This window comes from Glycine soja, chromosome 3 (assembly GCF_004193775.1).
Source record: "Glycine soja cultivar W05 chromosome 3, ASM419377v2, whole genome shotgun sequence".
NCBI classification, from domain to species: domain Eukaryota; kingdom Viridiplantae; phylum Streptophyta; class Magnoliopsida; order Fabales; family Fabaceae; genus Glycine; species Glycine soja.
Genome location: NC_041004.1, coordinates 19,918,696 through 19,990,784, shown reverse-complemented (window position 1 = coordinate 19,990,784; position 72,089 = coordinate 19,918,696). Strand labels below are relative to the sequence as shown.

Sequence of the window (72,089 nt, the reverse complement as noted above, 5' to 3'; positions counted from 1 at the left end):
TGAGGTAGAAAGACAATTCGGCAGTGTAACATCCCAATTTTTGTAATCTATATTAAAAAGGATTGTTATGTATAAATAAATAGAGTTTTAGAAAAATGATGAGATTTTATAAATAAATAAATAAGGAGATATAATTATTAATTAAAATAATGATTTGAGAGAAAATAAAAAGGGTATTTCATTTATTTGTTTGATAGAAAATAAAATAGAGTTTGCTTTTATAAAATAAATAAATAAATAAATATAAAGCAAATAATAGGCTGAATAACCTAGGTATAAATAGTTATGTTAAGTCAGGTGCCTCTTCTTGGCCTAATTTTCGTTTTTCCCCTTCTATTCTCAAAATCCTTTCTTTTTCCTGCAGCCCACCAAACCTATCTCAGAAAAACGACGATCTCGGACTCATTCACCGTTGGATCGTTGTGAAATTTGAGTAAAATATTTGCAACCCAATTTTGAACATTCTCACCGTTGGGGATTTCAAAATCATTTCTGAGATTAGAGAAAAACCCTTCGCATTTTAGCATTTTAATTTCTCGCAGAAACCCAAAACTGTCTCGGTAAAACTACGATCTCGGTTTCGTTAACCGTTGGATTTTCATGAAGTTTGGATATGTTGTTCTAAATTCAATTGTGCACCCTTCCACCGTTGGGATTTTCGAGATAAAATTTGTGGAGGGAAAAAAAGGAATCGCATGAAGACAGTACAAGTGGAGGTTTCAATCCCTTCTCCATCTCTCTGACGTTTGGGAACTCTATCGGAGCAGTCGAAGGAAAAAACTGGAGGAATCTCAAGGAACCGCTAGAGATGCTACTATCGCTGGCGGAAGACACGTGAGCCCGCTTAGAGGTAAGGGATGAGTTATTCACAATTGGGGATTAGTAAGAACATGTGTAGGGATCCTTAGAGATATCAATTGGAATGAGTTTTGGGGTGTTTTTGTAATTTTCATTTTATCCTTATAATTATTACAGTGAATTATATTTTTTTGATGAATCAGTTGATGTCCCAATGAGAAATGACTGTGAGATTGATGTGTTCTTGTGTTGAGTGTGAACCCCTTAGAAAAATTAAGTTCTTTTTATTAACGAAAATTATATTTTAAGGAATATTATTCAATGACTTATTTTATACAAATTATTATCTTGTTCTAATTTTTCTACGACGATGATCAACATGTTATGTGTATATAATTATTATAATATTAGAATAATAAATTAAAGAAAATTGTAAGGTTAATGCCTAGTGGTAATTTCTTTTGATGTAATATTAAATTATTATAGAAATCCTTTGATTAAAAACAATATAGTTTAATTTACTATATACATATACATACATATGTTTTGTATCATGCAAATATTATTATTGTGTGATGTGTATATGAGTTATAAGGTGTAATGAGTTATTATAATGGTATTATAATATTATTGTGAAGATTGAGTAGTACAAAGTTGAATGTGTCAATCTGCGAGATACATGTAAAAAAATGAGATGGTTGATGTGATATTATGAGATGTTAAATTGTGGGCATGATATTTGATTGTGGATAAGTGTGTGTGTTTGACACTTGATGTGACAATAATTATATTGTGGGCAATGAATTATACAATAATCCGACCAGTGTTATCTTGAGAAAAGCATTGATACGCAGTGTTTAAGAGAAAGTGTAGGTTTCCTATTCAGTAACCAGTGTTAAATTGTAGCGCAATGTGTTAAACGTGTTTGAAATACAAGTGTGAGGTCGTGAATATTGTATAATTCATGAGCAGTGCTTATAAATGAAATATGTAATGAATTGTGGAATAATATGTTGCCTTGAGATTATAATATTGTTATTGAGATTGAGTAAAAGTGTAAAGTAGAACAAGTGTTGGATTGTGAGATACGTGAAAACATGTGATGGTGGATTGTGACATTATGAGATGTGAAATTGTGAATGAGTTTTGGTTGTGAATAAGTGTGTGATTAACTCTTGATGTGACATTATTTGTGTTGTAAGTTGTGAATTGTACAATAACCCGACCAGTGTTATCTTGAGAAAAGTTTAAATGCGCAACGTTAAAGATAAAGTGTAGGTTTCTTATTTAGGAACCAGTGTTAAAGAGAAAGTGTAGGTTTCCTATTTAGGAACCAGTGTGAAATTGTAGCGCAATATGTTGTATGTGTTTAAAACACGAGTGTGAGGTCGTGGGTATTGTATAATTCACGAGCAGTGTCTGGGTGCTAAAATAATTTTAGGGGTTGGACCTGAATCAGGAGGGAGAAGCCCTGACGGACTCTTCGGAGTGTAGGCCTTGGGGGTCACCGGGTTTGAGTGCTCCTTTAAGCCTATGTTGATCCCATATGGTTGGAGCATTCTCGCAAAACATCGTGACCCTGACTGGTCTTCCTATGATCTTACTTAGTGAGAGTGACCTGACAAACCCATTGTGTGGTGTGTCTTGTTATGTACTCCTAAGCGCTCTAGGGTGGTTTTTCACTGACATGGTACCACATTGCATATAGGCTTGAGTCTTAGCATAACTGTCTCATGCGCTTGCTAATTGTTTATTATGAAATTGATGTGTTATTATGTCTTGATTAGAGCATGTGATTTTTGTGTAATGTGATTGATGATTGAAAAGTGTGATTGATGATTGAAAAGTGAACTTTGAATGACAAAGTGGTGGAATTACGTGAATTACGTGTAAGTAAATTTTATTTAGTTTATATGATATGTATATCTAGTTGTCTTATTTCTCTATTAATTAGGAATGTGATAACTCACTCCCCGTGTGTTGTTTGTGTTTGGATCCTGTGATGATCTTGAACTTTGTGTTCGGGGGAGCAGACGACTAGGTGAATTGATTTAAGGAACCTTGTGCTGAAGGACGTTGAGACACAACGCTCTGATAGGATGTGACATTGGGGTATAGGATTTTATATTAATTGTATGAAGTCTTAGACGGTCTTGCTTAAACCGAGATAACTTTATTATTTATTTAAACAAGTTTGAATATGATGTAAAAGAAAGTGAATGTGAGCCTTTTATCCCTTTGAAAGACTTGTATTTACAAATGTAAAAAAAAATACTATTAATTATTATTTGGATTTTTATTTCTTTGTCAGTATATATGTGAGGGGTAGAGGGTGTCACAGACAGAAAGGTAAAAGTTGTAGAGTTTGATAGAGGTGGTGAATTTTATGAAAATAAAATGAAAGTGGACAATGTCCAGGTCCATTTGCAAAATTCCTTGAAAGCAGAGGCATATGTTCATAGTATACTATGCATGACATATCACAACAGAATGGTGTGGCTAAAAGGCAAAATCGTACTCTAATGGATATGGTTAGCTCCATGTTGAATTATAGTACTGTACCTTTACGTTTACCTTTATGGATGCACGCATTAAACATGTTAGGAGTGAATGCCATTTGACACTGCTAATTTGCACTCACTGAATGAGAAAGAACTGTAAGAAAATGAACTTTACATTCAAAACTTTTTTTGCACAATACTAAAGTAGAGGTGGTGGTTTAATCGGTGTGGAAGGGTTTCATGATGTTCTGAAACAAATATCAAGCATCCATAAGAGAAGCTTAAGCAACTTTGTGGTATAGGCTTCATTTTATGGAATGAGTTCTGGCAAGTCATTTTGAATCCAAACAAGAACATAAGAAGTTTGAAGGTTGCATGATGACTTATGGGCAAGGTCTTTGATCTGCTACCATTTTAATGGGACTACTAGATCACAGATATTTATGAAAGTTAAATAAATTCCAGGGGTGAAACTCCACTTCAATAGCCAAGTTTAATTTATTCATCACAATGAATGTTTTTTTCATACTATTCAAATTCCACAGTCTTGTATTCTTTTTTCTTTTCTTGGTTCTCAAGATACACAACTTCAAACCAGATGGATTCCAACATTGTACAATTATGTGTTGGCAAAATAGTAAGCATTAAGCAATGCTCGGGTTTATGACTTGGCAACATCCATGAGTTACCATTTATTCTTAAAACAATTATAAAATTACTATATATTTTGTGTTTGCAATATGGAGACTAAGTCTCATATATATGGAATGTGTCCATCCTGCTTCAATTGAAAATTACATTAAGGTACTAATGCTCTAACACAGTCTCAGCAGTTGAATACTAGACATCTCTGCACATTCTGTCATTTTCTCAAAAGAACAAAACTTAGATAGAGTTCCTTAGGTTTTGTTGGTGCTTTTCTCCAATTAGAATCAAAGTTTGAGCTCAATAACCCCTGCAATTAAAGGATTACATGAATTATTCAATTCTAACAAGCGTAATACCTGGTTCTTTGCACGGGTGTTAAGTTTATAATTTATAATTTTCTTATATTTGCTGTATTTTATAATATATTTATCAATTATTTTAAAATTTTATATGTTTTTTAAGAATTTTATATATGTCAGTATATATGTAAAAAATATATAAGATAATTATGAATATTCATATATATATAATGCATGAGATTGTTTACAAGGATGGGACAACGGCCACGACGAAGGCAAGCAGGTATTCATTTTGTTAGATAAATACTCGTCATGTGCTTATTTTTTATCCGCATAGTACCGTTAAGCGGATTCCTATGAAATTTTTAATATCTGGGGCTTGTGGGTACCCATAGATATTTTTGCAAAAAATATTTTAACAAACATTTTTGTTGTAATTTTTAATCATTTAATATTTTCTTGAAAAAATAATTTTATATTTTTCATATAACTTGATTATTAGTTCTTCTGAATATTGCAATGTGCTAACAGTTATTTAATATTTTATTTTCATATAATTCGTGACATGTATACAAATTTTATACATAATGCATGTATATTTTTCATATATATATATATATATATCAACTCCTAAAATACAAATTGATGAAACTAATTTATGTATTAATATCTCATTGATAATTAACTTATTAGTAATTAATGTATTATATTAATTTATTAACATCAATCTCTTGATTGATTATTTTATTAACATGAATATATTATATTAATGTCAATTGATTGCATTTAATTGTTAATTATATTTGTTTGAATTAAAAATAAAATAATCTTATATATGTATATATTATTAACAAGGAATGAAATTCTATTTTAAAAAAATAATAATTTTACTCAATTTTTATTATTCCATATCAAACCTACTAACCAAAGAAAAAAAAATTAATCAATTTAAAAAATGAGCATACAAAACATTCCTAAAGTAAAGGGGATCATACCTAAAACAAAACTCTAAATAATAATAATTTTATGAAGTATATATAATATATTTAAATATTTATTTACATACTAACACTCATTTATTAAAATTTAAATTAAATAATTAGTAATATATTAAAAATTCGAATAATATAACATCAAACCTATAAATTATAAAATATGAATTTCAACTAAGCTAGTAGTTTTATAATCAAACCTCCATTTTACTCGGCCACGTGTTCACACATCATTTATTTTAATATTTTATTATTTTTCTCTCTGTTACTAAAGCACGGGTCACTGATTTTTTTTCTCTGTCTGTAGCACAGGAACTGCCCTAGTATATTGAAATAGATACAGCAGAAATTATTTAGATTCAAATAGATATTAACTTTTTGTTATCATTAAAGTAGAGATGTATTAATATATTAAATAGATACAATCAAAATTTATTACTAACAGAAATCCTATCATACATTGAAAAGGATACGTTTAGATTCAAAAAATTCAGATAGAGATGGTAATTAATAGTTAGCATTAAGTGTTCAAAGAGATAATAGACAGAAAATGTAACAAATAAAGATAAAAAATTATTATCAAAAAGAATTCCCCGCGTCCATATCACCTATATATATATATCATTCTCCTTTCTGTCCCTTCATCATTCATAGTTCTTCTCTTTTTGCTTCCAAATATTTCTCATTACAACAATGGCATTGTCACATGACGAATTGTTTGAGATATATATTCTCTCGTTTACCAGCAAAAGCCATCTACAAATTCACGTCCACCAGCAAGCCATTCTCAAACTTCCCAAAAGAAACATATTTTGCATCGAAGCAAGCACAGAACTCATTGCTAAGGGATGACACATGTTTCTTCATTCAGCCAGACATCACTCAGTCATACAATGTCCAAGTTGAATTGCACCCTTTACCTGGGGAGGAGCTCTCATCTGGGGGGTGCCTCAAACCACTCTCGGATTCTTGTCTAACTCGGCGAAGATCTTGAGTTCGAGCAACGGCTTGATTCTTTGCCGCACCACCGGCGAGAATGAGGTGAAGCTGTTCATTACCAACCCAGTAACACAATCTTTGTTGCCTATTCCCATCCCTGATGAGTATAAACAGAAGAGTATAATAAGTATTGATGCTGCTGATCTCAAGATTGGTTTTGAATGTGATGGCAAAGATGATTACATAGTGTATCTTTTTTATGACAACTTGGTTGATTGGTCTAGTTCAAATTTGGATTGCAAAGTTTAGCATTCCAATGAAAGGGTGTGGAAATCAAAGGAAGAAAGATTTTTCACTGGCAGTAGGAAACTTAGATTTGACATGCTTGTTCATCACAGGGGAGCTGTTCACTTCATCTCAGACTGTTTTCCTTACTTGAACAAAAGAAGTCCTTATTTCAGGCCATACATTATGTCCTACAATTTTGAAGGCGGAAATTCAAGAATGCTGAAAGTGCCTAAAGAAGCAAGAAAAGGTTCTCATGACATCAGTTGTGACATGGGAATTTTCAAATGGGGCAAAGCCACTGATCCAAATGAGGCTGAGGAAGCATGTGTTCACCATATGGACTTTGACACACTATGAGACAAGTTTGTGGAGAAGGGTTTTGAAGATAAGAGTGAAAGCAATGGTGAAGGATCATCCTATTATAAGAGTGAAGGGTTTTGTTGTTTTGAATGGTCATCTTTTGGTCTTTGCCACTGAGAAGAAGGTCTATGGATGTAGTTTGACTGATATGAGGATTCAGGAAATCTGTGATCATGAATGTGAGTTCAATGTTCTTCGCTTCACTTCATACAATGTGGCACTGGAGCTGGAACTTTGCCTCTTTCTCTGCACACGTGTGGCACTGGAGCTTGAACTTTGCCTCTTCCTTCACACAAGCAGTGTTGTTAGTTTTTGTTAATTTTACTTTTGTAGACATAATGAGACTTTTGTTAGTTTTTATACTTATTTTTCTTTACATGTTTCTATCATTGTCAATTCAATACAAAATTACATAAGACATAGATTCGGTTTCTATTTCCATGCTTGGCTCATTTGCCAGATTTGGGTTTTGTATGCATTTGAGAATCTATAATAGAAGTTGAGAATGAATCAGGTTAATATTATATTGCTTTGAGGATCTTTGCAATAACATTATTTTTTTTTCGATAACTAAAAGTTTAGACGAGTTAGGTCTCGAGGACTCACAAGGGTCACAACATGTCTCAAGACTCATTGAGTGCTTAAAGAGGTAGTTACAGATTGTCCATCAACAAGACCTTCACATCAATAGAGATTCAAACCCACCTTCTTGTGAAATAAGTATGATCCTCACCAACTGGACCAACCTTTTGTTGGTCAATAGCATTCTTTTAGTGAGTTACATATCATGTGTTACAAATGGAACTATAAGTTCATTGTCCAATTAGCAAAATTAAACGTCATCACACCTTATAGTTCCATTTGTAAGACGATGTTAAAAGTTAAAACCCAAATCATCTTGGTATAATTACTTTTAAAATATGAGGTTTGTGATTAAACTACAATGCCCAAAAGTTTTATACTATAATTACAACTATTTAATCATAGAAGTAAATGAATATTACCCTAAGTTATTATGTTCAATAATTGTAACTTACTCCATTATAAAAAAAATATCGTGCCCATTGAGAGGAAAACTCATACTTGAGATTGTATTCAAGTGAATGATTGAGACTATTCTGAATAAGATCAAAAGTAACACCTTGATAATTTATTTATTTTTTCAATCAGGAGAATGAGATAAGTCCATAGCTCATGGGACATAAGGTTATAACAGAGCATAAGAATATACTGAAATTTGGAATAGAACATGTTTGTATTTCAAGCAAATCATTCTTTTGAGCAAGCCATGACTTGAACTGCAATTCTTCATAGTTAATTTTTTACAAATATCTCCAATGAAGGAAATCTTTTTAAGATGATTTTCAATACATTTGATCAAAACTAGCATCCACCTTCGTAAATCTTATATTTTTTTCCAGTGAGGAAAATGAGATAAATCCACAGCTCATGAGAACTTAAGTCATAACAAAGCACAATTTAATACTGAAATTTGAAATAGAAAATGTTTGCATTCATCAAACCATTCTTTTAAACGTGTCATGACTTGCACTGCAATTCTTCAAAGCTTATTTCATTACAATTATCTTACATGAAGAAAAAGCAAACCATATACATGCTTTGATTTAAAAAATAAAAGAATTAAAATTTAAAGAAAGGGTAAGAAAGCTAATTAAAATTAATATACATAGGTGGACCTAGTTGAGATTTTTCATCAAAAGATGCACATTGACATTCTTACTACAATTTTTTAAACAATCCAAGTAATAAAATTAGTTAAGAAAATCATATCCACCTAGGAGATCTTAGCCTCTTGAAAGCTCCACCTCTATATAGAATATACCATTGGTCAAAATAGTTGAGTGACAAAACTCTTAAGAAGCAAGTTTAATATCAGAAATTATGTATGATCAAGTCCAACTGTTATTTGACAATATTATACCAACTTCATATTTGATTTCCACCAACAATCTGAATTGAACCACACATTCTTCGTATACTACTTTTCCATTTACTTGAAACTCAATATTTCCAATTGATCGATAAGGTTTTGGAAGCTATAGTAATTTCTATGAATTAATAATTATCTAAAGCACTGTACTTTATCCTTTATAGGCTCAAACTATCAATGGGAGTTTAGACAACAATGTTGTAAATGTCAAGTGATGCTAATTGTGAGTAGAAAATAAATGTTTTAAGAATAACTATAGTATAGTCTATAAATGTTTGAATTTATAATCACAAATCACAATATTAGGATTCACATAAATATATGAAATGTTCAAAGACTATATATATCAGAAAACATAATTTTGATGTTATAAGATTGTAGGATACAACCAAGAGACCATATGAGCTTATTTTATGCCTGCCTTTAGTCTTGTCAAAAAAAAATTCCTTATATGAGCATATGTTGGAGAAGAGTGCACATCTTTTCCTCAAGTCTATCCAATGCTCAGAATCAACCCAGCTGACTGGTCTCAGACTTTTCCTTATCTGTAGAATAGATAAGGATCTTTCTTTTTTTTCTGGTTGCAATCATGCCGCTATTTACCAGCTGTTGCAGGTTAAAGTGTATTCCATGTGCTTGTGGCCTCTAGGAAAACGAATTACTCGTATTGCTGCTTTAGTGTCCTCTACTCTATTCTTACTGACTTGGATAATCGGTTTCAGCTACAATTCCTTCATCTCCTTAATCAGATTGTTAGCATTTCTTCAGTTTGACCAAACTCTTTTTGTTTTTGCACCATCGCTTTCAACATTTGCGATCTCTTCCTCATTGTCGACATCTGGTTGTATTTTCCTCTTCAAACTTTGTAATGACTTTCGGTTGTTTATTAATTTTCTGACTTATGTGTACCAATCCTTGTTTCTGATGCAACCAAAATCAAAAGAATCCTATGCCTGCCAAAAAAAGGATGTTATATTATATCCTAGCAAGTTTTTTCAGAATTTGAATCAAATGAGTGAAAGACAACTCAAATGAAAATGTGAAGTGTCACCTTGGAGTCACAATTAAAATTGGTCAATGAGAAGTTAACACAAGGATTGGCCTCTAATAAGATTTATAATTTTAGATATCAAATAATATTATATGCAATGGCAATTAAATTTTTTTGTACCGTAATAGATTGATTGGCATTTTGCAGATCTTCCAGTTCTTCTGAAAGAGACAATCCTTCCATGGCACTTTTTTCACCTCCTTCAACATTTTCTCTTCCTCCTCTGTAAAAATGGCAGACAAAAAAGAAACAAACAAATAGACAAAAGACATATACAAGAGTAGAAAGAAAAAAGAATAAATTTAAAAACCTGTTAAGGGAAATGGCAGGTGAAAACGGGAGTTTCAGTGGGCGGAATTGGAATATTTTAGAGGAGATCGAAGGAGGAGACACATACAGGTATTGAACTATGGCACGTGTGGAGACTTCTTATGGTCTTCGTAACTGACAATTTTGGTTGGAGCTGTAACCGCCAAACATTGATTGTGGTTGTAACCGTTTTTCTGTTACAATAGGAAATGAGACAGAATTAGTGGAAAGCATGTATTAGGTACAAATAAAGGAAAATTGTAGAGAATTTGACACGAGCAATTATGCTCATGTGACAAAGAATAAGATAGTGATGTGGCTGCATTTGGTTTCGTACCTCGGGATTTATACAGTATGAATAAATAAATAGATTGGAGATATCAATAGAACATAAGGAACTATATTTATGTTTTATCCTTCTTAAAATTTATTGTGAAAAACGTTCGTTACAATTTTCCCCTAGGTTGTCTTATCTGTGTCACCAAAATGTAGTAATTTGTTTCAACCACGTGCTTGATGTGCTTCGTAACATTAGCATTGAATCAAAATTGCATTAGTAAGATGCATATTGTAAAAATGGTAGAAGAGAGAAAAGGGATTTGTATATTGATGAGAAAGATATTACAAAGCCAACTATAATCTCTTACAAGAGCGGTACTTATACTGCAGAGATTCAGTTGTAACAGAAAGTAGGAGACAAGGGCTTAGTATGTAAATATGCCAACTGATCTGTTCCAGGAATATGTTGAACTACTAATTGCTTAGTCAGAACTTTTTCCCTAACAAAAAACACATCTAATTCCATGTGTTTGGCTCTAGCATGCAGAACTGGATTGTCACAGATCACAAGGGGTGTGGAATGAGGAACTGCAAGTTCCTGAAGAAGAGTCTGAATCCATAGAATATCAGCTGTGGCAGCAGCCAAACTTGTGTATTCTGCCTCTGTGCTGGATCTAGAAACAACTGCTTTCTGGACCATCAGGATACCAAATTTGGACCGACATACACTGCTGCACCAGAATTAGATCTTCTATCATCTGGGTCTAAAGCCCATCCAGAATCACAAAAGGCTCCAATGGAAAGAGGTTGATGAGATAAGACAGGATACAGAACAAGCCCTGAGTGTAAAGCACCCTTAAGATACCTTAGAATTCTTTTTACTGTTGTGTAGTGGGATTCAAGAGATGAGGACATGAACTGGCAAACTTTATTTACAGCAAAACTCAATTCTGGATGAGTAATAGTCAGATACTGAAGTGCTTCAACACTGATCTGTAAAAGGAAGCCTCTTGCAACAGATCAGAACCATGGTTTGACAGCTTGCAAATAGAGACCAAAGGTGATGAAATAGGCTTTGCCTCCAACATATTTGTTCTAGTCAATAGATCCCTGATGTACGTAAAGTGAGTCATTAAAAGAGATCCACTGGACAAAGAATGCACCTCAATTCCCAAAAAATAATCCAGAGAACCCAGTTGTTCAAGAGAGAATGTAGCATTGAGTTTCTGAATCAACTTCTCCACCAATGAAGATGAATTACCAGTGATGATAATATCATCAACATAGACTAAGATGTAAATGATTGTGGATGAAGTCTTGTACAAGGATGGATCACACTTGCTGTCAGTGAAACCAAACTGCAGTAAAGTGGATTTGAGTCTCTCAAACCAAGCTCTAGGAGCTTGTTTTAACCCATAAATAGCTTTTTGTAACTTGCAAACAAGAGACTTATCAGATGACTCAAAACCTGGAGGTTGAGTCATATAAACTTCCTCTTCTTGAAAACCATTAAGAAAGGCATTATTCACACCTAATTGTTGTAAGGGCCACTTATGATTGATAGCAAGAGTAAGAATCAGTCTGATTGTAACTGGTTTAATCACAGGGTAGAAGGTTTCATGAAAATCAAATCCAAACTTCTGATTAGAACCCATAGCCACCAATCTGGCTTTGTACTTTTTTACACTGCTATCAGAGTTTTCTTTAACTCTAAATACGCATTTGCAGCCAATGGCATTTCTATTTGGAGGAAGAGGGACTAGAGTCCATGTGTTGTTTCTCTGAAGGGCATTAAATTCACCAGTCATAGCAGTATGCCACTTGGAATCCTGAAGAGCTTGTTTCACAGATTTAGGTTCAGCATGGGCAAGAAGCAAGGATGGATGAATCCTTGGTTGAACTATGCCATCTTTGTATCTTGTAATCATGGGATGAACATTTTCTGATGGGTTATATAACAGATAACAAAATAACACAGCAAAAGAATGGACAATCTGTAATTATATTGATGGAAGAAATGACAAATTACAGATAAAATAAAGATAGAATGTATTGATAGTGATAGCTATCAACCCAAAGCACTAACGGCTTCCCTCACCTCAAGGTGATCTCATTTCTCTCTCCCAATCCCAAATTCTATCGTCATTATTCTCTCTTCCCTCCGCACACTAAATACTAACTACTTCACGTGCTCCTCATCACCCTTTTTGCCAGCTCATCATCTTTCATTCCCTTCCCACGTTTCCTCTTGTAAACTCTCCAAACCTGGGGCTTATAATTCTCCTCAAGGCCCACTTCATTATTTTTGTTTCTATCATTTTCTGATCTAACAAGAAGATTTTGTGGTGAATTCTGTGATGCAGTGGTAGATGTTGTAGAATTTAAATGAACAGTACCAGAATTTTCATTAGTAGTAGAAGTTGTTGTATCATTAATGGGAGACTGTGCAAGATCATGAAAAGACACTTTGTCATGAATAGGGAACAGTGGTACAACAATACTAGAAATATGAGACTCAACATGAGATGGGAAGACAAGGCTTGGAGGCTGAACAAGATTGAAGGATATTTTTAAAGTAGGAGGATGAGAATTTGGCACAATAATATGTAAGTAGTGGAGAATGTAGAAAGAGAAGCAGTAGGCAACAATACACTATTTGTGTCATGTCTATCATTTGTTAACATTAAGCTTAATTTGCATACTATTTGTTTTTCAGTCATGACCTTAATGCTAAAACTCAACATTTGATATATGCATTGCATCTTGAGAGTATTTCATTCACCTTCAAGTTCTGTGAAAAATGAATTAGATTAGACTTGAGAGACCAAATGATTAATGACAATAATAAACAAGGTGATGTTTATTCTTCTCTTCTACTCCTATGTAATGCAAGCTTGACTGAGATAAGCACCATATAGACATTTGTGAAGTCAAAAGTAAGCAAGTGTCTGCACTCTGCAGAATCATAAGCTGGGTAATATGTTTGGTTATAATCATAAGCTTTTTGGGCTATAATCATAAGCTTTTGAGCTATTAGTGAATTTAAAAGTTGGGCTCTAATCAAATGCATTTTTTTAATATGGTAAGATACTAAGATGTGGTGGATTTCAGGTATCCTAAAGACGCGGAGAAGCATTATTTGCAGTAAAAAGTGGGTTGACAAGAAGCCAGGTACATGTTGCTCTCATGTTACACATATGACATACCCTTGATCTTTGCTAAGTAGTTTGTTTGGGGAGGAGCAATTTGCTATGAAAAATCTCTGCTTTGTTTTGGTTTGAATGTAAATTCTTTACTGTGTTTGGGCACTTTTAAATTTTAGGTCAAATTACTCATTTGATCTCTATAATTTCATAATTTTTTCCTTTTTAATTCTTATAGTTTGAAAGTGGTGTTTTTAGTCTGAATAGTTTACATTTTTATTTTTAGTCCTTATAGTTTGTATTTTAATTCTCTTTTAGTCCCTATAATTTGAAAGTGATATTTTTAGTCCCTATAATTTGTATTTTAATTACTTTTTAGTCCTTACTATAAAAAAATATAAAAATAATTAACTACAAATTAGTTATAAATTATCAATTATTTTTTTTATTACAAATTATCTTATAATAAATTAGTTACGAATTACTTGTTAATATTTTTGTAATTAATTGTAATTGATAATATTGTTCATATTTTGATGGTAAGGACTAAAATGGAATTAAAATATAAAGTATAGAGACTAAAAATATCACTTTCAAACTATAAGGACTAAAAAAAATTAAAAAATATAAATTATAAGAACTAAAAAAACCATTTTCAAAACTATAAGGGCTAAAAAAGAATTAAAATGTAAACTATAAAAATTAAAAAAAATTATTTTTAAATTATAAAGACAAAAAAAATAAGAATCTTAAAATTATAGGGACCAATTTAGCCTAAATTTTAATATGTTAACTTTATATGACTGCATTTTTGGCAGCACTCTGGAAATTTATTTCCTGTGACTACGTAATTGGACATCAGGGACAAACTTTTATAAAATAGAAATGTATTTAGGAGACAAACATTTACAGATGTGCTTAAAGAATAAACAAATTTTAGAAAATAAAAAGCTGTTTTCAAAAACAGTAAACAATCAAGACCTAACTTTCTACTTTTAATTTCTCCTCTCAACATCAAAATTATAAAAACGCAACGCAAGACAACTTTATCCCAAACTCGCACGACATTAATTAACAATTAAATTGATCAGTTGTTAAAGTTAAGTTATAATTTGTTTTTTTTTAATATAAAGAAGCGAATTTACGAATAATATTATTGTCAAAGAGTAATTACAATCAAAAGCACTGAATAAAAATATCAATTATTGAATAAAAAAAGTAATATGAATAGTGAAAAAAAATATTTTCTAGAATACTTTAAAAATAAAAAAAATAAAACAAACATATTTTATAAAAACTAAAAAAATTACAAAACCAAAAAAAAAATACTAAATTATAAGAAAAAAATATTTAAATCTTTATTGTTTTATATTTTGGTGGATACTGTTGGTCATGTGTGGGGCATAACACCAAGGGAATGAAAGACTGAAAAGAACGTGCGTGCTGGCACTAGCATATTAACAGTTACACTCCTATCTGATTCTCCGCGTTCAACTTTGATTTTCCTTTGGTCCCCTCCAAATTCCTATTGGCACCGCCAGGCCACCGCATATGGTATACAATTTTCCAATACATCGCCGGTACATCACACTGGATACACCCTCAACATCCTGTTCGATGTTTCAATTAAATCAATCCAAAATAAAAGAAAAAAATAATTCTATAGAAATGAAATTATTACTATTATACTAACATATATTTAGTTTGGAAAATTATGCCCGTTCTTTTATTTTAAAATTGTTCTTGTATATCAAATTAATTTTTTATAGGGAATTACAAAGATCTGATAACGTAGAAATTTGATCAAAATCAATTTATTAAGTACAAATTGGGTAGCCGGATTAATTTTAGTTTAATCCCAATCTAATTCAAGTATTAATTATTCCGGGTATCAACTTTTTAATTGAAAAAAAAATGAAATAATCCAATTATTTTAATTTATGAGCATATATTATGAGAATTATTAGTAAGTAGTAAGTGTATACTGAAAATGAAAATGTGTAATAATTTTATACAGAGTCACAGATTAGCATGAATGGTAATCTGTAATCGTGTGTATAAAATTTGGATAATTATGATTTCAGTTTTTAAAATTGGGTTAGTTATGTTTTAATTCCTAAACTTTTTTGAATGTTTACTTTTAGCTCCTAACTAAAAAAATTTATCAATAGTCCTTATTTTTTTTGTCCATCAATATTTTTAGTTTTTAATGTCAAACTTTGCAGTTCAATGATAATGTTACGTTAGTTTTAGTATTATTAATTACATTTTCCGAGGCATAGTTTTCTGATTGTTTTAAAACTGTCAAAAATTGGTTGGGTGAAATGTATATTATTTTTATGTTCGGAAAAATTAGTTAAAAAATTAACTTATTAAATTATAAATGTTTAATAAAATTAATTATTGAAGTAGTTGAAAAATATAAAATAATAAAATTATGATTTATTTATAGGCAAAATTATAAATTTGGTCCATTTATTTGTTCCAAATTTACAATTGTTATCCCCCTATAATTTAATTTTCTAATTTAGTTCTCTAGTTTTTTGCAATCTTATTATTTCAATCCCCGTCCCTAAGTTAATGTTAGTTATCATGTGGACGTTTATCGTCATGTATCGTGCGTTTATTTAACATTAATTATGTGCATCTAATTAATGTCTACCTCCAATAAAATCATGACACATGTGGTCATCGTCCAATAAATGCGCGTCAAGTCTATTTTCAGGTTGAAAACTAAAATAACAGAATTGAAAAAAACAGAAAGATTAAATTCATGAATTAAATTAGAAGGAGATCAAACTCGAATTTTAAGACAAACAGGGACCAAATTTATAATTTTGCTTTACTTATAAAGGATAATCGGAAAAATGGATAAATATATTGAAGATAAAAATGAAAAAAAAATATATGAAGTTAGAAACTAAAAATCAAATAAATTTTTTAATTAGTAAAAAAAATAAAAATTAATTAAAATAACTTGTCCAACCTAATCTATGTATTAATTATCACGTTTATAAATAATGTATTCTGATATTTTCTTGCATATGGAAGAGGGGGGATTTTAAGAAAATAGTTTAACCAAATTACATATTTGAATAAGTTTTATGTAAAAAAATATTTTCAAATTATTAAAATGTTGATGTCATTATTAGATTTTTTTTTTAATTGGCTTTTAACATGATAAAAAATTCTAATCCTTTATATTTTTATTTTTTTCATTTCAATTAAAATAATTCCTAAATATTGTTATTTCTTTTACAATTTCTAAATAATTAAAAAATATACTGCATATTATTTAATATATTAAAAAATTAAAGCTAGACAATTTATAAAGCAGTATTAGGTTAAATTTATAAAAATCAAGAATATTTAGTAGTATGTTTGATTCTTAAATTTAATTATTTATTATATTTAATAAGAAAATATTTCAAATGTAAATCTATTGGATGAGCAAATAAATAGGGTACGGTCTTTTCATACAATAATATTTCATTACGAGTATTGCACAACATACAAATTTATTTATAATTATAATTATAATTTATAATAAATAAATTTTTTAAATTTATAAATTATAAGAAATAATTTTTAAATATATAATTATATTTTTGTATTTATAATAAATAATTTAAACTTTAATAATAAAAGGTTACTTTTATATTTTAAAAGAAATATGCAGTTAAATAAATCAAGTATACAAAATAAAGATAAAGGGTATTAGCTTTTTATGATATTGGTGTGGTTGTTTTAACTTTATTAATTATTTTGTGATGCAAGCTCCATTGGAGCTTGTAGGCCTAGGATCTTCTTCATCAATGGATTCCTTTGCTTCTTGGAAGATAAATGGCAGCGGAATGGAGAAGGAAGAGAGAGAGGAGACGCCACTTCAAGGAGAAGATGAGTCTAGAAGAAGCTCACCACCATAGGAGGCCATGGATAAGAGCTTGGAGGAAGAAGGAGATGAATGAAGGGAGAGGGAGAGAAGAGCACGGAATTTTGTGCTCTAAATGAGCTTTGAAATCTGAAGTTTAATATTCAAATCATCAAAGTTTTAAAAAATACACACACATGACCTCTATTTATAGCCTAAGTGTCACACAAAATTGGAGGGAAATTCAAATTTCACTTGAATTTGAAATTGAATTTGTGGAACCAAACTTTGGAGCCAAAATTTCACTAATTATGATTAGTGAATTTTAGTTATGGTTCAGCCCACTAATCCAAGATCAATTACAAGATTCTCCACTAAGTGTGCTTAGGTGTCATGAGGCATGAAAAGCATGAAGGACATGCACAAAGTGTGACTATATGATGTGGCAATGGGGTGTAGTAAGCAAATGCTCACCTCCCCCTCTAAAATTTAATTGGATTGGGCTTCTACCAATTCAATTAAATTTATTTCCAACCACACACATCAAATATCCACTTAGTGCATGTGAAATTACAAAACTACCCCTAATACAAAAACTAGTCTAGGTGCCCAAAAAATACAAGGGCTGAAAAATCCTATATTTCTAGGGTACCCTACCTACAATATGGAGCCCTATATACAAGGACCAAATATAATGACATCCTAGTCTAATATGTACAAAGATAATTGGACCCAACCTTGGCCCATGGGCTCAGAAATCTACCCTAAGGTTCATGAGAACCCTAGGGCCTTCTTCAGCAGCTCTAGCCCAATCTTCTTGGAGCCTCTTGCTCATGGTTCTAGTGATTGGTCCCTTCCTAGGGAGGATTGCATCATCCCCTCCCCCTTGAAGAGGATTTGACCTCAAATCTGTTAGTTCTTCCTCCTCAATATCAGCTCCACCTGCAAAAGGAGTTAAATCAGAAATGTTAAAAGTGGTGCTGACTCCATACTCTTCTGGGAGGTCCAACCTATAGGCATTGTTATTGATCCTCTCCAAAACCTGAAAAGGTCCATCCCCTCTAGGGCTAAGCTTGGATTTCCTTTTAGTAGGGAATCTATCCTTCCTAAGATGGAGCCAAACCCAGTCACCCTCATTAAGAACTAGCTCTTTTCTTCCTCTATTGCCTTTAGTTGAATACACCTTTGTTTGGTTCTCTATTTGGTTCTTAACCCTCTCATGCATCTTCTTTACAAATTCTGACCTAGATTCCCCTTCTTTATGTATAAAAGAAGTGTCCAGTGGGAGGGGAATGAGGTCTAACGGTGTTAGGGGATTGAACCCATAGACAACCTCAAAAGGGGACTGCTTGGTGGTTCTATGAACCCCCCTGTTGTAGGAAAATTCTACATGAGGAAGATACTCATCCCAAGACTTATGGTTGCCTTTCAGAAGAGCCCTTAAAAGGGTGGATAAAGACCTATTCACTGCCTCTGTTTGCCCATCAGTTTGTGGATGACAAGTGGTAGAGAAAAGAAGTTTAGTTCCTAACTTAGCCCATAAGGTTTTCCAGAAGTGGCTAAGGAACTTAGCATCTCTATCTGACACAATGGTCCTAGGCAAACCATGGAGTCTCACAACTTCCCTGAAAAAGAGTTTTGAGATGTGGGAAGCATCATCCACCTTGTGGCATGGTATAAAGTGTGCCATCTTGCTAAACCTATCCACCACCACAAAGATAGAGTCTACACCTCTTTGGGTTCTAGGAAGCCCAAGGACAAAGTCCATACTAATGTCTACCCAAGGTGCAGATGGGATGGGTAAGGGTGTGTATAGCCCATGAGGCATCACCCTAGACTTGGCTTGTAAACAAGCCACACACCTAGTGCAATGCTTATGGACATCTTTCTTCATATGGGGCCAATAAAACTTTTCTTTGAGTAAGACAAGGGTCTTGTCTATCCCAAAGTGGCCCATGAGCCCACCCTCATGGCTCTCTTTCACAAGTAATTTCCTAATGGATCCTTGGGGTATGCAAAGCTTTCCCTCTTTGAACAAATACCCCTCAGCCAAATAGAATCCATCTTGGGCCTTTTTCCCACAACTCTCATAAATGGGAGAGAAATGTTCATCTAAAGCATACAAGTCCCTAATATTATCAAATCCTAAAATTCGAGCTCCTAGGGAGCAAAACAATGTGTGTCTCCTAGAGAGGGCATCAGCTACCACATTTGTTTTTCCCTTTTTGTATTTGATAACATATGGAAATTGCTCTAGGTACTCTACCCATTTTGCATGCCTCTTGTTTAACTTGCTTTGCCCTCTAATGTACTTAAGTGATTGATGATCACTATGAATGACAAATTCCTTGGAAACAAGGTAATGTTCCCAAGTTTGGAGGGCTCTTATTAAGGCATAAAGCTCTTTATCATAGGTGGGGTAGTTGAGGGTGGCACTATGAAGTTTTTCACTAAAATAAGCAATAGGGTGCCCACCTTGTAACAATACAGCTCCAACTCCCACTCCAGAGGCATCACATTCTAGCTCAAAAGTTTTAGAAAAGTCAGGAAGAGCTAGAACAGGTGCCTTAGTAAGCTTTTCTTTGAGCAAAGCAAAGGCTTGCTCTTGTTTTTCACCCCAGGTAAATGCCACATTCTTCTTCACCAGCTCATTGAGAGGTGATGCAATTGTAGAGAAATTAGGAACGAACCTTCTATAGAAGCTTGCTAACCCATGGAAGCTCCTAATATCTCCCACACTTTTTGGGGTGGGCCATTCTTGGATGGCCTTGATTTTCTCAGGGTCCACTTGGACCCCATTTCTACCAACTACAAAACCTAAGAAAACTATATTATCTACACAAAAGGTACACTTCTCTATATTTGCATAGAGGGTGTTTTTCCTAAGGACTGAAAGAACTTGTCTGAGATGTCCTAAGTGATCATCTAGGCTCCTACTATACACTAAAATATCATCAAAATAAACAACTACAAATCTACCTATGAAATCCCTTAAGACATGATGCATAAGCCTCATAAAGGTGCTTGGTGCATTAGTGAGCCCAAAAGGCATCACTAGCCATTCATACAAACCAAACTTGGTCTTGAAAGCAGTTTTCCACTCATCACCCTTTTTCATCCTGATTTGGTGATAACCACTTTTAAGATCAATTTTTGAAAAGATATTGGCACCATGCAACTCATCAAGCAGATCATCAAGTCTAGGAATGGGGTGCCTATACTTTACAGTGATGTTGTTGATGGCCCTGCAATCTGTACACATTCTCCACGTACCATCCTTTTTGGGCACCAACAACACTGGCACAGCACATGGGCTTAGGCTCTCTTGGACCCAGCCCTTCTCCAACAATTCTTTAACCTGAGACTCTATCTCCTTAGTCTCCTGAGGGTTAGTCCTATAGGCTGGCCTATTAGGAAGGCTTGCTCCTGGGACTAAATCTATTTGGTGTTCTATTCCCCTTAAAGGAGGTAGCCCAGGGGGTATCTCTTTGGGAAATATATCACCAAATTCATGTAAGAGTTCTTGGACCTTTGGGGGTAAGGTCTCAAATGTAGGAATTGTGGCAGTGCTAAGGGATGTTTCCCTTGATAGGAGAAGGTAGAAAGATTGTTTAAGAAGGAGTGCTCTTTTAATATCACCTTTTGTTGCAAAATGATTTTCCTTCTTAACAATCTTCTTGGAGGAATCCTTTCCCTCTTTTTCCTTCCCCCTGGCCTTTGAAGACAAGACCTTACTATCCTTCTTTTTCTTTTGTTTTTCTAATTTTTCTTCCTCATCCCTCTTATCTTTCATAGTTAGTTGATCTTTGGCCACCTGTGAAGGTGTTTGAGGATGCAACACAAATTTAGTGCCAAGATGGGTGAGGCTAATCTCATTAGTTAGGCCATTATAAATGATCTTCCTATCAAATTGCCACGGCCTTCCTAACAGAATATGTCCTGCCTCCATGGGAACTATATCACAATTAACTTCATCCTTATATGTCCCAATGGAGAAAGGTACCTTCACTTGTTGGTTAACTATCATTTCCCCTTGCTCATTGAGCCATTGAAGTTTATAAGGTTTTGGGTGGGAAATGATAGTGAGGTTCAACTTGGAAACTAATCTTGTGCTACAACAATTGCAACAAGATCCACTATCCACAATGAGAGAACAAGTTTTATCTAAAATTTTGCATCTTGTATGAAAGATGTTCTCTCTTTGGGATTGAGATAGATCACAAGATTGACCTCCAAGGAGCCTTCTAACCATTAAGAGGTCACCTTCTTCATGAGGGTAGACTTCCTCACTAGACTCTTCACCCCTTACTTCATCTTCACTTCCACTAGAGGAAGGGCAAGAAGTAGTCTCCTCTTGACTACTATAAATGTCTTGTCCCCTCATGATCATGGTTTTCTTTGTGGGGCATTGAGAGGCAATGTGACCTCTCCCAAGACATTTGAAGCATTTAATGTTGCTAGTCCTTTCTTGGGAACTAGTCTTAGGGGTGTATTTCTCTATGGTCTTACCCTTATCTTCCTTGGGTTTTGAAGGTGCAGCCCCTAAAATTCCATGGGCTTGGTCCTTCCTTGGATAAGAGTGAGAGCCATAAGATTTTGAAGAAGGCTTTCTTTTAAGTTGTTGCTCCACTCTTATACAAAGTTGGACTAGCTCATCTAGGTCCCTATATGGAAGGAGTTCAACCTTGTCCCTCACTTCCATATTGAGCCCACTAAGGAACCTAGCTATGCTTGTTCTTTCCTCCTCCCTAAGTCCAGCTCTTAAAAGGAGTAGTTCCATTTGTTGTCTATATTCTTCAACACTCATACTCCCTTGTCTAAGCCTTTGGAGCTTGTCCATAAGCTCCCTTTCATAGTAGGAGGGAATGTGCCTCTTCCTAAGGGCACTCTTAAGATCATTCCAATACTCTACTGGAGGATCCTCATGAATCCTTCGTTCTTTAACAAGGGAAGTCCACCAATAGAGGGCATACCCTTGAAAGCTAAGGGTAGCCAATGGAACTTTTCTCTCTTCGCTAATATGATGGCAAGCAAAGAGTTGTTCAACCTTCATTTCCCAATCTAAGTAGGCCTCAACATTATCTTTTCCGTGGAAATATGGGAGGCTAATGTTAACCTCTTGAGGCCTTCTATCCTTTTCTCTTCTTTGGGAGTGATGTTTAGTATGTGAACTATGACGCCCTCTATAATAGTCGCTAAGTTCTTCACTTAAACTCTTGCAAGAGTCATGACTACTATAGGAGGCATGTTTTTCTCTTTTCATTTCTTTCATTATTTTTCTTCTTTCTTCCTCTCTTATTTTCTCTCTTTCATCTTGACTTATTTCTTCCACTCTTTTTTTACCTTTTTCTTTTCTCTCTTGTTTTTCTTTCCACAACTTAAGGGATCTCAACTCATCTAATATCTTATACAAGGGGTCCTTAGGAGTAGAACCCTCACCATTAACACTAGATGAAGAATGAAGACTCATGTTGGTTCCTAAGTTATGGTTCTTTCTTGTTGGGGGTTTGAAAAAAAGGTAAAAGAAACTATGGTTGAAACTAGCCAAAATAAACACTAAAAAAGGTGTGAAAGATAAGGTAAAAACTAATTGGTAAAAGGAAAGCTATCTAGGCGGTTTGACAATGGAGGGTAAAGGAAATAAGCTATGAAAATAAGCAAGAAATTAAAGTGCAAGAAATGCAAACTAGGCAGATCCTAAGAGTGTTTGGATGACCTCATTTAAGGTTCCCAACAAAACACTCACTATCCTAAGGGGAAATTGCCTAAAATTATTACACACAAATGGAAGTAGGGTGACCTAGCGGAGGCTCCCAACTTACTTCCAATGAAAGGCCTTTTTGTTACAAAATTTGAAAGCAAAGCAAATTGCCAATTACAAAATTACAAAGAAAAAAGTCCTCAATTGTGGTGGCTATTCTCTCTTTAGTGTTTCACTCAATTTGGAGTGCTTCTTAGTCCAATAGTTCTTAAGGTGGTTGGCCCCTTGCTTCTTGACTCAAATTCTTCAAGATATGGCACCAATCCTCCTTTCCAATTCCCTATATGGCAACTCACAAGCAAGGAAACAAAGAGACAAGCAATAACCAAAGACAAAAAAAAATGAAATGAAAGTTAAACCAATAGAGTTTTAACAAGACAAATTTCCAAGGATTATTCAACAATTAAAGCAATGAAAAGCACAAAAAGCAAGCTAGGACTCAAAGAGAAACCTAGAATGGCTCTAGAGTAGAGTAGAAAAACTCTAAAAAAAAAGACTCAAGAAACCTCTAGTTTTGGCACTTGTTTTCACAATAATGTTCAATTGAAATTTCAGAACTAGGATTGGTATAAAATATGCACCAATTATAGAACAAATTTTGAGCCAAAACAACAAGCACACTTTCCTTTCACTTTCCTTTTTTTTTTTCCTGGACACTGATTTTTCTGCCAACTTGTGAGATTTTTATTATTTTTTTCTTTAATCCAAATCGCTTGATTCTTTTTTTATAATTTTGGTCCAGATGTCTAGAAAATTCAGTAAAAGTTTCAGCTCAAAAAACGTAGTTACCAATTCCCAGTAATTTATACAAGTTCGTATGTTCAAGCTGCCAGCACCAGCGATTTCAGCCTAGAAATCAAGAGTAGTGTTTATGTTGCTTAAGGCTTGGATAGTTACAATTTATGTTTGCTTATGCTCAATTATCTTGAATAACAAAATTAAAGAGAGCTTAAGACTTATTTTGATTCACAAATCCAGCCACAACTCAGCACCACAACTCAACTTCATCATAGGCATCATGTAGGAAACTTAGAAAGCAAAAAAAAAAGTTCAAGAACAAGACTACTTCTAGGAATTGATTTAGAACATGTTATGAACTAAATAACATGCATGAATTAGACTCAAAATTCAAAAGATAGGCTAAGAATGACAAGAATACATGAACAAATGTATCTATAATTCAATCAACAAAATAAAATTCAACACAAACTTAGAACATAATGTGACAATTACTATGACTAAACATGACTCTAAGACAACATGGATTAAGTGATTTACACTTAGATTTTTGTGTTGTTTTTTTTTTCTAATCAATATTTTGGAACAAAATTTAGATCTAAAGGTTCAGAACAAGAATATTATGAATGAAAATTGATAGAACCTAAAATCAACACAAAAACAAGATTCAAGAGTAGATCTACAAAATTTGAACCATAGAAATGCAAGAACAAGTGTAGATCTAAGATTTAATCGGTTTATTTTTTTTTAATCTACTCTAAACAGCACCAAACCACAAGACAATGGAGGATATACATGGAGAATAAGATGAAGAACAAGGAATTAAAGAGAATTCACCGAACAAAAAGATAGAGGAAGCAAAAGAACATCACCTAGATGAAGATGCTCTGATACCACATGATGCAAGCTCCATTGGAGCTTGTAGGCCTAGGATCTTCTTCATCAATGGATTCCTTTGCTTCTTGGAAGATAAATGGCAGCGGAATGGCGAAGGAAGAGAGAGAGGAGACGCCACTTCAAGGAGAAGATGAGTCTAGAAGAAGCTCACCACCATAGGAGGCCATGGATAAGAGCTTGGAGGAAGAAGGAGATGAATGAAGGGAGAGGGAGAGAAGAGCACGAAATTTTGTGCTCTAAATGAGCTTTGAAATCTGAAGTTTAATATTCAAATCATCAAAGTTTTAAAAAATACACACACATGACCTCTATTTATAGCCTAAGTGTCACACAAAATTGGAGGGAAATTCAAATTTCACTTGAATTTGAAATTGAATTTGTGGAGCCAAACTTTGGAGCCAAAATTTCACTAATTATGATTAGTGAATTTTAGTTATGGTTCAGCCCACTAATCCAAGATCAATTACAAGATTCTCCACTAAGTGTGCTTAGGTGTCATGAGGCATGAAAAGCATGAAGGACATGCACAAAGTGTGACTATATGATGTGGCAATGGGGTGTAGTAAGCAAATGCTCACCTCCCCCTCTAAAATTTAATTGGATTGGGCTTCTACCAATTCAATTAAATTTATTTCCAACCACACACATCAAATATCCACTTAGTGCATGTGAAATTACAAAACTACCCCTAATACAAAAACTAGTCTAGGTGCCCAAAAAATACAAGGGCTGAAAAATCCTATATTTCTAGGGTACCCTACCTACAATATGGAGCCCTATATACAAGGACCAAATATAATGACATCCTAGTCTAATATGTACAAAGATAATTGGACCCAACCTTGGCCCATGGGCTCAGAAATCTACCCTAAGGTTCATGAGAACCCTAGGGCCTTCTTCAGCCGCTCTAGCCCAATCTTCTTGGAGCCTCTTGCTCATGGTTTTAGTGATTGGTCCCTTCCTAGGGAGGATTGCATCATTTTGTGTTGAATTTTTGAATATATAATTGTATTAAATACTTATAAGAGGAGTTTTATTTCTCATAATAATTTTATGCAGATGAAGTGCTCGTTATTTCCAATGAAAAATACTTATGAGAATTACTAATTACATGAATATCACGTGAAATGTATGTCACTAGAGCGATGAAAATGAGAATTTTTACTCTCTAAGTTAGAGATTCATAACAGCAGAATAGATTAAAAATTTCCTCCCAACAGAAGAAAATTAAATTTTCACATCCTTTGTTACAAGTGTGAAAAGTATTCACAAAATTAATTTATTCTATAAATAGTTATCTTAAATTTATCTTTCTTCTTTATAATTTCATGATTAATTTTTATCTTTATAAAAAATTAATTACACATTTTATCCATCATACTTTTAAAATTTAGTAATTCGGTATATTTTTAATTTCTCATCAACTTTTTAATGAAAACTACTGACAAGGCATGTTGGTGTTGATGGACATAGTAGTGCAATAGATTGTTAACCTTGCAGTGACATTGTGTTAGAAGTCCAAAACTATAAATTATAAACAATGTCATCACATTGTAAATATCAATTAAAATGTTACATCAATAATTTCCATTAAAAGAAATTGATGATAAACAAACAATGAATGAAAATTGTGCTAAATTTTTAAGACATGAAGGTGTGGATGGTGGACCAAGTTATTAGAGATTAAAATTACACGATCATCAAATTATATTTTTTCATTTTTTATTTATAATATTCTTTCAACTAATTCACATGTCTTAGGAAAAATAGTTAATTTAGTTAATCATGTTAAATGTGTCAATTAGTTATATTATCATTTTAAAATTATCATTTTCTTATTTCAGTATCCACTTAATTGTTTTCACCCATGTTTGGAGAAAAAATAATTAAGTAAAAGTATATAAAAAAATAATTAAAACATCCAAAATTTTAAAAAATGATCTTATAAAACAGAACAAACAAATTTCTTTAAAAGGTCTTATAATTAGAGATAGAATAATTACAAACCAAAAATAGATTTAAGCCTAAGTACAATTTATATTATATATTAAACATAAAAAAAACTAATATTCCTAACTTTAAATTTACTTAAAAACCAAAAGTGTTCCCATGATAAACACTAAAAAAACAGGTAGTCCGAGAATACTTTTTAGTTGATTAATTTTTATATAAAAAATTATATTGATAGGACATGAAAATTAAACTCACATATATACATTTCATGTCGTTAATAAACAATAAAAAAATATTTTTAAAAAATATTCCTTCATACTAAAATAAGTGTCATTTAAAAAAATCTAAAAAAAAATATTATGTTAATTTGTTAATGTATAATATTAATTATTTTTTTCATTAATAATTAGGAGTACTCACAGGTTTGGATCAACCCGTGATCCAACCCAATCCAATTATATTGAGTTCAATTTTTTAAGTATTTGAGTCTAATCTAACCAAATCATATACAAGTTGGATAATATGTTCTATTTATTTAACTCAATCCAATCTTACTCAACTCATATCATATAATTAAATTTATTATTATATAAATTAATTATTAAATACAAAACACATTATTTTTAGCTCAAATAATTTATTAAATTAAACCATTCATAATTTCTTTCCTTTTTTAAGTTGTTATTTTTATCTAGATTTTGTTTATATTTTCTCATGTTAATAGAATACTTTATTTCAATATAAAATAAAAATGTCATATTATCATTAAAATTATTAATTCTTTAATCAAATATTGTCACAATTTGATCTTTTTTAGTATATTTAGTCATTGTATACTTACAAAACTTTAGGCATAAACAAATTATTATTTTTAAAAAGTTTAGTTTTTATAAAATAAAAAGTATTTTAAAATATTGAGACCCAAATAACTTAAAGCGACCCAACTCGTTTAAGATAGAGTTGGATTGGATCAAGTATGTAAAAAAAATTAGACAAACTCAACTTAACCCAAAAAAATTAGATCAGGTTAGGTAATAGGCTTAGCGACTCAATCCAACCCATGAATATCCTTAACTCAACCCATGAATGTCTTTAATGAGTTAGGATAATATTACTCTCTTTTATTTATTTAATAAGGTTAACTTATACAAAATATTTATTTATTAATTTTTTTTAATTTGTGTAAAATAACTTAAAATAATATTTATTTTGGAAAAAAAACAAATAAAAACATTAGAAAGCAAATGCTAACCAACATCTCTAACACATTGATTAAGAAACTAAAAGAAAAAAATATTTTTATTGAAATTTGCAATATTGTTACTCAAATTTTTTTGTATTCTCATTTGATTTACACAATAATTTTTTAAAAAAATTTCTTAAAGAAATTTCTTAATTAATATCTGAAGAATACTAATTAGCAAGAAAAAAAGAAGAAAAATTAAAATTAAAAATATTAATAAAAGAAAGTATATAAGAAAAATAATTTTTTGAGTTAATATTTTTATAAATTTTTTAATAATAGACTATATCTCTAATTTTATCCATAAAATTAATAATAAATAATTTTAAATTTTATTATTTATTAGAAATTAAATATATAAATAGCTATGTTAAAAAGATTCAACCCGTTTAATACAATCCTTAATCCATCCACTAAAATAATTATTTATTAAAAAATAAATATATATAACTAATTAAAAAAGAATAAATTATAATAATCACTCGTGTGATTTGCTTTTATTATACTGACTATATTTACTTCTTTGAAACTTACAACTTACAAGAAACATCCTAATTGTTGATTTTTCATTTCACTAGCTGCCATTTGATGTTTTAGATGTGAGAAATATTAGTTTGAGAGTATGACACCAGGAGTATATCATTTTTAATAATTTTTTTTGTCTAAAATGTCTTTATTCATTCCTTTCAATTTCACAATTTTTTTATGTTAAAATGGTTATCAATAAGTAAATGTGTATAAAATAGTTCACGTTAAATTTCAACAAGTTGAATCAATATTTAAAATTTAATTAAATAAATTTAAAAATATATATATAATTGAATATTAAAATGATTATGGATAAAAAAATTTATGTTACTATTTAATTATTATTTTCTTTTACCTTTATTTTTTATGAATAAATATATTTTTTTTTATTATTAAATTTAATAACAAAAGTTTCACAAAATTAATAAATGAGATTAAAAATAATAAAAGTAATAAAAGCAAACGACATCAGTAATTATTGTAATTAACTCAAAAAAAAATGGACCTCCCTTTAACACAATCCTGATCCGTCTCTACTACGTGAGAAACATTTGTATGTCTATGTCCATTGGTATTACTAAATACCAACAACATGTATCTATGACAGGCGTGAGAGACGTGTGAGTTCAGAGTCCCAAGGAAGTGCCACGCGTCCCACTGGATTTGTCTTGTTGTGTGAAAGAATGTCAGTACCTTTCTCAAAGGCCTTACTTTTTTGGGTCAATTATGGGGAGACAGGGTAGACGTAATCTCCCTATCTCACTCTAAGCGCACAACCATCGACCAACGTTCCAATTTTGCATTGCATTTCTCAAACAAAGTGCACTAAGCTGTAAACTACACCAGTTTCACAACCCATCAAGATTAAATTTTAGATAAATAATCATTTTTTTAATATATAAAATATTGATAAATTTATTTTTTTAAAAGATAAAAATTTAAATTTTAATTCTCAAAAATAAAAATAAAAATTATAATAAATTTATTCATCCATTAACTTTATTATTAATAAATTGACAAATCTATAAACGAATTTATCAACTTTACACATTTAAGGACAAAAAATAATTATTTATTTAAAATATAATTTAATCTTCATCTTCTTTCTTTTTTTAATCATTACAAATATAATATTACAATAAATACTTAAAAATAAGTGAACAATTAATAAATTATACTTATTAATCAATAATAAATATAATATTGAATAATATGCATAATTGAAAATTTTAGACCAATAAATAAATTATTTTTATTAATTAATGTTAAGTTTATTATTATGTTCGTTCTAATTTATGTTTGTTTTCTTATTTTTTAAGTAGATATTGTAATGTTATATTGTAAAGATTAAAAAGGAGAAAAAGATAAAAATTAAATTATATTTTAACTAAATAATCATTTTCGTCTATAAATATAAATAGTGCTGACAAATCTATCCCTAAATAATGAATATATTACATAGACTCTTTCATGTAAAAAAAAAATTTAACATCAATAAATTGTATTTTTTTAATTTAAGAGTAAAATTTGAATTTTATTTTTTGGGAAGACAAATTTATCAACACTCAATCTATTTAGGATTCAAAATGACAATTTGTTCTTAAATTTTATTTCTCTCTAGTTTCGTTTTTGTCGGAGAAATCAATACGGTTTCTTTCCTTATTATAAAAGATATCTAAAACATGGATTAAGGAAGAGATTTCATGTGCAGATTAAATATGTGAACATGTTTCGTGAATCAAATAAAGACAATAAAATAATATTCTCTTAACTTTGAATCGTATCGTTTTTATTAAATATGTGAATAAATTATCATTTCAGTTTTTATAATTCTGATATATTTTCATAGTATTTGAAATAAATTCTTAAAATTAAAATTTCCTTGAAGAAAGATATTCCACCAAGTATTTGATGAAATTAGAAACTGTCAAATATTTTCATCGAATTTCTTCGAAGAAAATATCCCACCAAGTAAGATCAGTTCAAATTGTTAACAAAATCGGAACTCATACTTTTGAGTTGAGAAGGGAGAGAGTTTTTATTTTATTTATTTTCCTTAATCTTTTGTGTCAGAACATGGATTGATCATAAGTATTTATTTTAAAAAAATAATAAACTTTGTGGTATAATTTATTAAAATGAAATAATTATAAAATATATATCATTTTTATACATTCAATTAAACACTTTTAATATGCAGTTTAAGTATTGTTATGAATTTTTTATTGATAAAATATGTTTTTATCTTTATGCTTTCAAAGTTTAATTAAGGACCAACAAAATGGTGAATTTAAAAATACATGGACTAAAATTAATTTTTAATGAAAGTATAAGCTCTAAAAACGTAAATTATCCCACCTTGTGTATTTCATGTATCTCTACAACTTATTGATTTCTCACTATCTATTGCAGAGATAGATCCACGTTGAACTTTGTGCGGACAGCTGATCACATTCATACAATTTTTCTTTTCTTTTCATTTTCTAATGTAATATATATGTATAATTATAAATTATTCTTATAATTTGAATATGATAAAATTATTAATTCATAATAAAATTTTAATATATACATTTTTTATAACTTAAAATGTTTGGATCCTTCACTAAATTTCGATACATCATAAAGGTCCTTTATCTTACATTTTTTAACTTATAGCATTATTTTGCGTTTTATTCGTGAAGAAAGTAGCATAAAATGCTAATAGCTTGCTAATGCTCAGTACACAAAGATCAAAATTAAGTTACCAACAAAGGTTGGTTTGTTGGTGGATAATCCATATAAGAGTTTTTTGAGTTTTGCTTGAAATCTGCTCTTTAGTGAGTCCCTAAACTCAATTTACCTAAATTTTTTATAACAAAAAAATAAAAATTAAGTTAATAAATGAATAATTATATTTTTACATATTTTTTATTCATAAGAATTGAACAAAAATTTATAAGACTCATGCATCTGCCTTAAATGCATTAATTATCAAATAAAAAAGCTACGTTATTGCTTCCAAAATTCCGAAGCAAAAGATCCGTTTTTTATTTATCAGAAAGAAAAAGATCCTATCCTATAATAATAACAGCTTTCTCATTTCTGGTAAAAAAAAAAAAACAAACACAACAAAAATTCTCATTTCTGCATGGCATGTTGATGTATTGAATATATGGTCGTACAACACCGACAAGCATGAAATAAAACGTGAGAAGATTAATCACTCGCATAAACAAACAAAAAACAAAGATTAAATCAAGCTAACACCAAACCAGACGTATCCAATGTCAATTCAAAACGATCATTTGCTAAAAATATGATATCAATATTGAGTATAAGAAATAATTACCGTACCTAAAGGGGGTATTGGGACTATTCAGAAGATAACGACACACTAAACCTCGATTTATGCCACTCATTAAAATTTAAACCGTGAGGACAAGGTCATTAAGTTACTTCTAAAATTACGTGAATTGTGTGCATTGATAGAGTCCACTTAACTATATATATCAAATTCTATCCAAAAATGGAGTTGGCACATTGCCCGTCTTTTTTCAGTTTTGTTTTTTTGTTCTTTTCTTTTAAGTTAGTGATTATGAACTTTTATTTTCATGCATGTATATCTCTACAGTTTACTTGATTTTCCATTATCGTACGTTTTTGGGTGTACATCATGAAGGACCACTAGTTATCTTACGTTTCAGCGGTGAAGAATGTACGTAATAACATAACTTTTTTTAGGAGATAACATATTAACTTGATAATGTTCAATGTATAGATTAAAATTAAGTTTGTTTTTTTATGAACCTTAAAATTAAGTCAGTTGATGAATTAGCTGAAGTTACTTCTTTCAATACAATTATTCTAAAAATATTATAATTAAAGTTACTTCTTTCAATAAATTTTCAATTATGCTTTTACTGTTTTTGGTATAAATCTATCATATATAAAAAAAACAAAGAGAATAAAGTAAAATTTTTATAATTATTTATTATTTATAAAAAAACAAAAAAATTCAAATAAAACACAACTAAATGTGTTTTTATGCTTTTAGTCCCTCAAATCTGAGAGTCTATCTTCTTTAGTCTCACAAATTCGCAAAAATAAATTTTTAGTTCATTTTGAAGTTAAAAAAATCATCATAAATTATGTATTAAAATTGCCAAAAATTAGTCAGGAGAGACTAATTAAAAAAATATTTCACGAGTTTGATGAACTAAAAAGTGCAAAATTTAATTAAGAAAATAAAAATATAACCCTAAATTTAAAGAATAAAAAATAAATATGTTTAAGTCTATTAAATAAATTACTTGTGTGTTACATATGAGTAATTTTTACGGTTTTTCATTACAATCGCCATCCTAGTGTCACTACAATTTTGGACATGAACAATTTTTTATCGTGGGTCATGGAAACCAAATTCAACCAAATGGTTCGACATCTCCCAATTGGTTATGTATCAATCCCGTATTACAATAAAAAAATCATGGTTAAATTAGTTTAATTAAGTAGAATTAGTTAAATAATTGAGGAGCGTTTATTTCACAAAATTTTGTTGGATTTTCAAAAAATATAAAAGTGAAAATATGTTTTCTTATATTTGTTTGTTAGAAGGTAATAAACAAAGATTTCAGGATATTTTCTTGAAAATGAGATTTTCATATTCATTTTGTTTTTGTATTAATTTGATTTTTATGGAAAGAGAATAAGAATGTAAATTTCTGTTTGGTAGAATCTGATTTATTATATATAAATTCTATTATACCTTCTCTACTAATATTTGTTATCCCACTAGCTACTTCTCTACTTACCTACCAATTCTATTATTGGTATAATTAACCAAAAGTATATTTTAAATATTTTTAAAAAATAGTAATATAAGATATATTTTTAAGAAAAAATAATGTAAACCAAACATATATTTTAAATATGTTTAAAATTATAAAAAAGGTTCACAATAGTTAATCAAACTCATTTTTCTCCAAACATTCATAAATGTTATTCTCATATCTAATGTTGCTAGAAATAATATTTCCAAAAATCCAAAACTTAAAACAAAAGTTCCCTAAATAATCACTTGTGATTCTATTTTACTGGAAACTTGGTATTTTTTCATGTCTTATGAATGTATTTCATCCTACACTTTATGAATTAATTAATTTTCATATTATTGTAACTACAAAATGTTTACCACTACTTACTTTCTGTGGGGTCGAATTTTGGTCATGCCCTAAAAATATATGATTCCCCCATTATCGCGCTAAATCCTGCTTCCTTCTTATTTAGTAGTATCGATCATAACCTCTTTCTTTTTGGGACATGGAGAGAATATGATCATAACTTTAATTCATAAAAAAATAAATAAATATCAAGTAATGCTCAGGAGGAGTGAGTGGGTATCTAACTTCTTCGTTTGATTGTTCCACATGCACCCTAGTTTCACTTTCAAGTCATTCCTCATTATTATAAACCAGAAATACAGTTCTGTCAATAATGTCAACGCCATTATATGCTGAATTCCTTGCCTAAAAATTTGCCCATTTCGACACACCGGATGGAGAGAATCTATCTATCTATCTACTAGCTATTATATATATATATATATATATATATATATATATATAAGTTTAAATTTATTCGATCTATACTTATAATATCACGTATCAGTCTTATATTTATTTTTTTTCTTATTAAATGTATTTAAATCAAATTTCAATTTTTTATTCAAAACAACAAATCACAATTATAACTATAGTGATATTTTTTTTACAATTTATTATAATAAATCACGATTATATATGTTTGTATTAAATGCAATTAATTAGATTTCGTTTTTCTATTTAAAATAATAAATCATGATTATAATATACAATCGATCATATTTTAACTTTTTTTATTCAAAATAATATCCCCATGTATATTTTAATTGTTATAAAAATTGTGTATATATTGAAGTTACATATATATGCAAATATATTTATAAAGTGATTATTTTTTAAAAGAAATTTTTATTGTATATTAATATTAATAACTATTGTATGTCTCGATCCATACAAAAATGTAATAGATAAATACATTAAGAAAATTATAATATACAAAAACATTATAAATTATAAAATTAATATCCATGAAAGGGTATTTAACTAGTTCCCAATAGTAATGGAAGGTGCATAATTTAATAAACAATTTTAAGATTAAGTGGTAACGTTAATTTTATATTTTCATCTGATTACATATTACTATTTGAATTACTTTAAGATAATTATTTTAACGTGTTTAATGTCTATATACTAAAAGTGTAAAATAGTTTTAGAGTGTCATCCAATCACAAATCATTATTTAAATTACCTTAAAATAATTATTTTAAAAGTTAACAAACTTATCATACATGATAGATTGTAATTCAATGATTTTTTACATTGTTGACATTAATTTCTTTAAAATAATTACCTTAAATAATTCAAACCTGATATGTGATCGAATGATAGTGTAAAATTGTTTTACACTATCAATGCATAGACATTAAACTCTTTAAAATAATTATCTTAAAGTAATTCAAACGATAATATGCGATTAGATGATTAGATGAAAGTGTAAAATCAATGTTAACACTTAATCTTAAAAATGTTTATTAAATTGTGTAGCTTCCACTATTGGGAACTAGTTAAATATCATGCGTCTTGCACGTGTATTGAACTCTTTTCTTTATTTTAAAAACTAACAAAATTATCATACATGATAAGTTGTGTGATGTCTCTGAATGTCAACTTCTTGGCAACTCACACAATGTGACACTTCACACAACTTTCTTATTAGTCAGAACCCTCCATCACTCAGAATCCTTCGTGGGTAGTTCTTTCTAAGACGTCGATATTTTGTTTTAGTTGCTTTCAGGAGTAATGATTGTCCCCATAAACGAACATGAAACCTTTCAATATGTTTTATCCTCACCCACACATTTTTTAGGAAACTTCTCAGAAAGTCACATATCTCACAGCTGCTTCAAGCTAAACACACTTAACTGTGGAGTTTTAAGTGATAAGTTACTCAAAGTATATGCATCTTGTAGGGTAGAATCATGCAGTACTAGACACGAGACAGATCTTCCAAAGAACATGATTTTTTTCGAATAAGCCAATTCATTTGAGACCCCGTGGATCCACTCTTTTTCCTATTCAAAGATCAACCTTTTGTCTCTGTGTTTTCACATCGACAATTCTTTACAGAGGAAGAGATGACAATTTTTTAGGTCATATTAGTATATGTAGTATTAATTATTTTCTTTAAGTTTTCTTTAACGGTACAATCTTATACCTCTAAATCTCTCTCTTTTCCGGTATGATTCATCGAGGTGTCATGTTGTGATTGGGTAATTTTATAAAACTTTTATACTAATTTATTTTAGTACATAATTTTTTTGTGATTAAATTAAAAAAATGTAGATAATATTTGATCTATATCACTAAAATAAAAGATTTACAAATAAAAGTAAAAATTGTGAAATAAATTTGTAAATATTTATAAAATGTTGGCTTACACATTATTTTGAAGTGCTATTTTTTAATGAATTTATTTTTATTATAAGAGGTTGCATTAATACTTATTTAAAATTTGGCGGTTACATCAAGTAAGTTTAGCTTAGTTGGTCAAAAACGTGATGCATAAGTATTATAAATCTCGTACACAGTATTTGCTTGTAAAACTACTTTTATAAAACTCTATAAAAAACTTATTTGTTCTAATAGAAATTGACCTCAATTTGCTTAATTTCAACTGCATTAATTTTTTGTAACAGAACTGCATTGGAATTAATCAAGCCCTAAGGAACTGTACCAAAAAGAATCAAGGTCAAAATAAATTATTAATTGCAAGAAAAAATTAATCAATTATTATTGTTATTTTAAAATCTCATTTAATAAGAAAGAAAGAAATCATCAATTTTTTTTTTAAAAAACCACATTTTTACCTAATTACAGAGACTGAATAATTAATTAGTTACCATAATTTTCGAAACTAATTTACTAATGTATATTTCATATCTTATAGCATCTTATTATTACAAAAAAAAAAAAACAGTCAAACCTTGACCACAAGAACAACAATTAATTAGCCAACAAGTGAATTATTCCCTCCATCTAAAAAAATAAGTGTAATTGTAATTATAAGTTTTATATGAGTTCAGAAAAAATAATAAATAAATAATAATAATTTTATAAAACTAACTTTAATATTAATATTACATTAAAAAATTAAAGTAATATTTATTATAAGTATTATTAAAAAATTAATATTATATTAACAAGTTAAATACGATATTTATTAAGTGTCTAACTCAATTACTTAAATAAGATGCGCGAATCATGATAACATATGTGAGACTATCATTAATTCCTAGAAATGAAAAAAATAATATAAAACAAGGTCATTGTAAAATCGAAAAGAAAGAAAGAAAAAACAGAGTGCAATTCAAGCATTTCAGCAACGAATGGAAAATGAAATAAATCCAAATGATAAATGAATCCGAACACGGCCGAATCACCCAACTCCGATTATGATGTAGTAGGGGTCTTAGCCTCTGTTTTCCTAATACATCATAATTTGCTTATAAAACTACTCTTATAAAACTCTATAAAAACTTATATGTTCTAATAGCAATCTCAATTTGCATAACTTCAACAGCATTAGAATTTCTTTTAATTGGAATTAATCAAGCTCATAGGAACAGTACCCAAAAAAATAAAGGTCAAAAGAAATTATTAATTACAGGGAAAAATTAATCAATTATTATTGTAATTTTAAAAACTCATTTAATTTAATAAGAAACAAAGAAATCATCAATTTTTTTAAAAAATATTTCTTACATAATTACAAAGACTGAATAATTAATTAGTTACCATAATTTTCGAAACTAATTTACTACTATATATTTCATATCTTATAGTATATTATTATTATAAAAAAAAACAGTCAAACCTTGACCACAAGAACAATAACTAATTAGACAACAAGTAAATTATTCCCTCCATCTAAAAAACAAGTGTAATTCTAATTATAAGTTTTATATGAGTTAAGAAAAAATAATAAATAAATAATAATAATTTTATAAAACTAAATTTAATATTAATATTAAATTAAAAATTAAAGTAATATTTATTATAAGTATTATTTAAAAAATTAATATTTTATTAAAAATTTAAATATAATATTTATTAAGTGTCTAACTCAATTAATTAGATAAGATGCTTGAATCATGATAAAAATCCGTGAGACTATCATTAATTCCTACAAATGAAAAAAAATAGTATAAAACAAGATAATTGTAAAATCGGAAAGAAAGAAAGAAAAAAAAAAAAGAGTGCAATTCGGTCATTTCAACGACGAATGAGAAATGAACTCAAATAAATCTAAATGACAAATGAATCCGAAAACGCAGCAGAATCACCCAACCCCAATTATGATGTACTAGGATCCGTGCCTCTCTTCCCTTGTACATCATAATTTGCTTATAAAAACTACTTTTATAAAACTCTATAAAAATTTATTTGTTCTAATAGCAATCTCAATTTGCTTAATTTCAACTGCATTAGAAGTTTTTTTTAACAGAACTGTATTGTAATTAATCAAGCTCAAAGGAACTGTACCAAAAAAAAAAAGGTCAACAGAAATAATTAATTAAAAGAACAAATTAATAAATTATTATTGTTATTTTAAAAACTCGTTTAATAAGAAAGAAAGAAATCATCAATTTAATAAAAAAACACATTTTTTTACATAATTACAAAGACTGAATAATTAATTAGTTGCCATAATTTTCTAAACTAATTTACTACTATATATTTCATATCTTATAGTATCTTATTAATTATTATTAAAAAAAAGTCAAACCTTGACCACAAAAACAAGAAGTAATTAGCCAACAAGTAAATTATTCCCTCCGTCTAAAAAACAAGTGTAATTCTAATTATAAGTTTTATGAGTTAAGAAAAATTAATAAATAAATAATAATAATTTTATAAAACTAATTTTAATATTAATATCAGATTAAAAAATTAAAATAGTATTTATTATAAATGTTATAAAAAAAATAAGTATCTAACTCAATTAGTCAAATAAGATACATAAATCATGATAAATTCCGTGAGACTATTATTAATTCTTACAAATAAAAAAATAGTATAAAACAAGATAATTGTAAAATCAGGAGAAAAAAAAAAGAGAATACAATTCAATCATTTCAGCTACGAACGAAAATTGAACTCAAATAAAATTAATCCAAATGGCAAAGGAATCCGGCCGAATGAGCCAACCCCAATTATGATGCATATAAAAGAGACATCAGAAAGAAAATCAGAGATCCCAGATTGGCACATTATTTAACGTTGCCACTCCCTTCAATTTCGGCCACCCTCAAACCTTTTCAATCCAAAAGAAAAGCCTCTCTCTGCAAAAACAACAACAGAAACATAAATCCACAAACGCTCTTTCATTAGTCATTACTCATCCATCATCATTCATTCCCCCGAATCCGCAACCCCACACAGCACAACTCCCAAAAAGAACATTAATTTTCCGTCACCTGTCCGACGTCGTTTTGGCATTCCGTTAGCGGCGCCAGCATGTCGTCCGGCGGCCCCTCCACGACCTCCTCCAACACCAGCCCAAGGGTCACCGCTGGCCCCACCACCACTCGCCGTCGCGTCGCCGACAACATCAACAACATCGTAGACGCCGAAAAACAGCAGCAACAGCAAGTCACCTCAAGCTTCTCCGATTTCTCCGAGGTCGAAACCGACGAGAATGTCCCCCACCACGCCCACGCGCATCACCACCACGTGCACCCCGTCACGCGCTTCCTCCTCCTCCGCGCGCGAACCCTCCTCTGCGTCCCCGAGTCCTTCTTCCAGCGCGTCGAGCATCTCGTCCTCTGGCTCGCCGGTTCCGTCCAGAGCCTCCGCTCCGGTAAACACGTCGGCCGGAAAATCATCGTCGCCCTCATTTTCATGCTCGTCATGTCCGTCTTCCTCAAGGTTTTCATTTCATTTCATTTCTCGCCACAAACTACTTTTTTTTCTTTGTTTTCCTATTGGAAAAAAATTAAGTCCCACATTGTTCAGTCATGATAAGGAGAGACAGCGTCACCTATGGTAAAGCTTTTGGTATTGATTTATGATCAAACCACATTCTAATAATTTATTGAAAATGTCTATTTTATTGTGTTCCTCAAGGTTTCGCTTCTCGGAACGGGCGTTGAGATGAACGGGAAGAGCTTTAAGAGCATCGAGAATGGACAATTGATATTGCAGCGGTTCAAGGAGGATTGGGTTTCGGCCCAGAGGGTTGTCTCCGAGTCCAGGACCAGAACCGAAACCTCCATGCCCAAACGCGTCCTTGAGAGGCTCACGGTAAGTCGCTCCGCAAACACGTTTTTCCTTTTATTTATTTATCAAAAAAGCGCTTTTTCTTACTTTTGGTTTTTTCTTCGTTTCCTTCTCGTGATTGATCTTGAAAATTCCTTTTTGGGCATCCTTTTTTTAACCTCTTCTTTCTGGGGTGAAAAAAAAGTATAGGGATGATGATGAATGAATAGAAAAGATTAATTTGCGGAAAAGAACGTGGAAAAGGTTAAAAAGTGTTGATTTGTTTTTCCTGGCGATTAGGTGAATAAAAATATTGTTTTCATTATAGTTATTTATTTACTTCATTGCTTTTTTAATTGCACTTTTTTTATTTTTCATTTTTATTTGCGATTTCCATCTATCGTCACTATTTTAACGTTACAATTTTTATTTATCTGTAATAAAACATTCACATGATACTTTATTATACATGATTGGTTATTTATTTATTAAGTTTTTGGTTTCCATATATATATATATATGTGCACGTAATTTTTACATTTTTGTTTCCCCACTTGAAAACTATTCATTTATACATATACATTTTAATCTATTTCAGTTTTCATCTAAAATTATAGGAATTAAGACGGTTTAGGAAAAAAAAGAGTTATAAGTGTGTATGAACGAATAAAAATTTGTTGGTGAAGGTGCATTGCGATTTGGTTAATACTTAATAGACTAATAACTTATTTTCAATCTTATTTAGAATATTGATTAATTAAAAAATTATAAGAATGGCGGAAAGTCGAGAAGCATGAACGATTTGAGTGCCAGAATGTTAGATACGAAATTGGGAATGAAAAGATTTGTTTTCGTCGTGAGGTTGAAATGTCTCACATGATTGGAATTTGAACTCATTTTGTTTCAAATGTTGACTTGTTGCATCACTTGCATTGCATGTAAACGCTGGCATGGAGACACGTGTTACTGTGTTCAATGTTTGGTACTGAGAAGTTGGCTCTGACCGTAAACACTACTAGTGTTTGATATGCATTTTGTGATTTTTCACGCGTTTCGTTTGATTTTTCTTTTTCCTTGGTGCTTTCCATGTATGTGATATAGCAACTTAAGTATCTTGAATCTAGTTCAATTGGTTGATCAAAAAATATTTTTTTGATATTTGTCTTTGATTCTCATGAAGGTTAAGTTACGTTGGTGTTGAATTGTTTTAATTAAATGTGTTTAAATAGTTTTTACTGCTAAAGTACTAAAATTGAGGATTACTTAACTAATTTTAGTTTTGGGACCATGCTTTTAATAATTTTAGATAGTTCAACATTTTCCCTTGTGGCTTTATCTTTATTTTTATTGTACTTTCTTATCATGTTTTGTTTATTTATTGGTTTTCTTTTTCAATAGACTCCAGAAATATGGATGAAGCCAAACAGTGACAAATATTACAAATGCGTTTCTCCACCCAGGAATGTAATAAGTATGTGTACAATTGCACTTGATTAGTCTCAAGTTTCTCTGTGAGTAATCAACTATTGTCTCACTTGTCATTCCGTCTTTATGTTTTTTCAGGGCCAAAACAGACAAATGGCTATCTTCTTGTTCATGCGAATGGTGGATTGAATCAAATGAGAACTGGGGTAAGATAAGATCAAATGACATATAAGATTATGTATATGAATTTCATTTCTAAGTTTCTTGAATGATATTTATGAGCTTAATGGTGATACACTTACAGTGTAAATTAATTTTATACTGATTCAATCATAAATCACTATTGATATGAATTTTAAGATAATTTTGTAAAAATCAACAAACTTACCATACTCTGTAATATGTGATTGGATGAATGTGAAATAGTCTTACACTGTTCATCTGTTAGTGGATAACCCTTTTTTCTCTATTTCTGTTTGCTAATTCCTAGAATCCTCATCGACTTGCAGATATGCGATATGGTTGCAGTGGCAAAAATAATGAATGCCACCCTTGTCCTTCCTTCTCTAGACCATGATTCATTTTGGACTGATCCAAGGTAAAGTTTCGTATTTAAATTGAATGTAACATTAATTATTAATTTCTCACGTTACCCTTTTTCCAAAATATAATATCCCTAATATATTTCAGTGACTTTAAAGATATCTTTGACTGGAGACACTTCGTGAAAGTTTTGAAAGACGACATTGAGATAGTTGAGTACTTACCGGTCCAGTATGCGTCGCTGAAACCTCTTGTGAAGGCCCCTGTTTCCTGGTCAAAGGTGTGCAGCATTAAACAATTCTATTGGACAACATTGAAACAATTATTCTGTTCTCTCTTAGTGCAATAATGGCTTATGTGCTTCATTTGCAGGCTAGTTACTACAGAGGTGAGATTCTTCCATTGTTGAAGCAACATACTGTTGTACAGTTTACTCACACAGATTCCCGGCTCGCCAACAATGGCCTTGCTTCCTCATTGCAGAAGCTGAGGTGCCGTGCCAATTACCATGCTCTCAAGTACACGGCAGAAATTGAAGAGCTTGGAAGGGTCTTGGTGAATAGGCTAAGAAACAATAAAGAACCATACATAGCCCTTCATTTAAGGTATTGTCTTGTGGACTTAAATTTCTTTGATTACTTTTATATACTGCTTTGTTTGCATAAACTTCTCCATAAGCACTTGCAGGAGAAGAAAATAAGAAGACAAAATGAATTGAGCTTCTCCCATAAACCAAAATCAACTTATCTATTTTAGCTTTTGGAGAAGTTAGATAATAGAGCTTCTTTAAAAGTTAAGTGCATAAGTTGACTTTACTTTCTGAAGTTCAATTCATTTACCTTCTTTTTTTGTTCTATAAGTGATTATAGAGAAGTTTATTCAAGCAGAACCTTTAATATGATAGTTTTTCTTATGTTATATTTTGTTTATTTGCAATATAGATATGAGAAAGACATGCTATCCTTTACTGGCTGCAGTCACAATCTCACTGCTGAGGAGGCGGAGGAACTTAGGGTTATGAGGTATGAAGTGAAGCATTGGAAGGAAAAAGAGATTGATAGTGTGGATAGAAGATTACAAGGGGGGTGCCCAATGTCACCTAGAGAGGCAGCTATTTTTCTCAAGGCCATGGGATACCCTTCCACTACAACAATCTACATTGTTGCAGGACCTATTTACGGTGGCAATAGTTTGGAAGCCTTTCAATCTGTGTTCCCTAAAGTATTTTCTCATTCTACCCTTGCAACTGAGGAGGAGCTAGAACCCTTCAAGCCATATCAAAACCGTCTCGCTGCTTTGGATTATATAGTTGCCCTTGAAAGTGATGTCTTTGTGTATACCTATGATGGAAACATGGCCAAGGCAGTGCAGGGTCATAGGAGGTTTGAAGGGTTTCAGAAAACCATCAATCCTGACAGGTTAGTTCACAGATCAGTACCTGAATTTTTAATGTCATGCTAAAAGAGAAAAGGGGGGAAAGTTGAGAACTCTCATGGTAAATAATATCTGAGAATCTAGTCTTTATCTAAATCAAATGGGATCATATGATCCATGTAACTGACATCACTTAATGGGAAATGGTTTTGTTGTTATTGTTAAGAGAGAAAAAAGACATAATACAAGATTGACAGAAAAGAACCTACACAAATAATTGTAGGATCTACTATAACTGTTTAGTCTTTCTTTCTCATAACATGACCAAAACTAAAATGGGGATCCTAATCCTTATTTTTTTGTCTTTTGGGATAATTGCTGGCATTGTACATGTTACTGATGTGTAATCTGTTTCATTGCTTTTCAGATTGAATTTTGTTAAGCTGATTGATCAACTGGACGAGGGTGCCATATCTTGGGAAGCATTCGCTTCTGAGGTTAAGAATTTGCATTCCAATAGGCTAGGCGCGCCTTATCTTAGACAAGTAGGAGAGTCACCAAGAATGGAGGAGAATTTTTATGCCAATCCCTTTCCTGGTTGTGTATGCAACAAGTCTCAGGAGCAAATCACAAGCCAGAAACTAGACCATCAGTTTGGTATTGGAGCACAAAGATAGTGTAGTGTCTTTGGTTTTGTTACATATTAGGCTAAACAGTGGAGCTTCATCATGCATTATGACATTGCCTTAAAGTTAAAGGAAGAGCTCATTGGGGTTGTGTGGTGGGAATGTGCTTCCTTGTTTTCCAGCCTGGTTGATGAGGTTGCTGAAGAATCAATGGGGCCCTTGTGGGGTTCTCATTTCATTCAAAATATGAGTTTCAGTTTAGGCACACAAAAAGGGAAAGAATAGAAGGTTGTGTATAATCAAAAGGCACACCATACATACAACAAGTTAGATTCTTTACTGGTGGGGATATTGAAATTGATAATACTACCCCTTTGGATGTGAGAGTTAAACTGTTGAAACCATTTGATTCATTGATTCTTTTTGGAGGAAGATTGCCAAACGGAGCATGTTTCCAATTTTTGGATTGAACAGTTGTTGTTGGTTGATACATAGGAATTTTGTCTATACGTTCACAATAGATGCCTTGTTTATATGTTTATATTTATGTTGTACACGTCTGCATTGAATTGCTGACGAGTGTAGAAATATTAATAATTTAGTTAATTTTATAAATATTTTTTTATTGTTTTCATTATCTTGTTTGATAAGCAAAGGAAGACCAAAGGCCTATGCCTCATTTTTTCATGGAAAAAATAGATAAAATTCTTGCTATAACAAAATGAAACGCGTGTGCCATTATCGAAGATAGCTAATGAAACTTTTTCAAGATATGCTGCTACTTTGAATTGAGAGATTTGAGTATGCTTGTAATCTAAAGAATTTTTTAGAACGCAATTCAAAATTTATGCTCAACTCTGTTTAAGTGTTAAGCTTTCTGTAGAGAGTGGAATTAGGGATCAAGTTATTCTGAGACTAAATTTTAGTAAATTTATTCTTTCCAATAACTCAAACAAATTTCATTTTTTTTTCTTTATTAACATATTAATTCAATTATTAAATTATAAAAGATCTAATTGAATAAATGAAGCCTATAATTTTTGTTGTTAAAATTCAATTGATTTGGTAAATATTGATTATAAGATTACCTACTAACAAATGTTCGATATTTCTAAAAATTTTGTGCGTGATTGTTGAGATAATATTACAAATAAAAAAATACTTGATAAAATATTGTTCTATTAGAACTTAAAAAAAAATCTCATTATTAATTCAAAAACTTTCGGTATTAATTAGAAAAAAATAAAGTAAAAATATCTTTTAATTGAATAAATAATTAGAAGAGAAAATAAGTATTGAGTTAATTTTATATGGTATGAAAATTTAAAAGACATCACAATATTTTTTTTATTAGTAGACATATATCATAATTTTTTTTATCATATTTGATATGAAATATTTATCGTCAAGCATAATGATTTAGGTTCAATTTTGGCAAATAACATTTTTTGAGGAAGACAACAAATTTTTTTTGAGAAAGACAACAAAAATTAATGTAACTAAATCTTAAATCAATGATAAATTCTAAAGTTGGTCTAAAAGATCGAACAATATTTTGGAAGCTCGTCAAGAACTAAAAGTCATAAGTACGACCAGTAGAAAAACAAAAGGATAATTGTATGCTTGTGGGAGGAGAATAAAATTAAATATTTTCTTTTAATTTATATTTTAAATATTTATCTAAATTTAATGATATTCTTTCAAGTCATTAATTAACCATTAATGTCATTACTGAACATTGACTTTGGGCTAATTTAATATATTTATTTTAATGCTCTTAAAATCGGACACGTTATTAGATCGGTTAATACCTTAATTTAAGAGTCAATGGTTAAACCGAATTTAATAAAATATTTTCTAAATATTTTAATATAATATTCTAGTAATATTGAAAAAAATAACATAATATAAATAAATTATTAATAATAAAAAATAAAATTCACTTAAAATTGTTATAAGTTATAATATATTTTTTTTAAAATCAAAATGACATAGTTTTGAAAGTTTTTTCAAAAAAAAATTTAAGAGAAATTGATTAATCCATCAATTTTTATCAATTTTCGAATAGTTCATTAATTTTGAGCCAGTTTAAGGACATAGATTTTCAAGAAGCATTGGACCGAACATATGGTTGGTTCTCGGTCAAACCGTTTGGTCTAGTCCAAGTTTCAAAATAGTGGTTTATGTTAAAAAAAATAGTAATAGTTATACTTTTAAGGGGAATTAAACATTTTCACCCTTAAGAGTATATAGTGTTGACAAATCCGTTTCTGGAAGATGAAAAAATAAAATTTAATCCCCGAAAATACAAAAAGTGAAACAAATTTTGTTGGATCGAGTGACCTCAGAATAATTAAGAAGGGGGGGTTGAATTAATTATTCCTAAACCTTTACTAATTAAAAATTTACTTTTCTAAGGCTTTTACTAAATTGTTAAGAGAATGAGGAGTAGAAGAGAAACTTAACAGAAAGTAAAAGCAGAAATTAAATGCACAGCGAAAAGTAAAAGAGTAGGAAAGAAGGAAACAAACACACAAGAGTTTTTATACTAGTTCGGCAACAACCCGTGCCTACATCCAGTCCCCAAGCGACCTGGGGTCCTTGAAATTTCTTTCAACCTTGTAAAAATCCTTTTACAAGTAAAGATCCACAAGGGATGTACCCTCCCTTGTTCTCTTTGAACCTAGTGGATATACCCTCCACTAGAACTGATCCACAAGAGATGTACCCTCTCTTGTTCTCAGTCAAACCCAAGTAGATGTATCCTCTACTTGTACCACAAAGGATGTACCCTCCAATATGTTAAGACAAAGATCTCAGGCGGTTAAACCTTTGATACTTTGTGAATGGGGATACAAAAGAATTCTCAAGCAATTAGTCCTTTGAACACTTTTGTATTAGGGAAAGGGAAGAATCAAAAGAATTCTCTGTGTCATTTTGAATTCTTTGACAAGGGAGAAGGGAGACACAAAAGAATTCAGACGGTTATTCCTTCGTTCTTTTGGAAAAGGGAGAAGAGAGACACAAAAAGAATTCAGGCGGTTAGTCCTTGGCGAATTCTTTTTGGCAAAGGGAGAAGAGAATGAAAAGATGAATAGCACAAGTTTTCAAGGTTTAGAAAACCAAAAAACTTCAGAAAGCTTTTGGTACAAAGAAGAAGAAGAAGTTCAAAGAGATTCAAGGCTTGTAAAGGATTGTATGAAATAAGTGTTCAAGATTGAATGAAAAAATGAATAAAATTGCAAAACAAAGCCTTGCTTTTATAGACTCTTCATGTCTGGTCAAGAAGACCATTTAGAAGAGTTATAACTTTAAAAAAAAAAACTTAAAACCAGTATGAAAAAGTCAAAACCTTTTGAAGAGTTACATCTTTTGATTTATTCAGAAACAGTCACTGGTAATCGATTACCAAATAAGTGTAATCGATTACACAAAGCTTTTATGTGAAAGGATGTGACTCTTCACATTTGAATTTGAATTTCAACATTCAAAGGCACTGGTAATCGATTACCAAAACATTGTAATCGATTACAGCTTTTTGAAATTAATTGGAACGTTGTAAATTCAATTTGAAAACTTTTTCAAAACAATTTTGCTACTGGTAATCGATTACAACAATCTGGTAATCGATTACCAGAGAGTAAAAACTCTTTGGTAAACATGTTTTGAGAAAAATCATGTGCTACTCAATTTTTGAGAAAAACTTTTCATACTTATCTTGATTAAGCCTTCTCTTGATTCTTGAATCTTGATCTTGATTCTTGAGATCTTGAACCTTGAATCTTGATTCTTGACTCTAAACTTTCTTCTTGAGTCTTGAATTCTTCTTGATTCTTATCTTGAACTCTTGAATTGTTCTTGATTCACTTGAGTTGTTCTTTGATTGATCTTTGATTCACTTGAGTTGTTCTTTGATTGATCTTTGAGCTTTTTGTCATCACCTTTGTCATCATCTTTTGTTATCATCAAAACACCTTTGAATCACCTTTGATTCACCATGAAGCTTTGCTTCTACAAATTTGTCTCACTATTAACTTTCGTACGTTAACATTAGAAAACTCGCCTATGTGGCACGCAAGAACTAAAATGTTCAAAATTAATGTTCGGGTTAACATATGGATTAAACTTACTAACAAACATGTCATTGATTTAACAATTTATTGACATTTTCATCCTTTAATTATACAACTTATTGACAAATATATCCATGAAAAATATAAACCTAATTAGTTGACATTAGTAACAAGATACATGCGCCAACCAACACATTAGATTTAGAAGCCTCCGATTTTGTTATTGCAAATATTTATTATAATGCATTACAATGTCAACTTATCAAAGAGAAATCAAAACTCAAAAGGAAACAAGACAAGAATAGATGATCACTAATAAAACAAGGAAACTATAAAAATTGTAGTTTTGGTACTAGATAAAGTTAAGTTATTTGTTTTAAAATTTTAGTTTTTTAAAATTTAAGTATTATGTATTATTTATTTCATTTTCACAATAAATCAAATTTAATAAAATTATTAAAAAATTATCTAAATTTTAAATATACAAAATATATTAAATAAAAAATATTAAAAAAATATATAACATATTAGATAAAGTCATATAATATATATATATATATATATATATAAAAGATATTAAATAAAACTAATAACAAGTAAAATTAAAATTATTTATTTAATAAATAAATAAATAAATAAAATTATTTATAATTTTTAAAAAAATTGAAAGCAAAACAAAAGAAAACATAAGAGAATAAAAAATCCTAAAAAAAACTTTACACCTAAAAAAAAAGAATGTTACGATCGTAAAATAAAAAAATAAAAAACATATATGATTTCAAAGTCGTAAGTAAAATAAAAAAAATTAAACTAAAGTTGTAAAAAGTTTTACGACTTCAGTTAAAAAAATATAGAAGTCAGATGCTACGACTTCTACTTCAGAAGTCGTAATACTTGTTATGACTTATCCAATTTTCGATAATAATTTAAAATCTCTCATATGAAAAAAGCGTAAAAAATTTGCACCCGTTTAATAAAGGCAAAATTGAAAATTTGGTCCTCCTATTTGTCTTTGAATTCAATTTTGGACCCCTATAATTAATTCACAAATTTATTCCTCTAGTTTTTTGTCATCTTGTTATTTTAGTCCCTAACTCCAAAATTGAATGATGACCATTAATTGTTTATCTTGACTGTTATGTGTCGTGTTTTTATTGGAAATTGACCGACACATGTTGTGATTTTATTGGAGTTAACGTTAATTAAGTGTATAAAATTAACGTCTAATAAATGCGTGACACGTGATGGTCAACGTTCAATTTTGAAATTATAGAAAACTGAGGAATTAAATTCGTAAATTAAATTATAAGAAAACCAAAATCAAAATCTAAAACAAATAGAAAGACCAAATTTACAATTTTACCTTTAATGGAAAAGCCTCTGAATTCAAATAAAAATATAGTCTCACGAAAGGTTGTTAAATGAGTCTCACCATGTGGTTTGTCTTGCCCATTTAATTAGTAGACTAAATTTTAGGCCATTCAAAGGGTAGAGGCCTAAGCGGGAATGATGGCAATGTAAACCAAATTTGAAATTCCCAAATCATTTTCAACCTTTCACTTATCTTACCATTATTCACTATGCTACTCTAAATTAACCTATGAAATATTCCTTTGTCCTATTTTTTTGTTTGCCAATGAAACTGCCAGTAGTTGAAAGGGTAAATGAAAAGGAAAATCTAATCTCACGTTTTACCTATAATTGACAATTGGCACCCTTCTTTTTCGATGTATTCTTGACCTTGAATCAATCCCCATGAAAGGAGGAAAAAGGATGACAACAAAAAGTGTAAGTCAAGTTAGAAATGAGAGTCTTGAATCGAGTTGTTCTAGTTTCAAAATTTTGTTTGCGTAGATTTTGGATAGTTTATTGTTAGTATTTCTGATTGAAATATACGTCAATATAAGAAGAAAAAAACGTTTCTTATTAACAAAGAAAGTTGACTAACAACAATTAATTATTGCATAAATCTCAATTAAAATATAAGTTATTTTTATAAAATATTCTTTATTAAAATTTGATATAAAAAAAAAAGAATAAGTCATTCAAATTAAAACTCTTATTAAATGAATGATATTTTAGAGATAAACTTACTACATAAAGTAAAAGTAGATAAAATTGAAATCTAATATCAAAATATTTTTTTGCCAGAGGAAGTAATTACTTGGCATATTGTGCAAAAAATAGAAAAAAAAACTTGATACATATTTTTTTTATTGCATGACACGTAATTACATATTATCTTTAAAAAAGGCATTTATGTTCAATTAATATGTGGACTACATATTAATTGAACATAATTTTCAATCTTGATGGTATTTTAAGTGTATATATGTTTGGATAAATATTTATAAACTTGATTTAAAATAATATTAAACTTAATTAAAAGTTAATTTGAAGTTAAATAATTTATGATTAGAAATGTTTATTTTATTTAAAATTTATCTAAAACTTGTCCTTTTATTTCATTAATCCAACAAAATTAGTTATTTAAATTAATTTTCAAAATTTTATTTGTAAACATGAATAAAATTAAAGGACCGAATTGAAAAAAATAGAGAATAAAATTGAATAGATTTTAAAAATTAAATATCTAAATTGAAAAAAAAATGATCAAATTGAACCTAAATAATAAATTAGAGGAAGAAAAAATTAATTTAACATTTTTAATATGAACCCTTTTACCATCAATCTTTTAAAATTTAAACAAATCAAACATGCTTGAATCATTGTGAGTAAATTATTATTTAACCTAACCAAAAAGTAATTTCTTTCACTTCTTCGAAAACCAAACTTATGACTCAAAAATATATTTAAAATAACTCATTTATGATTTTATCAAACATTTTATTTATGGATAAAATTTAGTTTATACTCTCTAAACTAAATTATTTTTATATGCAAACTACTATAATCTAAACATGAAGGTTGACGAGGTAATTGTGGGAAACTTCAAGCTGAAGTTAAATATAGTAAGTCAATCATCGGGGGATAATTCCAAATTTTGAGTAGTAATGGTCCAAGTCCAACTAAGAATTGTTGAGTTATCACAAACGCATAAACGTTTTTTGTTTTTTAACTAAAAACTTGGAGTATACTTGAAATAAGGAGTCAGTCAACATGGAAGGTAAAGTAGCAAATAAGTATAATATTGTTGGAGCAAGATTTTCTTGAAAGAAAATGACATTTTAGTCGTATGATTTAAGTGCACTTTATTTTCTTAGTATTTTTAATTTCTCTTGTTTGCATTGTATGTATTTTTTTATTAGAGACAATTATATTTAAATTAGATAAGATTATTATCAATGATAAAAAATTTCTTTTAACACAATTATATATCTAAAATTTAATTCCGAAATGTCTAATTAAATTAAAACAATCTCACCTAAATTTGATTCATGTTTTATTGATGAAAAGTCTTTTTCCCGAGTAATTGTTTGACCTTGAGCAATATTTTTAGTCCTCAAGCATTATGTTTTAATATTAGGAAAGAAAAAGGAGTTGGTCCAATAAACGACGTTTGAAAAGGCGAGAACATTTTTTTGTTGTTGCAATAAATAATATTTTGGGTGTACTGGAAATAACATATTTTAGTGTTAATTGAACTGTATGTTTATTGTGTTTTTACAAGACTGGTATTTAAAAGGTATTTTAATTTCTGACTAATTTTAATTGAGCTGAACTAATTTATTTTTTAAAAATAAAGCTCTTACACTATTTTTATTTTCTAATTATAAGACTCAAAAGAATATATGAAATCATGTTTTAACAATTAATATAAATCGGTGTCTTTTTCTTTACTGTTGAGTACTTGACATAGAAAAGTAAAATAAAATGATGAGATTTAGATTTTTTTTATTCATTATTAATGAGTTAAAGTATATTTATATTTTATATAATTTGAAAATATTATAATTGAAATTTATTTCTTTTTTATATTATATTAATTTCTCTTATTTCGTATAAAAGAATAACTTAAAAAAAAATACTTTGTTAGGTCAAAGAGAGAGATATAAGATGTAAGAGATAGTGCCTGGTTAATATTGGTCTTAAAATCCAACATTCGGTTAATGTTGGACTCATTGGTATGAATAAGTAAAGGAAATTGCTATTCTCATCCCTTGATTACTATTCTTATCGCCTACTTTTTAAGAATCCTTTGAAATGTACCTGCCAGCATTTCCCCACACCCCCTCCCCTTCTCCTTCTCTTTCCACTGCATGCTTCTCTCTCTCTCTTCCATTTTTTTCTTCCCCCCCCCCCCCCCCAATAATGCTTCATGTTTTTATTATTTTTATTTTAAATTTTATTAATATTTTGTGTAGATATATTTCATTTAAATTGTTTTAAAATTGTGGGAATATGTGTATATTATATGTATTCATTATGTAAGTTGTTTAGATTTTTATGTTATTATATATTTTGTTATGATTTTTTTTTTAATTTCTATGTTTTTGCTAATTTAAACATTGAAGTTTTTATATTTGTTAATTTTTTTAATGACATGGATTTTTAAGTTAATGTTTATTAAAAATTAATTTTATTTGATAACTTATGTTTTTGTTAATTAAATTTTTTAATGTTTTTTATATATGGATTTTAAAGTTTTAAGATGGCATTTCTAATATCATATTTATTAAAAATAACTTTCAAAAACCTAAAAATTAAAATTAATCTACTAAAAAATATTATTAAAATAATACAATGAAAATATGATTCTATTTAATAATGTTGAATGGAATTATATTTTCATTATAACAAAAGGAGGTGAAAAAAATGTGGTCAAAATATGATTTCAATGTATATTTTATACAGTAAAATCATATTTATGTTTCATATGTTTTTCACATAACATTATATCAGAAATTTGATTTTGTTGTATAAATTATACCGCAAAATTTCATCAAAAAGGTATTTTGGGAATAAAAAAACTATTTTAAACACGTGGATGTGAGAATAACATTAATTGAGAAGATGACAACAGCAATTCTCATAATCGAACCCCTTTAATGTTGGATCAATAAGATAAAAATCCATGTTTTACTGAAAAAATAGAAATAGAATCCTCGCCTCCCCCCTTCCCCCGAAATCATTATTTCGCTACATATGATTTGGTTGTATAAATTATATAATGAAATCATATTTCTGTCAAAAGGATATTTTGAAAACAATTTTTCTTATAAACATGTCGGGGTGAGAATACCAATTCCCATAAGTAAACCATTTGGAGCAATCAGAAAAATCAATGTTTTGTTCCCCACCCACACTCAATATTTAGCTTATTTTGTTGCTGTGTGTTATCTATTTAGACCATTACTCCAAGAGAAATGAGCAACAGAAATCATGTGGACTAGAAAAGGCCCAACAAAATAATAAGAACATGACAGTTTTTAACCTTCCAAAAAGTTAATTGAATGTAATTTTACATTCCAAATTAGGTATAAGAAGCAATTATGAGAGTGCAGGAAGCAAGTGTCTAACAAATATTTAGAAAACTCACGTACCAAAAATATAACACAAGAACGTGCGTGCTTGTTTGGCTAAACAAATATTTAGAAAACTCATGCATGTACCAATGCCAAGAAAAAAGTGCATGAAGATAAATTGGACTAGTGGTACTTTGCATGGGATCTTAAGTTCTATTTCTATTGCCTCCATTGTAAGGGAAAAAAAAATACCACCACATTTAATTCCTCCAGTTCCGTTTCTGTTTAGTTCCAGCCCAGGTTGCATATGTTTGCATTGTCACAGAACAATTACTAAAGCACTGCCAAGTGCCAAGCACATAATTGGACAAATTCTCTAGAGTACCATTTAGGGGCTACTTGTATCATTTTAGGAATCAATTTCTCACACCTTATAAGTCATCATGTAAAATCTATGACTACAGTTATTTAAAAATCCTAATTTTGTTCAAAATCGATTTCACTCAACTTCAAAATAAACAGATAGTTAATTGTCGAATTTTGCATGTATAGAATGAAGGTACATAAAACTAAAGCAGAAGGTGAACAATGAGGAAGGGAAGAGTATTACAAATACAAACTGCAACCCCATTACAAGAATAGTGTACATCTGAATTTTACCTACAAAATTTTCAATTGACATCCGCCTCCTGTTCATACATGCATGAGTTGGAGCCAAACGAAACAACCAAACAATTTTTGCAATCTGATTGTGTTCATCTGCCCCCATTTTATATCAAACACTTGCAGAGAAGTTCCAAATAAATAATCAAACAATAACTACCAACTAATGCCTCAAGGCTCTGCTAAGCTCTATTGAAGTTACAGATACAATTTTAATCACCACAATGAAGGCACATAAACTTGTTCTTTGAGATTCTGAGTAGCACTTTCAGTAGGGAAACCTCTAACTGCACCAATAGTCCATTGAGATATAATTCCTGCTGCAACAGCAAAGCGTAGCTGTCTCTCCAAAACATCTTGATTTTCAAACATTTCAGGGCAAGTGGTTAGTTTTCTTAAAATGGCAGCCACAACAGCATCACCCGAGCCTGTTCTATCACAAGTATATGGTGTTATGAGCACATCTTCAGTTCCCATCACAGACCCATCGAAAGAAGGGGTATAGTAGTGAATTCTAAGTGTTCCATCAGTCACAAACAGGAATTTAAGTCGATCATGCCACAAAGGCGAGACTTCTTCAGCAGTGTAATGGTAATACTCTTGTCGATTCTTGGTTTGTTCATAATTTTCAGCAAAGTACTGTGGCCTATAATTTCTCTTCCTCTCATAATATTCTTCATCTAGAAGGAATTCTAGTTCACTTCGTGAAACTTCAATTATGTCTGCTTCATTCCATGCTTTTTTAATAATTTCTCTTGTTTCATCATGTGATCTCCACAGAGGTAATGGCAGATTTAAATCAAAAAATACAAGGCCGTCAAACTTCTTAGTCCACTTAATTGCTCTGAATAGGGTTGATTCCATCGAGGGGCATGTTAGAACTTCTGAATTGAAATGGAAAATCCTTGCCTGCAGTAGTCCACACAAAAGCAATCACAACAAATTCAGTTTACACTTAACACGGGCAAACATGTCGATGAAGAAGAGTCTTCCTCCTACATTAACAAAATGTTGTCATCCCCATCTATGTAGTTATAAGGCTATACTACCCAACCGAACAGATTAAACTTCCCTGCCCAAACAGGTCTTACAAGTTATAACATTAGAAAGTGTGTCTGGTTTGCAGGGAAACAAAAGCAATGTAATGGAAAAAGAATCAAAATTGACAGTGTATTTAATTGTGATGCATGCTGTAATATTTTGTTGACCTTTGTTGTTTCTCCATCAACTATTTCTTTTAAGTTTTAATCTTTCCCCATCTTACATTTTCATCCTTCTCACACTAAGCACATCTTAAATTTCCATCCATCCTTATTGCACCTTGACTGGTAAAGCAATCATCCACAACGAATTTCCCCGTAGCATCAAAATTAATTGTTATGCTCATCACCTTTTCATCGACAGCACAGCAGATTCAATAAGATCACTCAATAGATAAACACCCGGTGCTTCCACACACAGTTCAATGAAAAATGTTCACTGCATTAACAAGTCCTATGCAGCTTCAATATGAAAATCCCACATCCAAACAATCAAGAAATCTTTATACCAAAGCTCATATCTGACTAATCCCCTGCTGGAAATTTTTATGGCCAGAATTATTAAAATCATTGCCCAACAAATACACTATTAACCAAAATCAAGTTCATACAAAATAAATTTTGCTTTTGCAATAATAATGCTACTATTGAGTAGAACACTTGCATACCTGTTACCTCAAACCAAACTAATGAACCAAATTGTTACAACCCAGCTGTTTAAACAATTTACTTCTTCACTTTTCTGTTTAAACAATTGCTTACTTCATTTTTCAATAGACTCTTCTAAGATGTGGCTAAAATATTTTCTATTCCTCTCAAAATATGCTAGTTAATAGTCATTACCTTATCATTATCTCATATCAAACTATAACATCCCGGACGAATCACACTGGAAAAAGAGGAATCGAGAGGTCTCTTAAGTCTTAACCAAGTGGTCCAGGATTCAAATTCGGATTGACTGTTGGGTATAGAATAAATCGTGTTGCGAGGAGAATACTCACCTTGTGTGCACTCAAATTTCCAAACAAAGATTTATCACTGTTTTTGGCAGGAATGACCAGGCCTAAAGACAAAAACATTAACTATAACTACCTCTTTCAAAACGGCAAGGTTGAGTTCATTTGCAAGAAGCGAGTCCTCCGCGGCCTCCCTAACCGTCTCCATCTTCATCCTCCCTTCTTCCTCAAACTTCACCTTCATGTAGGAGCACCCCGTCCTGCACTTCGAATCAATCTTCACCCCTCTCGTCTGAACCCTCTCCTCGTTCATCATCAGCACCATCTCCTCTCCAAACTCGTCGTCCCCGACCTTCCCCAGGAACGCCGCCCGCCCCCCGAGGCGCGCGTGCGCCACGGCCACGTTGGACGGCGGGCCGCCCGGCGCACGTGCGAACTCGGGGGGCTTCCACTGCAGCATCTTCCACTCGGAGTAGATGTCCGGGTGCATCGGGTAGTCCTGCACCCGCACCGCAGGGACGAACTCCTTCCGCGCCAAGCCGAAGCAGCATATTAAGGGAGGGTCCGAGTAGGGGAAGTCCACGCCGTCGTCGTAGTCGTGCAGCTCGTCTTCTTCTGTTTTGTTGTCTGCGTTTTGGGGGGGAGGGGTGTCGTTTGAGGGGGTTTGTGTTTCGGGTTTTTTCTTTCTGCCGCGGCGTTTTGGGGTTGGGGATTCGACGGTGGAGGCTCGGAGTAAGGTTTTACTGCGTTGGAAGGAGGGAGGTTTGTGTGGGGTTGAAGAGTGGGGGAAGGGAAGAAGAAGGAGGTGGTGAAGTGACGCCATTTTTGGGTGGGGATGATGGATCAGTGGAAGAAGGGTTTATCGTCCATGTTGGGTTTTTGCTTCGCTGAAGGATGTTATCGGCTAGTTCAAAAACAAATTACACGTTATCCGAATCGGGTCGGATTTTTTATTTGTTTTTTTTTTTTTATCATTTTATTATTAGTATGAAATCTTTACCGTTTTCATTGATCACTGTTCACTATTTTTTATTGAAAAACTCGGAAATTATTTTTTAAATATTTTTTTCTTTCAATTATATTTTTTCCTCCATGATATTAGAACTTAAAAACTAAGACTTTATTTTAAGAGATCAACTTTAATATTATTCGAACCAATCACACATGGATAATTGAGGTCTTTTTTTAGAAAATATACATTGAAAAAATTAATTTGAATTTGTGAAAGATGTTCTAAGGATATATTTAAAGTAGATATTTTAAGGTATTCATGAGAAAAGATAATTTAAGTTTATACCATTAATTTGAATTGAAATCAGATTTATGTGAAGTAATCTATGTACAAAAAATCAACTTAAAAGGAAAATTTAAAGTTTCAGTTTTAACTTAATTAAAATATACTATGACTTTTTTCTAAAAAATAATATACTATAATTATAAATATTTTTTACATTATCATTTAATTATAAATTAACATGCATAATAATATTATTATTGACTTTTGTAATAATTCTTTTTAAATTTACATTCAAGTGATTTCTAATTAATTCATAAGGTAAAAATTTTATCTAAAATAAACTCTTTAAATTTTATATTTTAAGTGATGTCTAATTGATTAATCATGTAAGAGTTTTATTTAAATTAAACTTTAGCAAAAGTATAAGAGTAAAGCTGATGTTAATTTTAATTTTTGCAACTAAACACACACACACAAAAAAAAATATTAAGCACACTCATGACTTGACCGTCAAAGGGTTTAATCCCTCACATGGTATTGAGACACCATTTAAATCTTTATTGAAACATATACTCATATTTATTAAGTCACGATGTATTATTACGTTCACAAAATAATGTGTGCGTAAAAAAATAGAATTGTCAAGAAAGAAATTAGTGGAGATTGATTTTGTCAAATGTTACTTGCTACAAAATTGATTTTTAAAATTCAAAATGCCACTCAAATATGCAAGTTACCACTTACCAGTTAGTAGTTACTACTATTATTAACTTACGTGCAACTGACTTTACCGAGAAAGATATACTGCGGGCTGCTTCATTTGTTGCTGCGTAGGCCGCTGATCCAACGGGTATTTTCAGTTTCTCATGCTGACGTGTTATCTACGGCAGTTCTGCATCGTTAGATGACTCTTCGGAGTGTCTCTAGATATTTCTTTCTTAAGAGCGGGTTTTCAGACTTGAGACCTCGCAGGTCGTTGTTTTTTCCTTCCCTGGTGAGAAACTCATCCCGATTTTTCTTCTTCTGTTATTTTTTTCCTGAAAAAGTTAAACTGTTATGGCTTCTTAGTTTGATGATTAACTTCTTGGTTGGATTGCGATGGTTTCAATTTTGTGGATCACATAAAATTGGTTTCACTGATAATATTTAGTATGGTCCATACTGTTATTGTTATACTTACTGAGATTACAATTTTATATGTTTTTGGTTTGCATGCGAGTTTGGGTTGTGCCATCGGTTAACTGAGTGTTGATTACCTTGCAATCTTGCATGATTTCGTTGATTTACTTTTGAGAAAGAGAAATGTCTTAAACCACTGTTTAGTTATTATTGCTAGAGGGGGCAAAACTTGTGTTGAAAGTTGGAAGTAAAATGTATTAATTATTGATCCTTTCACTTTGATTATTAGTGGAGAATCTTGTGCGGATTGATTGGTTTGAGACTTTGAGTTGTGCTGTTTTACTTGTTATTATACTCAAAATTGAAAGCCTTGTGATTTATACACACAAAGTTGAACCTTTTATTCTTTAATGGTTAGATTTGAGGATCAGAAATGTTACTGAGAAACTGTGCTATGTATATGTAACTTCCTAAAGGAATTGAAGATAACCAGAACTTACTAATACTGAGATTCCTTTGTCCCATCTTTCTCATCTTGCCATATATTATTTTTAAGCAGCATGTCATGCTGCACTTTTGCAGTGATCTTATGACTTGGAGTAGAATATTGTACCATTGCGGACTAGAATCATCAGCCTTACATTTTTATTTGGATTCTGTTTTGCAGTGATTTTAACACTGGAGGAAAAAAATTCACTATAATGATTTTTTTTCCATATGAGGATTGGTGTTCTGTTGTCTGGGATCCTTATTGTTCTCCATGATTTGGTTAAGTTGCTTAGATTTGTTCATATGAAAATTGATTGTTCTATTATTTTTTTTGTGAATTTCGGTATGGATACTATTAAAACCACTGTAATTATTGCTCCAAACAAACTTTGGAAGCTGCGAGACACCCAACCGAGCCAAGAAAAACAGCTTGCATTTTATTTAGACTTTTTCTGAGTTCTTTGTAAAATGAACATATGTTAAATTAGTTTGGGTTTGCATCCCCATTTAGCCAGTCTAGTCAGGATAGGCAAAATGTATGAAATTTATTGCAATCTGATATTTGAAGGTACATAGAAGATTGCAGAGGGCAGGAACATCTTGATAAAATCTCTTCGTTTTTCCTCCAGAATTTTACATACAATTGTCAATTCTGTGTAGAATGTCACCCTAGTTTGGGTTTGCATTCCTTGCACTCTGATTTACTTGGATAACTTTGGTTTTGGCTTTATTGATCAATATCCCATGGAGTCAAAGCATTGGCCCTGTATGCAGTTCAAACCAGGTAGAAAGACAGCCTCTATTGATAATAGTGACCTTAGAATTTGCTTGTGCATTTCATACACTATTGATATTTGAATTTCTATAACTGATTCTTGTGTGAAAAGTAAAGTGAAACTTATGAAGAAGCTTTCCTCTGAATACTAAGATGCACAACCCAAAGAAAGTGAATGTGTTTCTGTTTAAACAATTTGCTTTCTTCATTTTTCCACAAAATCTTTTAAGGTGTGACTAACCCTTTGTGTTTGTGGCAGTAGATGGGGTTCTGGACATTGCTAGAAGGTTTTCTGCTCTTTGCAAATGCATTGGCAATTTTGAATGAGGACCGGTTCCTTGCTCGAAGAGGATGGACATTGGCAGAAATGACAGGACCACAGAGGAATTCTCTTAAAGGGCAAGTAATAGGGCTTATATATGCCTGTCAATTCTTGAGACTTCCCCTTATTCTCTTCAACGTTATCACCATAATTGTGAAGCTGTTCTCTGGATAACTTAAAAAGAGTGGTATATCATGCTCTATTCTTTGTTCTGTGTATGATATGTAAATTTTATGTTCCGTGAACAGTTGCAGTCCTATAAATTCAATTCAGGGGTATAATGAATAGAGTACACCAGCTGTATTAGTTTAGTATTGAATGTGTCTTGATTATCATTCTTAATTCCCTTTGAATTTGCAATTCCTTATGGTCTATTAACTTATGGTACATAAATAACCATGCTAGCATAGGTCGTTTAAATACACTAACCATCAGCATCATAACTGTGGCCATTGAAATTAAATAATATTCTTGAAGTTTTGGTTTTTAACCGAACTGAATAGCATGTGTTATCTATGTAATCCATCTCACTTAGTGGGATAACTGGATAAGGCTTTGTTGTTGTACTCATGTCCATTGAAATACGATTATGATACTTTCATACTATTTTTTTTAAAACACTCGTGAATAGGTAAAAGGGTAGGTATGAAAATCATTTCACCAGAATTCACCCTCTCAAACAGCTCTTTATCATTGGAGAAAGCTTTTGCTTCGACCAAAATTGCATTGTAAAGCACAATCATGGATGGCACCAAAGTCATAGACAACAAGAAAACAAAACATGGCACATAAAAAACATTCATTATGTGTATTTAATTCAAACAAAATAACAAGAAGCAGCACTACAACAACTTCTTATCATCAACATCATACAGAAGTACCAGAAACCTAATAACAAACAGAAAGCACTAAAATATGTAAATCATTATTCGTTAACTAACAACACCCTTCAAGTTCATTCAACCGGGATCATAACCTCGTTGGTCCTGAACGCAGGAATTGTCCAAGGAGGATTGTACCTCCCCAACAAGAAATCCCCAACAACCTTAAACCCATCTTTCTCCAAACTCTCCCTCAGCTTCTCCACCTTCTCCCTCACCACTTGCTCCGACGCCACTCCTCCAAACTTCACCACCCCATACTTCCTCTCACCCTCTTCTCTGATCACAACCCTCTCATCGGTCGGCTTAGGCGCCTCTTCGGCTTTCCCATACACAGCCGGCAAAACAAACTGCATAGTCACCATCTTGTTATTCTTATTCCCTTCTTCGCCTTCACCGCCACCCTCCTTCGTCACAACGGGGGCCGTCATAGCAATCGTCTCACCATCCCCACCAACACTGTCCTTTGTTATAACCGGTGCAGTCATGGCAATCTTTTCAGGCTTGGTGTTCTGGGGCTTCCCCACAGCACCAATGTAATTGGCCAAAATCATAAAGCCACCATCTTTGTTCCCCTTGAACTGTGATGGGTCATATGTGACTTCAGCCACTACTGAGGGTGCATACTTGCGGATTTCGTACTCGCTTGTGGATTTGATCACTTCATATTTTGCTGTCTCAACGCTAATCTTTCCAAACACTAAACCCATCAAGGACAAAGAACGGAAATGCGTGTGCTGAGAATTTGGAGATAGCAATGAATGATTTGGATAATGACGTGGTATGGATCGTATATATAGAGACTTGCATGTTATGGAGGCGTTTGTAATCTGGAATATTCGCGGAAGCGACATGTCTCTGTTTCTTTGAGAAGGGGTTAGCATCTTTGAAATTTTGCTCCGCAAAATTAATGGTTGCGATTCTGACACGATGATGTGCAATCGTGGACACCGTTTTTCCGCAAGCTCGTTGATTGGGGTTTTGCCGTTCTTTTCTTTCTTAGGAATTTATGTATATATCAGCAATGCACATTTTTTTTTTATCGGTGTAGATTATAATAATTATTTAAATTATATTTTATATTTTTACAGATTTTTTAAAATATTTTTTGTAATTAAATACCATTTGTGGAAATTAAAGAAATATTTTAGTCAAATTGATTATCTTAATGGGATAAAATATATATATATATATATATATATTAGTTCAAAAATTATAATTTCTTAATTGAATTGTTTTTATTATATAAGGCTACTTTTTTCTTTTGTAAATGTTAGATTTCATTGCACATGTTATCATCTAACTTTTATTATTTTAGAAATTTTATCATTCATTGTAAATTTTACCATTTAAGTTTATAATTTTTGCACAATTTATCGATGTTGATGTTTCATTAAAAAAACTTACATTTTTTTTTTTGCAAAACAATGTTGTTTTGCTACCAACATGATGGTAAAATGCATAAAAATGAAAACTTTGGTGATAAATTTGCCAAGAACAAATTTAGGTGGTAATGTAACACCCTCTAAAAAGAGTTTTATTTAAAAAATTAATAAAGTTTTTTAGAAATTAAATAAATGAGAGAAAATGATTTTTTGTTAATTAAAATAAGGGTTTCATAGTATTAGAAAATAAATAGAGTAAAATGATATTTTAGAAAATAAAAGAATGTTTTAATTGGTTATTTATTTAATGAAAGAGTAAAATAAAGTTTTTTTATGAAATAATAAAATAAAGAAAAATATAATAAATAATAGGCTCGAAGTACCTAGTTATAAATAGAGATACATTAGGTCAATTTTTACATTTACGATATGTTTCTATGCTTTATCTTTTCCTCAAATTCACTTTTCATTCTTCTTCTCCCAAAATCATCTCTTTTCTCACATACACCCAATTTATCTCAATAAAACTACGATCCCGAACTCGTTAATCATTGGATCGTCTTGAAATTTGGACACTACCTTCGAAATTCATTTTCGCTCATTCCTACAATTGAGATTTGCGAAATAATGTCTATAGAGAGAAATGTCCCTTGCACAAAGACAATAAAATTGAGACTCCAATTTCTTCTCTTTCTCTCTAACATTTGGAAACCCTAGCAAAACAATCAAAAGAAAATTTTGAGGAATCTTAGAAAACCTCTAGAGACATCGCTATCGCTGTTGAACTACACACATGAACCCGCTTAGAGGTAAGGGATGAGTTTATCACAATTGGGGTTAGAATTGAACATGTGTAGGGATTCTTAGAGGATCAAATTGAGATTTATTTTGGGATGTTTATTGTATTATAATTCTACCTTTACGGTTATAATTACGAGATTGTTATGTTTGACGAGCCAATTGATGCCCTGATACGAATTGGTTGATAAAGTCGAGTGCTCTTGGTATTTTTGTATCTTTGACCTATGATTTTTATTCCTTTGATTTTGATATGACTATGAGAAAAATATAACATATCAATATTATTACTGTGTGACATGTATATAATGCATGAGGCGTGATAACGTGTTGTCTTGGAATTATGGAAGTGTGATGAACTGTGTAAGTGACAAGTTGAGTGTGTGTTAAATTGTGAGATCACACATGTATTGAGATGTTGTGTGCATTAAGTTATAAGCTATGAATTATATAATCATACAATTGTAAGATCTTTTAAGGGCGGTGAGTTAATGCGCGATGAGTTTTATGATGGGCTCCATTGTGGGAACCCAACGAGTCTAGTCACTTTGAGGTGCAACGAGTTAAAATGATTTTGAAAACAATTGAGTAGTTGTGTGTGTTGCATAGTTCATAGGTAAAGATTGTATTTGTGCCATGTATATATTAATACTATGTAATGTATATATGATTCATTAGGTGTGATAACATGTTACTTTGAGATTATAACATTGTGATTGAGATTGGATGCATGTGATAAATTGAGTATGTGTTGAATTGTAAGATACATGTGTATTGATATATTATACGCATTGAGTTGTGAGTTATGAACTTTACAATCACACAACTATAAGACTCTTTAAGGGTGACAAGTTAATATGTAACGAGTATGGGATCCACTGTAGGAACCCAAAGAGTTTAATCACTTTGAGGCGTGACGAGTTAAAATTATTTTAAGAACAATTAAGGAGTCGTGTGTTTTGTATAGTTCATAGATAAAGTCTGCATGTTAAAATATTTTTTGGGTTGGACCTGAATCAGGAGGGAGGCGCTCTGTCGGACTCTTCGGAGTCTAACCCTTGGGGGTAAATACACCCGGTTTGAGTGCTCCTTTAAGTATGTGCTGATCCCACATAATTGGAGCATTCTTGCAAAACAGTATAGCCTTAACTGGTCTCCCTTTGATTTTACCTAGTGAGAGTGGCTTGACCTAACAGTATGTGGTTTGTCTTATCATGTACTCCTAGGGGCCCGACGAGGTTTTTCAGTGACATGATACCACATTGCATATATGATTGAGTCTTAGTATATCTGTTGCATAACGCTTGTGTAATGACCATTGTGACTTGTTACGCTATGGTGGATAATGAATTGTGTGAGCGTGAGATGTTATGTTGTACTTAAGATGTGTTGTTTTATATACGTGATTAATGTGAAGTTGTGAAATGTGATTTTGTGATCAAATCCTTGGTACACGTGATGTTACGTAATGAGTGGTAAAATGATGCGAATTGTGATAAGTTGAGCTTGTTATACTTATATTATATATGTGTGTGTGTGCGCGCGCGCGCTTTCGTTTATCTCTATTTGTTTAGGAATATGATAACTCACTCCCTATTTGTTGTTTGTATTTGGATCCTGTGATGATCTCAAACCTTGTGTTCGTGAGAACAGATGGTTAGATGGATGACTTTAAAGAACATCGTGCTAGACGACGTTAGGACATAACGCTCTGATATGACATGACATTGGGGCATATGTTTTTATAGTATTTGCATAATGTTCTGAATATGTTACTTTATGTTATTCTGTTGTTTAACTTGTTTCCCTTTTGTAAAAATTGGATGACCTTGTTTTGGGTCGGAGATATTTTTATACCCTTATTTGATAAGTTTTTAATTTAATAATTAACGAGAATGTGAACCTTTTACTCACATAACTCTCTCTTTTATGTTATTTCACATTTTTTATGTATAATATTATATAAATATGTATGTCGGGATAGAGGTTGTCACAAATATGTGAAAATTGAAAACTTTCAGTGGTCAAATTCATGAAAAAAAAAATTAGATGAAAAAATTCACTAAATGATGTTAGTTGGATGGTAAAATATGTAATTGAGCCTAATATTAAGTCAAAACAATTTCAATTGATTATATAAAGTATTATTTTATATCATATAGGAAGTAAAAAAAATAAAAAAATAGGCTCCTTTGAATTCATAGTGAAAATACATTTAACATTTGTTTTATACATAACTACATACCAGCACTCTTTAACAAATTCATTTCATTTGAACAATCTTATCACCAACCAAATTCACTTTTTTAGTTAGAATTCTATCACAATTAAATTTCTTCATATTATACACATAATTCTTTTTTTATTAACTTTTCACTTATCTCAATTTTTAAAGTCATTATCAAACTTTTTGTGAATGTATAATAATCAATTAATAAATGCATAAATTCAAATATTCATTAATGATAGTATTAAAACATATTATCTCCGCCAATAAATAATTGTAAATGTTTAATTAATATGATTTATTAAATAAATATAAATAAAATAATTAATTAATAAATGCATGAATTTAATAACTAATTAACCCATCAATGCAAGTATCTTTTATTTTGGGCGACAACTTATCAATACTACTCCATATTCACACATTATAAATAAAAAAAGTTCTTTCACAGCTCATGTATTAGTGTTAGATGGGTAACATGAAAGAAATATTAAAACAAAACAAAAATATAATGAGAAATACATTAAGTGGTGTGATAATAAAAGAAAAATAAATAAGTGACCGTGAATATTAAGAAAATGTAAAGTCAGGTAAGACTATTATTATTGTTAAAATTGTGTGTCAACTTTAATATAATTGTATGTTTTTAGGACTTAAACTTGACATATGAGAAGGATATTAAATGCGGTTTAAAAAGGGATTTTGTTTGTCTTACTTGAGTATGTATGATGAATGTGACACATCCTGTGCTTATTGTAATGATTTGTTGTCAATTTTATTAATAATTTATATTTAAAATTATTTATATTAAAAATATAATTTTATAATCTATTCATAATCCAGCATATATACTAAAAACTATTTTTATCAGCATGTTTTAAGACTTATAAAAGAAATTGATGAGTAACTTATGTTAACCTCAAACCCACGAGTAGATTGCTTCACAAATAAATCTGATATAAAAAAAAACATGATATAATATAATACTACTAAGATGATATATAATAATTTGAAATCTAATTGATTATTTAATCAGCACACATTAAACTACGTAATTAATTTATTCATCAACTCGTGCATCACACAGGTGATAACAATCACAACTTTTTTTTTTTTGTAAATATAAAAAAATTCTTTATAAGTATTGTTCATTTATAAAAAAAAATATGGGTTAAATCGTTAAATTTTTTTATAAAAAAAGGTTTAAATATATTTTTTATTTATGCAATTTAGTATTTTTTTCATTTTTGCTTTGTAATTTTTTTCGTTTGTTTTTGTCTTTGCAAAATATATTTATTTTATTTTATTTATCCTTAAAGTATATTAGACAGTGCTTTAAATAGTTAAAAAAAACATTTTAAACAGTGAACAAATGTTATCATAAGTGTTTTAAGGACAAACAATAAAACAAAACACATTTTTGTAAGGATTAAAAAAAATTAAAGAACAAAAATGAAAAAACACTAAATTGCAGGGAAAAAATATTTGAGCCATAAATAAATTTAAAAATTCAGTTTTAAAATATGTTAAAAATACTAAAAGTAAAAGTTAACATTTTTTTGTGAAAATACTAAAAGTTAAACGTGATTTAAGGTAGTACCACCCTCCATAAATATAAGACAATTTTTTGTTTCTTTTTTATAAGATTATTTTTAAGTTTTTTTATTAATTATTTTTTACAAGAATATTCTTAATTATATTACAATAAATATTATAAATTACTAATAAGATAAATTCATTCTCTCTCGCTCACTTATAAGGATTGAGAAGAGTAACCCGCGTTAATTAAGTGGATAGAAAATAATTAAGTGAAAAGAGTGAGATGATAAGTCCAATAATTTGATTCAGCAAAAGAAAAATAAGTCCAATAATTTTAAAATAATTTTTAAAAAATAATACAAATTGCATACAAATTTAATACTTTCTTAAGAAACAAACAAAATTTAATACATTCACCAAAAAAAAAATTAATACTACAAATTAAATTATCCAACTTGCTTAGAAAGTGGGAATTTAAGGGTCTTGTAGGGAGGGAGGTAGTAGTTTGATAATCATGTTAGTCAATAATAAATTTCTCTTCATTCTTTTAAGAAGTATTTACTAATCACTATGGAATATTGATCCGTGTATAAAATTGCCTTTTTAAAATTTAAAAATTTAAATATATATCATGTGAAAGATCAAAACTAAACTTGAATTGAATTGGATATTCTATAATTTAATAAAATCTAAACTAATAACTTTAAACAAATATATAGATAACTAATTATCAAAGCTAATTCTTTAAAAAAAGTTACCAAATTAAAGCTAATAGAAGTTCATCAATGAGAAATATGAACTATGTACTATACTCGGGAAAAACAACTATACACTATAAATGATACACGTTTGATGCCCTTTTATTGTTCGGTAGGATAATTAATGATTCCTAATGATTTTTAACTTGCTTAAGAAAGCCTTCATTGCATAATTGCATATATTAAATTTCCAATAATTTCACATTAGAGCTCATGACTTGCTAATTATAAAATAAACTAAAAACTTGTATTTATGTGGGAGAAAATATATAAAATAATCTCAAATTTGTAGGAGAAACTAACAGTTACTTAGACCAGTTTGTTAATTTTATATTATAAGACCTGTTAATTTTTAAAGTCTGTATTACTATAATAAATTGAAATTAATATAGCGCATTTTACTTTCCATGGGATTTGATTACTATATTATGCATAAAGGGCGATTTACATATTCCTTATTTCTCCGCTGCATATTTGAAATTTAGATATCAGCAATGACAAATAACTATGCCTTGTGATTTTTTTGAGAGAAACTATATCCTCCATAAATACATGAAACCATATAGATTTTCTTGATTTTTAAGGTATACAATAATGAGGATTAATGTAATTAATAGGAATATCATATATTGTGATTGATTGATTAACAAATGGTGTTCTACCTAATTAATGCATCGTTGGCACTTGCATAGATAATGGATGATTAATTTGTATAATTTGCATGATTAATGAGCGGAATTTGCATGCAAAAGAGGCAGAAAAATTTCTTTACAAAACTTATTAGCTTTAATAATATGTATTAGGCTTAGTTGCACATTTTATTTCAGAAATTTTATCATTCAAATTTTTAATACTTACAAACTTCATCAATATTGAAGTGTTATTTAAAAAAGTTACTATTACAAAGAGACACCATTTTTACTAAATGATAGTAAAATGCTTAAAAATTAAAAATTTATGTGATAAAATTTCTCAAAAACAAAAATTTGAGTGATAAAATTTATGAAAATTAAAAATTTATGTGATAAAATTTCTAAAATAATTATAATTGAATGGTAAAATATACCATAAAACATAAAAACTAAGCTAAAATAATTTCAATTGATTATATAAAATATTATTTTATATGGTATAGGAAGTAAAAAAAACAAAAAAGTTACTTTTTAGCTCCTTTAAATTCATAGTGAAAATATATTTATCATTTATTTATGGTTAAATTATTTTTTTAGTCATCTAATTTATTTTTTATATTTAAGTTTATCCTCTATTTTTTGGGATTTAATTTGATCCTCTAATTTATTAAATCAATTTAATTTGATCCTTGAGTCTAAATTATAAGAAATCATATTTTGTGATTATTCAAAATCATCATTAAGTGATTTTAAACGGTCACAAAATGTACATTTCCCAAAAAATTGAATTAATTTTAAAAATTAGTGGATCAAATTGAACAAAAAAACAAGAGGACCAAATTGAATCATTTTAAAAAAATAAAGGACTAAATTGAACTTAAATAATAAATTAAAGGACAAAAGACTAATTTAACTTTTATTTATACATGACTACGAATTCATTTCATTTGAACAATCTTATCACTGACCAAATTCACTTATTCAATTAGAATTTTATCATAAATAAATTTCTTCAAATTATACACATAATTTTTATCTTATTAACTTTTCACTTATCTCAATGTTTAAAAATAGGTTCAATATCACTTTTGGTTCATTATGTCTTAGGATTTGTTTGTTTTGTTACATTAAGTTTTGAAAGTTTCATTTTGATTCTTTAAGTGTTCAAAATATATCATTTTTGTTTTTTTATTTCGGTTGGAAACGTTATTGTTCCATTAACTTTTGAATTTTGAAATGATTATTTGGGTAAATAGTCATTTTTATACCTGAATGTGTAGAACGATGACAAATTTATTTCTAAAAGATGAAAATTCAAATTTTAGTCCATGAAAGTGAAAAAAAAATGTGACAAATTTATCCATCCGTTAACTTCCGTCTATTACCGTTAATGAAAGAGTTTACATGGCACATTCAAGAACAAATTTGTCAGTGCTCTACACATTCAAAGACAAAAATGACTATGTACCAAAAATATAATTTAATATTAATCTTCTCACCTTTTTTTAATTGTTGCAAGCATAATATTATAATAAGCACTTAAAAAAGTAGTAAAGCAAACATAAGTTAGAACAAACATAATAGTAAGCATAATTTGTCCGTTGCTCTGAAATTTCTATTGTGACAACATTAGGTAGTGACAAAATCAAGTTGGGTCTCATTTTTTGTAAGGATTAACTTAATGGTTGTGCATTTTTTGTTTGAGTCTCATATTTTGAGTAAGGTACTGTCACATTAGAAATTTCAAAGCAATAGATAAATTATGCTTATTAATCAATATTATGCCTATTATTATGTTTGTTCTAACTTATGCTTGTTTTCCTATTTTTAAGTGTTTATTGTAATGTTATGCCTACAATGATTAAAAAAAAGGAAAGATGATTAAATTATATTTTGGGTAAATAGTCATTTTCATTCATGAATGTGTAGAGCGCTGACAAATTTATCCTCGAATGTGCCACATAGGCTTTTTCATTAACGACAACATACAAAAGTTATCCGATGGATAAATTTGTTGCACTTTTTTCACTTTCGGAGACTAAAATTTGAATTTTTATCTTTTGGGGAAAAAATTTGTTAGCGCCCTACACATTCAGGGATGAAAATAACTATTTACCCTAATTATTTTATAATAGTGGTGGCTAAAAGCCCCCACTATTTTTATTGAAATTATAAACCCCTAAAAATCTAACTTTGCAACACAGTTATACAGTCACTATAGCACCACAGCTACGACCACCACGCGCTGCCAACGACTCCAAATCCATCGGTGAACCATCCCACCACCCTCTCAACCTAGATCTGCAACCACCAACCAAAGAAGGAGACACCATAGATCTGCTTGTGCCTTAAGAACAAATATCATTCTTCGATCTCTCACATTAAAGCATTCACGAATTCGTTCCTTTCCTAATACAAACCTCTCACTTTGTTTTTCGCTCCTCTTCTTTTTGTCCACTCTCTTTGGTCCTTCTTCCACCTCCTCTCCGAGAACAAACTCAAAGCTACACTGCACATCAAGTACAATACATCATTCTATACAATGTTATATGTCAAATACTCTTTTCAATATGGTTTAGTTAATTAATCTAACTAATTTGTGATGTTAGGAATTTTATAATTCCTAATTAATTAATATGGGCTACATATTATATTATAACATTTATATTAGTTATTTACATTTAGATGAGTTCAATATAAAGTGATCTAATTCAATGAACCCATTAGACTGTCAACAAAAAATAGATATGGGCTTAATGAGTGGAAGCCAGTTTGGCCCATTAGAGGATAATGAGAACCCTAATAGGCTAAAACCTAAGGCATGATTATGGTCCCCAATACACCAAATCAAGAAACAGTTTCTCCTCTCCTCATCTGAAGAGAAAACGAAGGTCCTATAAGGAAGAAGGTGATTTGGTTGAGGAAGGTCATTAAACCAATTGTCCGTGACCACTGTAAGATTCCGCTGCGTGTTGATCAAGCTCTATGGATCCAGGTATTCCTTAAAACCTCTTGATAATCTGACGTAATGTGTTTTGATGCTCATTTGGTATTTTATAAGGTTTATTAAAATTCTCAACAAGTGGTATCAGAGCCACCATTACTGTTAGATTATTGGTATTTAAAGTTGTCTGATATGTGGATCGTTTTAGTTATATGAACCCTAATTTTATTTTGTGGAAAAACTATTTCGATCAATAAAATTGTAAAATCCGTAAATTTTTGTGTTATGGTCGTAATTTATTTTTTTTGCAATGGATAAAAGGCCTCTGCATTTGATTTATGGGTTTGTACATAGTTTTTGTTTGTGTCGCGTGTGCTCACATATTATTCTATTTGGGATAAAGGTTCTACGTATCTGGCATTGATTTTCTTGAACAATATATATTTCATGAACAAGAAAGTTTTTTTTTTTGTTTTATACATATAAGGTTTTCAAACTCTTTACGTCGAATACAAAGTTGGTATTTTGTACGTGTCCGACGTTGGTATTTTGTTTTTTACATATAAGGTTTTCGAAAACTCTTGTACGCATCCCGCGTTGGTATTTTGTTCGTGACACAATTTCATATATATATATATATATATATATATATATATATATATATATATATATATTGTTTATATGAATCAGTAATAAGGCAATGGTCTTTTGTTTTATATGAATAATTTACTATTTTTTTGCCAACTGTTTTTCCTTCATGAATTAGTGATAGGCTGATAGTTTATGACATTCTTGTGGTTAGTATAAATTTGCGATAGTACCATGATATGTTCATTTCGGATGCGTAATTAGTTTACCATGATTTTGTTTTCACATATTTACTGCTATTATAATTGGGTGCAAATTTAACCATTGCGAATCTTTTCCATTTATTTGCATGTCCGATAATTTTAATTAAATTGATTGAAC

At 30.4% G+C, this 72,089-nt stretch overlaps 4 protein-coding genes and 1 non-coding gene across 11 annotated transcripts; 3 read left to right on the top strand and 2 right to left on the bottom strand.

Annotated features, from left to right (window-relative positions):
- Positions 1–38,874: 38,874 nt before the first annotated feature.
- LOC114406266 (O-fucosyltransferase 19-like) lies at positions 38,875–44,490 on the top strand. 2 transcript variants are annotated; one of them, XM_028368924.1, is made up of 9 exons: positions 38,875–39,558; positions 39,757–39,933; positions 41,287–41,359; positions 41,452–41,519; positions 41,823–41,911; positions 42,004–42,136; positions 42,229–42,461; positions 42,834–43,274; positions 43,658–44,490. In XM_028368924.1, the coding sequence occupies exons 1-9, from the start codon at positions 39,148–39,150 to the stop codon at positions 43,905–43,907; spliced, it is 1,875 nt and encodes a 624-aa protein (XP_028224725.1). In that variant the 5' UTR covers positions 38,875–39,147; the 3' UTR covers positions 43,908–44,490. The 2 variants fall into 2 exon arrangements, with proteins under 2 accessions (XP_028224725.1, XP_028224724.1); XM_028368923.1 differs by having other exon boundaries at positions 38,876–39,558; positions 42,798–43,274.
- Positions 44,491–53,881: 9,391 nt separating this feature from the next.
- Positions 53,882–56,931, bottom strand: LOC114406264 (fructokinase-like 1, chloroplastic). Its single transcript, XM_028368922.1, has 2 exons — positions 56,151–56,931; positions 53,882–54,927 (listed from the first exon to the last, which is right to left on the bottom strand). Exons 1-2 carry the CDS (start codon positions 56,835–56,837, stop codon positions 54,235–54,237), a joined length of 1,380 nt encoding a protein of 459 aa, XP_028224723.1. The 5' UTR covers positions 56,838–56,931; the 3' UTR covers positions 53,882–54,234.
- A 1,221-nt stretch (positions 56,932–58,152) lies between these two features.
- LOC114406263 (immediate early response 3-interacting protein 1-like) lies at positions 58,153–60,298 on the top strand. 6 transcript variants are annotated; one of them, XM_028368917.1, is made up of 3 exons: positions 58,222–58,245; positions 59,038–59,138; positions 59,897–60,298. In XM_028368917.1, the coding sequence occupies exons 2-3, from the start codon at positions 59,088–59,090 to the stop codon at positions 60,128–60,130; spliced, it is 285 nt and encodes a 94-aa protein (XP_028224718.1). In that variant the 5' UTR covers positions 58,222–58,245; positions 59,038–59,087; the 3' UTR covers positions 60,131–60,298. The 6 variants fall into 6 exon arrangements, with proteins under 6 accessions (XP_028224717.1, XP_028224719.1, XP_028224718.1 ...); XM_028368916.1 differs by lacking the exon at positions 59,038–59,138 and having other exon boundaries at positions 58,153–58,245; XM_028368918.1 differs by lacking the exon at positions 59,038–59,138 and having other exon boundaries at positions 58,175–58,245; positions 59,894–60,298.
- LOC114407937 lies at positions 58,792–58,887 on the top strand. The gene has a single exon (XR_003665744.1). It is a non-coding gene; the product is annotated as a small nucleolar RNA snoR27 (small nucleolar RNA).
- Positions 60,299–60,738: 440 nt separating the features above from the next.
- On the bottom strand, positions 60,739–61,696 carry LOC114406262. The gene has a single exon (XM_028368915.1). It carries the CDS (start codon positions 61,689–61,691, stop codon positions 60,912–60,914), a length of 780 nt encoding a protein of 259 aa, XP_028224716.1. The 5' UTR covers positions 61,692–61,696; the 3' UTR covers positions 60,739–60,911.
- Between the last annotated feature and the right edge of the window lie 10,393 nt (positions 61,697–72,089).

Bases quoted from the DNA above. Each gene is read 5' to 3' on its own strand.
- LOC114406266 (XM_028368923.1), top strand. From the start codon at position 39,148: ATGTCGTCCGGCGGCCCCTCCACGACCTCCTCCAACACCAGCCCAAGG. The intron at 39,934-41,286 runs GTAAGTCGCTCC...CTTTTTCAATAG, and splicing joins GCGTCCTTGAGAGGCTCACG to ACTCCAGAAATATGGATGAA. The intron at 42,462-42,797 runs GTATTGTCTTGT...TTTGCAATATAG, and splicing joins TACATAGCCCTTCATTTAAG to ATATGAGAAAGACATGCTAT.
- LOC114406264 (XM_028368922.1), bottom strand. From the start codon at position 56,837: ATGGCGTCACTTCACCACCTCCTTCTTCTTCCCTTCCCCCACTCTTCA. The intron at 54,928-56,150 runs GTAGTTATAGTT...GGACTACTGCAG, and splicing joins ACCTTGCCGTTTTGAAAGAG to GCAAGGATTTTCCATTTCAA.
- LOC114406263 (XM_028368916.1), top strand. From the start codon at position 58,156: ATGACTCTTCGGAGTGTCTCTAGATATTTCTTTCTTAAGAGCGGGTTT. The intron at 58,246-59,896 runs GTGAGAAACTCA...TTGTGGCAGTAG, and splicing joins CGTTGTTTTTTCCTTCCCTG to ATGGGGTTCTGGACATTGCT.
- LOC114406262 (XM_028368915.1), bottom strand. From the start codon at position 61,691: ATGTCGCTTCCGCGAATATTCCAGATTACAAACGCCTCCATAACATGC.